This window comes from Fringilla coelebs (genome assembly GCF_963513975.1).
Source record: "Fringilla coelebs genome assembly, chromosome: 5".
In the NCBI taxonomy this organism is placed as follows: domain Eukaryota; kingdom Metazoa; phylum Chordata; class Aves; order Passeriformes; family Fringillidae; genus Fringilla; species Fringilla coelebs.
In genome coordinates, this window is record NC_140033.1 from 51,320,059 (window position 1) to 51,390,547 (window position 70,489).

The following is a 70,489-nucleotide window of genomic DNA, read 5'->3' on the forward strand; positions in this document are numbered from 1 at the left end:
TTTCTGGAGAATTCTCCAGTTGTCCGGAGCACTGGGAGCGGGAGCAGGAGCTGCAATCTCAGCGCAGCGGAGGCGCCGCCCCGCACGGCCGGCCCGAGGTGCGGTGCCGTGACTCAGCAGAGCCCCTCGCACCGCTGGCTCGGCCGTCCCCGCCTGACCCTGACTCAGCAGCACGCGCCCGCCGGGAAAGGGTGACTCAGCACCAGCGGGAGCCCGCCGCGGCTTTTTGGGGCTCATGCCCTGGCGAAACGTGCGGCATCGCTTGCAGCCACAAAGAGTTCCCCTTTCAGCTGCCCTTCCCAGAGCCGCGCCGGGCGAGGCAGGAAGGGTTGGAAACCTGGTGTTCCAAGCCGGGAAAGCTGCACCCCGCTCTGACCCGGGGACGGGGAGGATTGCCGTGTCCATCTGCTGTGGGACCGGGACAGTCTCCGCTCCATACGGGGGAATCAAGGCACAGGAACGCTGGGGTGCCAGATGGGCACCCGGCTTTCACCTGTGCTGGTGCGAAACAGCAAACCCGGGAACAATGTATGGGAATGAATCCGTTTTAGAGACTGGCATTCAGGATGTGCCAAATTTAAGCGACTTACTCAAGACACACACAGGGTGTCTATGGCACAGACTGTGCTCCCTCCTTCACTCATTACCAAAGATCGCTCCAGGGCAGGCAGGCAGGACCTTATTTACTCCAGAGACAGAGCTGTTCTCTGTCTTGAGAGGGAGACAGATACGTGCTGACGAAGAGAAATAAGCCAAAGAAGGGTACGAAAGGGCAGATATTACTTCAACGACCTCAGTTTAGGGCAGAGTGGGCTCAGCATTGGAGAACCCTGTGCACTATGGATCTTATGGATTCCAGCAAAAGAGCTAGAATACCCCCCTTTTTTGGGGAGATGCATTCTCTAGCATGCCAGGCACCGAGGAATCAGCGCTTTGGGCTCAGCCCTTCCCCTGAGCAGTGCTGGGCACAGCAGGACCTCGGGACGGTGGCGGCAGCTCTTTAGCTAAATAATCATTAACAAGGCGACGTGGGATTTGAATTGTTCTATTGCCGGGTGTGGTTTGGCAGAGGCCAAGAGGGACCAAAGGTACTCGGCAAGTGGCGAGACAGAAGGTGCCTGGTGTGGGGTGAGCCACCCCGATTGCCCGGCTGGAGCTGGTGGTTCATGGTGTGGATGCAGCACAAAACATGTCCCTGCCCAGGGGCAGCGGGGCACTGCTGCCAGATCACCCACACCTTGCCTTTTTAAATTTTCTTTTTGTTTTTTTTTTTTTTCTTTTCTTCTTTTTGGACTAAGACTGCTAAAGAGCTCAGAGAAATTGCCGCCTCCTTCTCACTGAGACTGATCTGGCATTTAAGTTTTTGTTGGTTTTTTTTTTTTTTTTTGGTCAAGCAGCTAAAAATACCAGTGAAGTGCCTCACATCAACCTTTCTAAATACAGATTTTCCTACCACTCTGTGCTGGTGAAAGAGACTCCCCTAAAGCCACAGGAAAGCCGTGTCCTTGCCTCACCCTGCTGTCAAATTTGCTTTGTGCCTGATCCACGCTTTTCTGCTGAGATTGGCCAGGAAAACAAGAGCCTGGATACAGGCACATGTAGCTTTTCTGTGCGGTGAGGGAATTCCTGATCCCCCCAAGAAAATCCCTGCTGCAGAGCCCCCAGGAGTCTCCCTGGCAGGGCTGAGCCCCCAGCCTCTCTGTTGTGCAGTGTAGCAACCCCTGCACCCCCCGTCCAAGACTGCCTGGCAAGGGCCAATGTCCAGCCTTGCAGGAAGACTCTGGAGACAGCACTGCAGCAAACCTGTCCTCATGGGGAGTGATTCTGTCAATGGCCGTCTCTCTTCCCTTGCTCCTGAGCACTGGAGAACCTGCTTTTCCTCTCATTTATTTGTATCATCATCCACCCTTAGCAGCACCAACAGTAATCTAAAGGAAAGGGGAAGTGGCTTTATTCTCATTTTGTGAAGGGAGGGAGAATTTTGTTATTCAAAATAAGCTTTGAGGAAGTTTTGACACGGCAAAGCAACATGAAAGTCCTGTGGAATGGAGAACAACTTTCCCAGTGTACTGGCTTGGGACACTTCTGTGCTGACTTAGTGAGACAATGCTGTGGGAAATCAGGACGTATTTTTGTTACCACCCTTTAAAAAAATTCATGTACTATTTGGAGGTTAGTGGTTGCTAAAAGAAAAACATGTAAGTTTTTGCCTGTATGAATGTGATGCTGGCATGCCCAGTATCACGCTACCCAAACATCATGGAAATTCTCATTAACTTTTAGTGTATGTTTAGTTTTTGGAGATGTCAAGCAACTCTGACCCAGTACAAGGAAGTTATGTCTTTCTTCATCTGGCATAGCAACAGCTGTTCTGGGTCATGCAAAATATCTGTCCAGGTCAGGATCCTGTTCCCAGTGTGGTTATTAAAGGATGCCTAGGCAGAGCACAAGCCCCCCTGCCCGTCCTCTGTGCAGTCACAACCTGTGGGTGCATGCATGTTCTAGAGGGGTCGCTGTGCGGGGCTGCACCGGGCTGATGGCTGCAGCATAATACTAGACTACGGAAAAACTTTGTTTTGTTTCTGTCCCCAGAGGCGGCAGAGCCTTAAGCAGGTCACTGCCAAGGGAGGGGCTGTCCTCTGCAATTGGGAAGCCCGAGCTGGGTGTGCGAGGGACCACAGCCATCTGGTGGTCAGAGCGAGCAGCGCTGTTCTTTCTAAAACAACATCAGAAAACCTAAAAAGGGAAAGGCATTTAAAAGAATTCCTTACAGTGCTGTCATTTTTTTTTCTCTTTTTTGCAATCATGAAGCAGTTTTTGCCAATGCAAAGTGCCAGGACTCTAATTTAAATGATCTCTTGCAGAACTAGCAGGTTTTTTTCCCACAAGTTCCTTCTCAAAAGAAACCTTGCAAAATTATTCAAGCTATTACTGGTATCATCTATAGCAAATATGACAGTACTAATTTGGAATCTTTCCATGCCTTCATCATTGAAAAAGAGCTACCTTGTCCCTGTTGGATAAATCTCAGTGAAAAGCATTGAGCACCATGGCTGGCTGCACGGTCGAGAGGGGACAGGCTCACCCAGGGAGCCACAAGCAGCACTCTGAATTTTCACCTGTTGGCCATCGATTCAACCTGACTCACTTGGCAGACACCAAAAATGCTTTCCGTCTGTTTGTCCCTTGACAGAAATAGCGGCAATCCATTTCTGCTGCACTCAAGTCTTCCTTGGGGACAGCTCCCTCTTGCCTTTGCCAGGTCCTGTGCTGGCTGCTTGGGGAATTAAAGGTGAGGGTGAAGATGGGCTCTTTGTCCTGAGGTGGGCTCAGGGCACCCCAGAGGCAGAAAGGAGGAGTTTGAATTCCCCATACTCAGGATATTCATTCACTCAGGATACCTTTGTTTCTCCTTTCAGGGAATTTGCAGGCAGTGCTCCGAGGAAGCTGGAGGCACTGAGAACTTTAAGTGCTAGCTGAGGCATGAACCAGTGTTAAAGCATCACCAGTGTGAACAGGCTGGTACCGTCCACAAATGCTGACAGGGCACCAGGAGCCTTTCCTTCCCAGCTGAGGCAGGCAGCCCAAGGCCAGGAACTGGCCAGAGGGCTTGGCCTTGCTTGTTCTGGAGGCCCTTCTGGCCCCACAGTTACAGAACCAGCCTGTGTTCCATCATGACCCTGCTCTTGCTTCCCCTCCTGCACGTGCTCCAGCAGGGGAAGCTCAGCCCTTTTGCCTTTCTTCAGATGACATTTTCAAATCCACCCAGCTTCCTTTTAAGGATCCCTCCCACAGCTCCCACTCAGCTGGACATTGAAGAGATGGTATAGGGACAAGTGAGGATGTCCTGTGGATACCAGAGGATCCTTTAGTAACAAATGTATTTCTTGCATGTCTTTATAAGTGACTTGTGGGCTGCAAGGTGGGTATTCAGATCTGGTCACAAGACAGAGAGGGAAAGGAGAGGAGGTAGCTGCCCCTCTTGCTATTTTGAGATGGCCTGTAATCACCTCCCCTCAAGACTGTAGTAAAAAGCAGGGAGCATCCTCAGCCCCCATGCTGTTGTCTTCTCAGCACCAGTGCCCTTGCCTTTTCATGGAGAGCAAATGTGGCTGCATGGTTTTATCCTTTTTCTCCCCACAGCATCCTCCCCTCCCCACGCCAGCACTGACAGTACACACCATATCTTCAAAGGAGGCTCAAGTCTTTGCTCCTTTAATGTGCAGTAAAAAAAGACAACTCTCCCACGCTCAACAAGAAATCCCACGAGCAGGAGCCCTGAGCTTGGCACCCTCCTCCCTGGCTTTCATTTACAAGTGGGCAGCATGTGCAGTTTGCTCTGAAGGGTTTTTCTCCCCATGTGTAGATGAACTTCTGGCTGTTGCAGGGCTGTTCTACTGGCATGAGATGACTGATGTCTCACTTCCCCTCTGTGCTCACCAGCTGAACAAGCTTCTGCAGCAAGAGCACGTTCCCACTGGTGTAACAGTGCTGATGGAAGAGCCTCCTGCTTTAGGGGAAGAGCCTTCTGCAGCTCTGTGACCCCGGCACACACAGCCATCCCGATGGAGTCTGTAGCATTGGCCTAGCTCAGAGAGACTCCCCACACCACGGCACAATATGATGTAAGGCATCAGTGGAAAGGAGAGAGAAGGTAGGATCACACTGGGAGAAAAGTGGGATAATGGAGAATTAAATTAACTGCAAATAGTTTGCTGAAGGCACATCCTCCCCCGTGGGAGAGAGCCCATTCAGCCTGGGGTACCGCCTGCAGTCCTGTGTGCTGCCAAGGGCTTGGATGACTGGCTGTGGTACAATAGAAACATCTGGGCTGTGGGTAGGATTCTGGATAAACTGATGGGGAAAGGGAGGAGAGGAAGAGGAAGAGAAAGGGTTGTGAGTGGGAAGCTGTTGCATACCACAAGCACTTGTGCAAGAGAGGTTAGAGCAACAGGGTCCCTCTACCATTAGTGTTCCTCCTCGGCCACCAGTAATGCTTCACATCCCTGTGCTTTCCAGTCTAACACTGGCAGACAGAGGGCTGGAGATACATTCTAGGGGAGGGGTGAGGAAAGAGGCAGGCAGGAATGATTTCAGCAGCAGACTGCAGCCTCTCCTATTTCTGGGCAAGAGCTCTAACTACCTCACTGGAGAGTAGGATGGGGGAGCTTCTTCCGGAGCTTCTTCTGCTTTGCCCACACTGTACCATAAAAAGAAAAGCCCACTGAACTCCCACATTCTCTAGCAGCTTTGAGACCCCCTTTACAAGTCTATTGTATGATATCCCTAAACACAACAAAGATTATCTGAAGTCTGAAAGCAGCTTAAAAATAAAAACAACTCAAAGGTAAAACAGGAAGAGAATGGAGGAAGGGGACAGAGTCCTTCCTCTGCTGGCCCCTGGTTGGAGGCAAGCAAAACAGCACACACAGCCTCTTGCTCCACAGCACACCAGTCCATAGCATTTACAAGGCAAACATAGCATCATCTTCATTTGCTTGCTTCCGATGATGGCTGGCAGCAGGAGGGGAGAGGGACGTCCCTGCTGAGGAGCTGGACAGAGTGGGGAGGCGGTCTGCAACTTTCGCTCGCTCTTCCAGAAATTTGTCAAACTCTGAGGGCAAGAGAAGAGCAGAGCATTAGCAAAGAGAGAGGTTTGTGGAAGAGCCAAACAGTTAAAGACAAGGGCTGGCTGGCACATCTCACCTTCACTGGTGACACCTTTTGGATCCTCTGATTCTCCCTAGCAGAGAAAGAGAAGGGCATAGTTAGAAGGAAGATAGGTAAAGGCATCTCACAGATGTGATTCTTTGCACACGGAGAGACAGGACAGTGTTTCCCCCACTTCTGCAGTACAGACATGTTGGAGGGGCCCTTAGTTCATTAGCTCTGGCTCCCAGAAGGCTGATGATACTGTTGTGGTATCCCAAAGCCTGTGTCCCTTTTCCTTCCCTGGTCCCTCCCAGCAGTCTGTGCCACACATTCAGACTGTTATACACTGCCTGATGTCCAGCCCCACAGGCAACTCCAGCAGGACTGCTGGCTCCAAGAAGACAGCCCCTCACTCACCACATCAGTGGAGAGCCACTTTTCTATGTCTTCCATGAAATTGGCTTGAGGAACTGGTACCTGGGACAGAAAAAAAAAAAGGGGCAATGAGGCCAAGAAAATTGAGGATGTTCCAGTAAATCCACTAGCAAAAAGAAAGCCCAACTCAGAAGCTCAGCCTCTTGCTCCACTGTTCAGTCAGCTCAGGCCCATCCAATTCCAGCTGGTGCCACTGCAAAGCTCTCCCAGCTATCAGTGCCATTGCTTACCTGCTTCGTCGGTCCCATCCATGCCCAGACACACAGTTGCCAGGATACATGCCATTAAAAGCATCTGTGGTTTGGTGGTTGGCTTTGGGATATTAGGACTGGACCAGACTTTGCGTTTTGGTGAAGCCCCACTAGGTGGAAGTTGTCTGCTTGTGTAGGCAGCCAGAGAACAAGAGACGTGCATTTCTCTACACCTTCTCCCTCTACAAACCAGTGACAGTCTGATATCCAAGTCTGCAGCACTGAAGATATTGTAGGTGCCAGGTCTGAGAGCACAGAAAGGGGGAAAGATACTGCCAAGAACTGATTCCCTGGTATGATCATGGAGCACAGCAGGATTTGATATCACACCAAACAGACCCATCAAAGAGGAAGTCATCTACAATTAAATTTTACTTCCAGTAGGGATGAGGCTAGCTCAGAATAATTCATGGCCCCGTTCAATTTAAACAGCAAAGAGACATATTCCTAGTGGGCAGAAGTAACCTTGAAAGAAACAAAGTCTGATTCAAAACCCCAGATCCTCTTCTCCAGTCATGAGCTCCTGAACAAAGCTGAGCAAGAAGCAGTCCTTGCTAGAGGCTCCCCAAGCAGAAGAATGAGAGGGTATTTGTGGGAACTTATTTATTAGTTTTCTCATCTATATAGCTCCCTTGCCCTCAGGAAACACCAAGACCAAGAAAAAGAGCAACACCTTTGTATCAAAGGCAGATTTCCTTAAACCAGGGAGCAAGCACAGATAGTTATCACAGCTGGCAGATGGATGAATGGGAATAGAAGAGGATGTGTGAGATTAGGGAAGTTTCAAGGCAAACTGGCTTGGCCTGCCCAAGAGGATGTCTTTGGGGGTAGAAGTGCATTCAAGCCAACTGTACAGCATGTGGGGAAACTTCCTAGAGCAGACATCAGCCTGGGTGTGCCCATTACATGAAGACAGGCTAACAGGCTTCAGACCCAGAAGCTGTCAAAGCCTCTGTGTGCCTGAGGGAATGTAATTGCAGGAATTCCTGCTGCCAAAAGACCAAATTCGAATGCCTGAAAGCTCAATCATTAGCTACAGGAGGAGGCCTTTGACAGAGTTAAAGTCTAATGTGTTTTCCTTCAAACAAGGCACCTTGTGTTAAGGAGGAGAGACTGCAAGGAGAATGAATGACAGCAGCCGCCCTCATGATGCCACCAGCTGTTGCCTCTGCCTCAGACACCCACCCCAAAACAGGCCATCCTCTAGCTCAGAGTGGCACATGCTCTCTTTGCCTCAGAGCTCCTAGGATTTTTTCCCACACATACGTTTACTTGAGGAAGGACTGGCACACTGCCTGCTTCCTTCCCAAGCCTAGTCTCCACTACTGGCCCAGCCCAGGGTTGCTCCATTTCAGTTAGCAGTATCTGCTGATGTCTGCTGTGCATCCTCATGTGCTGTGCCAGTGATGCTTCTGTTTCAGCAGCCCCAGCCTCCTCCCTCCCTGCTGGCCCTCCACCACCTCAGATCTCACCATTCCTTGACGCATCATCCACTTTGTCAGCTGAGCTCCATCACTAGAGGCACCAGACTCCCCCTGGATGACAGAGAGTCTGCATTGCAGTGTGAGGGAGAGGGGAGGCAGCGGGGTTGAGGTGAGGGAAAGAATATACTAATACTGGTGGCCTACTTCTCTGATTGCAGAGAGAAAGTGACTGGACTTGGAAATTTGCTGAAGAGGAATGAAACATACATTTCCAGGTGGAAGTTTCCCTGGGGAGGGACATCCTTCAACTGCCTGAGGCAGCCCAAAACTTCTCACTGCTCCTCACCTCAGGGCTTTAAAGAATGAGGTATGCAGCCCAGCTAGGAAATGCAGGTTGGTGGAGACTGGGAGTTATCATCACTTGATTTTTTTCCCAACAGACAGCCCCCTTGCTTCCTTGGTGAGCCAGGAGGTTACTCCCATTCCTGGTGATGCAGTAAAAGCTGTGGTCACTTACCGCTCCTGTGTTCTGCTGCCGGGCATCCAGGGCACCAGCAAGGCCTTTGGTGGCTTGGGGGTCTTCATACTTTACCCTGGAAGCAGAAAGGGAGACAACAGGCTGATGAGATGCCTGAGAGTGAAGAGCAGGAACTCCTAAATGCACGTTCAGTTCTTCTGACTGCACAACGTTTCATGCCTTGTCATTCTGCTAGCAAGAGCTTCTAGAAAGGTGTGCAAAGCCCTTGTTATAGGTGTAGCCCACCACAAAACAGACTAATCTACTCCCTGAAACATTGTGGGATACAACAGGACAGCCCTGGCACAGTGACAGAAGGATGACAAGGACTTTTATGAAAACCAAGACACAGACTTACAGAGCTAGGTGCATTAACCACAACACTCACCTTCTTTGGGATGGACTGTAAAGAGAAAAAACTAACACAGACTGACCAGAATATTACAGCTGTTTCAGAAAGGATTTGAGCAACAAGCCCTCACCTACATATTCACCTATCTTCACAGACATAAACAGCTCAAAACCAGCTCTTTAACTCATACCATGTGAGAAGTGGTGCTGGCAGAGGTTCACTAGCTATGCTGCCCATAGGTGAGACTGGATGATCAGAAGAGCCTAGTGTTGCTTCCAAGTCTCCAAATGCACCATTACAGCAACCTCTTTCCACACACAGACACATCTCACCCATAATTTCCCTCATCCCAATCTTGTGTCCCCTCTAGGCTGCTACTGCACATGACAATGCCACACGTCACCGTTTGATCCATGCCGAGCGGGGAAAACTCTCCATGCTAGAAAAATGAAGCCTTTCATAGAAACTCTCCACAAGTTTCCTCTCCAGCTGCTCCCAGGCCCAATCCCACAGATCCAGCAGACCATCAAGTGGAGCTGTTTTTGTTGGGGGCCAGGGGCTTGGGCCACCGCCGCTCAAACTTCTCAAAGAAGTGCTCATCAGTGAAGGGGCCGCTGTGGACAATGGCATCCAGGATGAAGTACAGCGCTGCTATCATGCCACTGATGAGGAAGAATGGCAGGAAAGGCTTGAAGTGCCTTAAGCACTGCCTCACCGAGACACACATGAAGCATGGGGCTCAAGAGCAAACCCCAGAGGCTCTGCAGCATGTCCTGTTCGGGAGCTGTAGAGCAGTGGGTCTGTTCAAGTGGAGGGAGACACTGAGAGCAGAGGCTCTCAGTGAAATGTGAAGCCTGAGCCACTAGAGGTTACCTGGCTGGAGTGCAAGTGCAGGCAGATGAAGGGCAGGGAGGAATAAATAGAAGATGTCTTGTTACTTGTGCAGAGATCATAAGCCTCAGCCTGGTAAGGACTGTGCTGCAGCAGAGAGGATACAATTCCACCTCTGTCCAGAACTCCAGCACTGAGCACATACCAGTGGCTCTGGTTTCAGCCCCAGATTGGGTGCTGTTGATACAACTGTTTTTGAGCTGGACTGCGTCTGTCCTCAGGCAGCACAACCCACAGTAAAAGCAGTGGGGAAACCCAGGGACATAACACATGAAGTCATGTGCAGGCCATGGGTTTCCCCACCACATTTACCAGAAGCAGCCTGAGGCAGAGGAATGGAAGGAGACATCGTTAGGAGACCTTAACTTGACATGTATAAGACACCTTAACTTGCTACTGGCCAGCTGCAGAACAAGGCACTCCAGTGGCTGCAGGAGTGCAGGAGCACAGGCCTTGGAGGGCTGGAGGCAGTGATGGGCCCGTGGGCTCTACTGCTTGGTACTCTATGGAGAGCAGTGAATGGCTCTGCCAGGCAAAGCTGTGTGACATCAGCCACAGTGTCGAAACCCAGGGGATCTGGTCAGCACAGCTCTTGCCAGCTCCTCCAGAACAAGGATTCAGGAATCCACTCCGCAGTGGAGAAGGCCTCTTCAGTTCAGCCAGTACTATGGAGACCCAGCTCTTAGTGCTTTACACTAGGAGGTCTCAAATGCACCATGGAAGAAGAAACATCGGTCCCACTTGTCAACAGGGAAGCTGAGGCACAGAATAGTGCCCTCTTGCAAGCCACAACTGACTGCACTCTTCCTGCACTTCAGCTCAATACTCTGTCTGTTAGGCTGAATCAGTACCCAGCAATTCCCAAATTCAACATCACCCCAGTCAGGACACATGAGTTCAGAGGCAGACAAGAAAACTGAGCCAGTCCTGCTTCACACCTTCATTCTCAGACACTGAATCTCCCAGAACATGTGGGAGACCAATTCCTTCTCCCCTTACCCAGAGGACACCATGAAGGGGAGATGATGGCGGCAGGAAAAAGGACTGGGAGCACAGAGCTCATTCTACAAACACTGTGTGTGTGAAGAGTGCATTTCTGTTTCATCCTGCTGTTTCCCAGGAACTGCTGCTGGTTGGGGTGTAGCCCCATTTTCCCTGAGCCCTCGTCCTTTGTAAGAAGGCAGAAAGGAGAGAGCGAGCCGCTCCACTCACCCTTTGCGCTGCTCAGCCAGCGAGCTGCCACGGGTCAGGGCAAACATGTCAAAGTCTTCTTCCAGCTTGCCAGAAGTGTCCAGGGAGTGCAGCCCTGCACTCACACTGCTTGAGCCCAAGTCTGTGGGAGAGAGAGCAGGGTGAGCAGGCAGCACAACAGAACAGCAAATGGAGGACTGTGGGTTTGGAGGGGGCTGGATGGAAAACTGTCATCCGAACAGGCTAAACTACTCTAGGCCCACTCCTCCATCCTGCTCCTCAGCTGCAGCACAGTCTATGCAGGTATGCAGTTGTGGGTTAGGTAACAGAACCTATTTCTTTGCACACTCAGTAGTTATTTTTGGCTCAGTTTCAGACAGAAGCAGCAGCATCAATTTACTGATGCTGAAGGCTAGACGTTCCTGACCATCTTAGACAATTCTGGAGGGAATTGCTCCATAACCTCTGGAAGAAAATAACCTGTGCTTCTGGGCAAGCACCTCTGAGACAGATGAGTAGATTTTCATGACTCAGGCATCATCTGAGAAACACTTGACTTGAAAAAGATCTCAGCTGGCTTGTCTGTAAAAACAGTCTGGTGCAAATTTTCTGCAACTGCATCCAGGCAGTTCTACGTAGGCTGTTGGTATGTCTTGAAGAACTCCCAGGACCCCTCAGGTTTTTTTAGTAAATAACCTTTCAAATCCTGGGTCCTGGGCCCAAGATGCTCATGGCTGCCTTTGCAGAATAGCTTCAGCTGCTCTGCTTCTCCCAGACCTCAGTGGTGAAACTGACACCACACAGCCTGAGAGGCAAGTAGGCAATGCTGCCAGGCATTGCAGAGGGAGCAACTTTATCCCCAATCTTGCTGAAGGCCAGGTCCTTAGCCACAGACTAATGCTGAGATCCTTCTTAAGTCATGGCCACTTCCTGCACTATGTGAGGTGAGGATGCCAAGACATATGCTTGAGTGCCTTGGGGCATATACAAGTTTCTTCATGAGTTTTTTAGTCGAAAACACATGGCATTTCTCTAGGTTACTCTAGGAATCTGACTAAATAATTTTGGAAGATGATTCAAGGGAAAGGATTTTCAAAGCAGCACATGGGAAAGACTGAGGCAAAAACCACATAGCAACACACTCATTCCAGCCAGCTGAGAGGAAAGGTTGCTGGTGACTTCAGGCTGTTTCAGTGCTGAAGGAGTATTGGGTCCCAGGTCAATCAAGCTGTTCTCTGCCTCATTTGGTGCCTTTGGAAGAAGAAAAAAGAGGATGGTGGAGAATTTCTGAAGCTTGGATACCCTGACTCTACAATCCTAGCTCATTGATACTGGAGAGGAAAGCCCTTCTGCACCCATTGAAAGATATCAGCTGTGAAGAGGGAGAAGAGGGACAGTGATCAGAGAACTGGCTAGGAATAGTGTCCCAGGGCAGCATATGCCTGGGTAGCCAGCCTCCCAGCTCTGCTGGATGTCAGTAAGTAGGGTGAATGCTGGTTCAGAGGGCAGGGTAGTGCTCAGAGCAGGCTCATATGGGAATTGGTATCTCATTATTCAATAACTATGCTGCTGCTCTGCTCTTGCACTTTGTGCAGGGCAGGAGGAGTTTGCAGTGGGAAATGGAGTGTCCCACATACCAGGTGCTCTGGTGCAGCTTGGCTGGGACAGCAAATCCCACCATTTCTAAGTGGGGCAGACTGAACCTCCCTCCAAGTCAGCAGGGCACTGCTGGACCTGCAGGATGCAAGCCAAACTGCAGAGAGGGGCAGTTCCTCTGAGTTACCTTAACAGGCTGTCCTGTCCGAAGTCGCTCAAACCTGCAAGAAAGGTGACAGGATGCATTTCAGAGGTGTGGGCTCATTCACCTACAGCCCAAGAGATTTTTTCTAAGACTTGGCACAGTCTGCCCTTTCCTACCCACTAGGAAAGGGGAACTATGGCTCAGGGCCCAATTTCCCCTCAAGATACCCCAGCAAGACCCAGAGAATTGATGTCTCCTGGTATGAGAAAGCTTCTTAGTGTTACAGTGTGTTTTTAACTGGCAAATTAATTGTTGATTTGTGGTTTGGGAGTTCTTTTGGGTTTTTTCTCCCCCTGCTTTTACAGACCTGCCTTTGTTATTTAATTGAGCCAGGTGTCCTTATCTGTTTAGTACTCAGCAACTTTCCTGCCAAGTTCCAAATGCCTTCCCTCCCCACATGCGGTTGTTAACGCCTTCTGTCCCAAACAGTTTTCCTCCCTTGTATTCCCTGCCTTGTGTTCCACCCACAGTTCTTACATTGTATCCTCCCTTGAGACCTGCCCCCTTTTATAAGCTGTTGTTTGCCCCCAGCTCGTTGCCTGGGACCCTGAGACTTGAGAGTGTAACATCAAATAAAGTAACCCATGCCACCCCAGGACCCACGCCACCCCAGGCCCGTGCTGTTCTTTTGTTCCGTGTTGCGCCTCCACTGGTAGCTGGGATTCTGCGGAGCCCTGGAAAAGGGGGACTGTCGCCCCCCCCCGCCCCCCCCCCCCCCCACCACTGTCACCATCTAGCTGGGACGTGTGACACTTAGGATCTTCCACAGTTACTTATAACAAACAGTTCTCCTTAGAGTCCATCTGGGCTGAACTAGCAAAGATGTGTTTGTTGAAATGGAAGAAAAAAAAAAGCAGTGCTGATCCCATCTGGCCAATTTCTTTCTGTCCTCATCTGTCTCAGAGCTAGAAAACCAGCTCTTTCCACGCAGTTGCCTCCTTCTTTTGGGTTATGCCACAGGAATGTCTTTATACCCCATCAGGAACTTACACAGCAGCTTTGAAGGGGCAGGACTTAGTCAGCAAAAATTGAGAACATTTGTCTTTGTTCTCAAAGATGGATACTACAGATTGACACATCTCTAGTATTATATTCTTGGACACACCAAAAGGATGGGATAGGCAGCCTTCAAGGGCAGCAAAGTCTTGTGGGAGAGCAGGGAAGAGAAGAGAGGAGAGAGGTACCTTTCATGGCGCAGAAACACGTTATTGAGGTTGTCATTGATGAGGAGCAGCTCCTCGGTGAGTTGCTCATGGAGGACACGAGGAATCAGCTCCAGGACTCGCTGCTGCATGGCTCTGCATGTCCGATTCAGCTCCTGTTCAAAGCAGGGCAAGTTACCACCCACAAAGGTCACACTATGGCTGAGCACTCACAAATTCAGAAGTCTGACTGGAACACAGATTCCAGAGGCTAGTGGGATCTATCAGAAACTGTTGATGGGCAACAAATACTGGTGTGAGAGGTAAATTGAGTCTGAGCTTTATATGGAATAATTGTATGCTTTTTGTGTAACACATGACCCAGAAAGAAAGGCTCCTAGGGACTATAAGTTCCCTTGTGAAATAATTCCAGCCTCGGCAATGTGATTTTCATCCACCATTGAAAGTCTACTGTCCTTGTGTCTCCCTTATCCTCCAGCCTCGGCAATGTGATTTTCATCCACCATTGAAACTCTACTGTCCTTGTGTCTCCCTTATCCCTGCACTCCCTGATAAGCCTCACACTAAACTGTCCAGTCGTTCCCCACCCCTGACATGCATCGGGCCTCAGTCCATCAAATCATTGCTAAATTGTGCTGCATGTGCCAGCCCTCCACCCAGCTCGGTGTTCCTTACTTGCAGCAGCTCCAGGTCAGAAGGCTCGGCCTGGGATGGCACCAGCTCTGTCAACATCTCTGACATCACCTTTGTGTTCCCATTCACCACTTCTAGCTCACTGCGCAGCTTCCCGATCTGCAAAAACAAAGTGAAGTGACAGCTCTGCCAGGAGAGGCTGGGGACATAGCCGAGGTAGCTCTGAATGGCAGGGAATGGCACCACGTGTGCATGCCTGTTCACAGAGCTGGAGGGAACAGCCACTGAGGAGTTCATTTGTCACCACTCATTTTAGCTCTCAGGAGCTCCCAGCAGGAAACCCCTCCATGACTTACCATCAAATTCATTTGCTGGTAGCAGATGCCAGGCCCTCACCTGGGATCTCGCCTTCTAGTCTAGCCTTGATTTTTAATAGCCAGCACAGGCTGCTGGTATGATTCAAATCTCACCTCAGCTAACAGCTCCCATGTGGTAGCCATTTAAATGGTTTAATTTCCAAAGTGGTGTAAGAGAAGGGAAAACAATTAATTCCCATTCAACAGGAGAGCCTCAGCTAAGCGCGCAGTCGAAGCTTTAGTCCTCTGGTTTACAAGCTGCTAATGAGCCTCTTTAGAACAGTTTCTACCTTCTGTTCTGCAAGGGAGTCCAAAATACTGACAGCTAGGGGTTTGGTGCTGAACACGGTGTCGTATTAAGTCAGGGTGAGGAAGGAGAAAAGAGCATGGGGAAACAAGTGAGGAAGAGCTAGCCTTTGGAAACCACATAGCCAGACAGCGTTGATTCATATAAAGTAAGCAGTGAGGCAAGATAAACAAAGATAATAAGGAGGCATCACGTCTCAGCACCCCACTTCCCTCTACCTGCAAGCAGCCCTGTCTTAGGGAAACATAACCACTCCATGGTTACAGCATCCCAGTTCATCGCTGTGACCACAATGAAGCTCTGGGGAGCTCTCACAGGACTGTGCTTTAGAGGAACAGCTCCTTGAAGACACAGGCTGGGGCAGGACCCGTACTGCGGTCCCAGAGCAGTGTTTGTGAAATAGCTTCAAACACAGAAGGAGTCAGCAACATCCTGGGACTTGTGTCCAACTCACCTGCTCTGGTGTGGGTGTGATGGGCGCATCACTGGATGTGCCTCTCCCAGGGGGCAGGGTGACAGGGTGGAGGATGGACTCCATCTGCTGAGGGGAGCTGACTGCAGGTGAGGTCTGTCCAGATTGAGAGTTGGAGCTATACACAGTCTACAAACGTGGGGAAAGTGACAGAGAGAAGGAGATGTTAGACACACACACTTGACAGGACAGTGCAACTAGAGGAGAAATACTGATGGCAGCTCCCCATCTGGTCCAAACAGCTCTTGGCTGTCTTGGAGCTTCTCACATACCACCACCCAAAAACCCTCTACATTCAAGACAGAGTTCCTGAAATCCCCTCACTGCTCCAGAATGGCAGCTGTCCAACATTCTTCTCTTCAGCAATGCTCCCATACCCTCTGTGGTGTGTGGATAGGTGACAGCATGTCCAGATCAGTCATGGGGAACTCCAAACCCTTCCGTCTCAGGTCTTCATAGACAGCAACTACACCAGTCAAGTCTGGAGAGCTGCGGAAGGCGTCCGCCCAGGACTGGGGAGAAAGAGACAGTACAGCCCATCATCACATACAACAGCCTTCTGTACAAACACCTAAAGACCCACACTCTCTGCACTGCTGCAGATGCTCACATTCAGCTCACCTGGATGAGGGTCAGCACCTTGTCATGCACTATGGCAGGTGGATTGTTCTTTGGCAGGATTGTTCTCACCAGGACACCTTCTACAAAGTCCTGGCTGGACACAAGGACGTGGAAACGATGGCCGCAGTTCTTGACACAGGTCTCCAGAACCTTCAAAGGGAATAAAGCATTAGTTGTAGCCTTCTCTGCCCTCCTGTGTTAGCCTTGTTGGCTTTAGGTACATGAGTCTGTTTAGCATGTGTGCTAAAACCTGTGTTCAGCACTCAGCTTTATAGCAGGATATCACAGAGCAGAGAAAGAGCCCTGACTGCTCACCGTCAAAGCCAGCATAACTTCATGGAAGTTCTTATTCCCTACAATTCTCTTCTTAATGGCTCGGAATGCATCTTTGGGCCTGAAGGAGAAATGAGACGAAGAAAGATCATCAGAAGGCTGAGGCAAAGCAAAACAGCCACAGGTTCTGGATGCCTTATACTCAGCTGGTGTCCCTCTTCACCATGTTTTCAGGATGGCTTAAAACAGTGATTGGTAAAGCAGCTTTTGCTTGTGGTTCTGCAAAAGGAGTGAGGTTGGCTGATCACAGAATAATTTAGGTTGGAAAAGACCTTTTCGGGTCATTGAGTCCAACCATAAACCTAACACTGCAAAGTCCACCATTAAGCCATGTCCCTGAGTGCTATTACTGAAATTAGAGGCCTTTGGGCTGATGTCTGCAACAGCTCAAGATGTTCAAGACACAACAGAGAACAGAGTAAAAACAATGCTAGAAACAGATTCCTGGGGGGTAGAGCAAAATCTCATGGCAGAGAGACTGAAGAGGAAGAGATCACAGAAAAGCTTGGCATGGGTTACAAACAGGAAGGAGAGACCAATCTGCAGCAATTCCTGTGTTACTCAAAGAGGAGCTGTTTAACATTTCCCCAGAGAGAAGGAGGCTCAAAATCTGCAAGGGAGACACACTGGCAAAATCTTGCTTGTATGGGGCAGGTGGGTAAGAGAGCAACAGCATAGCAGGGCCTCATTAACCATTCTCAGAGGGGAGAAACACCATGGTCTCAGACCACTGTGGTCTTAAGAGGGCACAAATGAACCAGATGCAGAGCACAGGAAGAAAAGCTCAGCTGGAAGAGCAGCAATGCTGGAGGAGAAAAGTGACTGACTCAGTGAGGAGGGCAGAAGAGTATTGGCCTGTGGGGCAGCTTGGTGTCAATGGATGAGCATTAGCAGGGCAATGGGAGAGCCTGTCCAGCTGTGTTATCAGGTGCCCAGATCTGCAAGAAGCGGCCACAGCTCAGGCCTGAGAACTGTGGACAGAGACAGGTGTATTTGCACCATGGGGATAGTGGAAAAGGAGTGGTAACAGATCTGTAAGTAGAGGTGTTTGACTTTGTTTCCATACAACTGTGAAGCTGAAAACTGGGCTTGCTAGTCTTCTGTCAACATCACTGTGGGGTAGGACAGCAGGGGTGAAACCTACATGTTTTATTCCATGTAGCACCTTCTTTTTTACATGCTGCTCTTGACATCTCCACTGTGAGAAGGAGCATTCTCCCTTGAATTCACTGGCAAATCCCCAGCTCCTGAGTTAACAAGTCTGGCAGACTGATGAACATCTCCCTGTAGGGAGAGGGAGACAAGAGCTACCCCACCCACTTTGTGTATTTCTGAGTGACTGTACATGAAAATACCTGAGAAGAAACCCAAGAAAGACTGGCACAGTAAGAGAACTGAATAGTAGCCTGAGATTTCCCCCTCTGCCCTCAGTTACCAGTCTTTAGATTTTTACATTCCCAGAGGAGAGAAAGAGAAGGGTATGAAGGGGGAATAAATCAAAGAGGAAGAAATGCAAATATGGCTTCTGGAGATGGGAGGCAGCCTGGCTTGAACAGAGGGTTGTCTGGGGACCCTGAAGGCCTGTTTGAATGCCTCCTAGTGCTCACCAAGATTATAGAGGAGCATCTAATAAATGCTCTGACAGCTTTGCTATGTCTCTAGGTCCCCTAGCAGAGTCTTGTCTCAGGGATTGCTGGGAAGCCTAGCGTATTACCTCCACCAGTGCATGCTAGCACTGCAGTCTAGGGATGTGGTGTTACAGGGAATACAGGACCTGCCGCTGGAGGTGGGCCCTGGCCAGCTCCCTTACCCTTCTTCAGTCTCATTAATGATGTCACAGATCTCCATGTTGAGAGCCCAGTCCTCGCTCCGCAGGGACCCATCGGTAGCTCTCTCTGGAAAACAGAAACCAAGGTGAAGAGCAGCCCTGGCACTCTTAAGTCAAGCTCTCACAAGATCCCAGCCTGCTTCTCCCTGGCTGCCAGTACAACATGTAAGGAGGCAAATTCATATGCAAACCCTGGGTCACAAGTGCTCCCCACTAGGTGTCACCATGGCAGAGCACACTGCTGGGATGATGGGTGCCCAGCTTCACCCATGCCACCAATGCTACTGACACACAAACACATTCTGTGTGACCTCTGGTGTCCTGCACATGAAAGAAAGGGGCTCAGCATGACTTCAGCTCCACAGCTAAGGAAAAGGGGGCTTATTTGCTTTGTTATTGCAAGGCCAGAAACCGTTGAGTTCGGCCTGCTCACACTGATATGGATCTAATGCCAATAGCTCCAATTCTTGGTTTGTACCACATAAGGAGACAAAAGAATCAGTCCCATTTCTTTTTGTACACCAGCTCTATAAAAACAAACAAGCAAACATAGAAAACCAAAGCAGGGTTTCTCTTGTTTAACACTTACACCTCTCCCCTGAACTTCTGGCCTCTAGGGAGTGTGGGCAGAAGAAAACTGCAGGCTGAAGTCGAAGCATTATTGTTCCAGCTTTGACTGTGTCCCCTTTAATTAGGAATTCCTCAGTCAGCCTTGATGTTATTTATTCAAGGCAGAGATTTGGGAAATTAGCAGCTATTACTGGGAGCACCAGTGTCTCCACCCTGTAATCATCCATGTCTCAGCCCTAGCCATGCCATTGACTGATGCCTTCAGGGACACCACGAGTAGAGAATGGCCAGCAGGGCCAGAAGGATGCAGGCACTCCCGAGACCACAGGGAAACACAGATGCAGCAAATGGCAAGCAGAGGACAAGAACCATCCTTTCCAGCTCTCTCATCCTACAAAACACTTCACTTAGCACTGGGGCAAGAGAATTAAAACTGGCCAGACCTGTTCAGCACTTACCAGGTGCTCTTCAGGAGAGCTCAGTCCCAGCAAAGTACTTACACAAATGCCTGCATTTTCAAAACTGCTGTCCCTGCAAAATCTGTGGTTCTCCCTCGCTGCTGTGGGTCCTCTACCCTTTTAGAGAGGTCCTTCCTCTGCACAGTTGCCTTTTTCTGCTTCTGACCCAGCAGCTAATGATCCCTGTGTAGGAATGAAATTAAATGCCCATTCACACAGCAATGAGATAAGGATGTAACACAGGAAGAAGACTTTTTAACTCCTGCCTGGGTAAGCACATCCATCATGTCCTGTTTAGGGTCAGGCACAGAGCTATTCACAGCACTGTGCAATGCAACCTCTTATACACGTGTCCCTCCCACAGATTGCACACCAGTGTGAAGCTATCTGCATCTTATCACAATCCAGCCACCACCTTTTCTGTTGGCTACAGAATGCATTGATTACACAGTGATTATGCTGATGACATTGTGGCCACAGCCAGATGGAAGAGGGCAGACAGGGAAGGAGAGTGGCAGACTGTTCCTGATGCTCTTCCACCTTTCTAAAGGTCTGGCTATTACTGGAATAACCTTCAGGCTCCTTGATTCAGGTAAACTTTTGTCACTTTGAGTATTAACTTTACATAGGGATCCTGATCTCTGGTAGATCCAAGCTTCCTCAGAGGCACAGGAGGAAGGATTGCACTGAGTGATCTGGTGGAGAATACATCCAGGGCAATAGGCATGTCTGGTGCACCAGGACATGTACCAGCCAATGGGGGAAACTGTGGTAACACATGAGGGAAAATATTTTCCACTGTGGCTCCTTTGGGATCAGGACAGAGCACAGAGCTCCAGGTTTCCTCCTGCCCTGGGACAGCAGCCATGCTGGCAGGCAGGTTGCAGCTCAGGTCAGTCTGATGGGTTTGGCTGATGTGGTCACAAAGCCCCCCTCGCTTGCACTCTCCTCCAGAATCCCCTGCTCATGACACATCATGGTTTGAACAAGCCAGAAGTTTCCCTGCATTGTTTGCTGCCACTGGCAATGAATCACAGAAATCCACTACACAGGGGTTGCTCTGCTGAAAGTGAAGTCTACATCCACTCTTCTCACTGCACATGGAAGGAAAAACCCAACAATTTGGGAACAGGGCTGAGCCTGCTTGGAAGCTCTGAGCTACAGAAGAAACAAAGGACAAAATAAAACCTGCATTTAACCATCAATCCTTGCTGTTCAAATCTCCCCAACCTTCCTTCGCATTGTACACCAACATGAATTGAATCTGCAAACAACCTTTCCTCACTTCCCAGTGTTTGGTGGCACGCTGTAACCTGCTCCCCACCACCCTTTCCCTCCAATGCACCAATCCTGCCAAGGTCAAGCGGCAGGTTTGCTTTTCAGAAAGGAATGTAAATAAACCATGCCTGCTCCTTCACCTGCCTGGCCATTTAGGGGAAAACTGGGCTTCCTCAGAAGTGACACACCCTGCCCCTGCTACCCCACAATATCATGGCCATCCTGCTACCATCACCCCAGCTCATACACTCATCAAGGGAGAGCTGCAGGAAAGCAGCAAACCTGCCATAAACACAACACAGGGTCACAAATGCAAAGCTGGAAGAGCAGTATTAGAGCATATGGAAAACAGGAATGTGACCCTGAGGCAATTCCAAGGACAAAAGGCTTGAATTTACCCAGTACAAATTAGAGCCTGGCCCAGCTGGCATTGGGAAAGCTGGAGCTAATGCCCTTCTAATCCTCCTTGCTCTCTTCCAAGCTGTAAGGGACTGTCCAAGCCTAGCAAGATATGGAGTTTTCTCCAAAATCCTGAACTTTGCCCTTCTGTAAAGCCTGCAGAAGGGAAGGAAACAAAGTTTAATTAGTCACATGAAGGATCAGGGTGGCTGGCCCCATTTCATGAGCTGTAATTAGCACATGAGCTGTCTGCTCCGCAGGAAATCTGAGCCTGGGATGCCTGGGGACAGCGACAAGTCCCTAAAAAGAGCGAGCACAGGAGGCAGGGCACTGCCACATGCCCAGCACTCTGCCTGGTGGTCATCAGGCAGCATCTACTTGTGTGTGTTACCAGCTGAGCCTGACCTGCAGCAGAGAATTCCCCTGGCAGAGGTTATCGTGAGCCTGAGAATGCCATCCCCCATCCAAGCCCCAAACCAAGAGGCTGCTGAATATACAGGAGGCCCTTCATGGGGCTGCTCCAAAGCCACATTGTTTTGGCAGCCAGTCCGGCTTCCCGGGTGTGACAGCATTGGGGTTTGTCTGATTCCAGTCTGCTGCCTCACAAATTGCTCAGATGGACCCAGAACCTCGCAGGACTGTGGTACGAGTTGAACCAGAGCATCGGCTCTTTTCCTGCATGGCACTGGATGTGCTCCTGCCCACTGCAGCTGGGTGATAAAAGTTATTTGGAACCGGCAGATAACAAAGAGCTCTGAACACTTGGCATAACCAGCGCAAAGGAGCGGTATACTGCTTTGTGCTATGAGTACATTTCACAAGTTTGCTTCTTTTCAAGGTTATTGTGCCTGCCCTGGTGGCAGGGGAGAGCGCACTGTGCAGCTGGGGATCCCACTCAGCTGTCCCTGCAGCAGCACACCAGCACTGCAGAAGTGTGGGGAAGTACAGGAGCCAGGGACAGCAGGTACTGTGCAGGCTCCTCTCCCCTTTGCTCCCCACCAGCCAGATGCTGCTCAGAAATCCTTTGCCTGTGATATGCTCTGCCCCTCCTCCAAGTGAAGCCTTCAAACAGTGCTCCCTGCAGCACTTCTTGCTGGCTCTAAGTTCCTCAGCAAAGCACCAAGCACCTTCTCACCCATTCCAACAGGCGTTTGAGGACACCAGCAGTTCATCGCATGAGACAGCTTAGGTTCAGCAGAAAGCAATGCAAGATGTCCCTTTTTCCAACTTCATTTCAGTTCACAAACTCACAGGCCCAAATCAGCATCCTGTATGAGCCTCAGGCTTTTACTTCCCTTGAGGGAACTTCATCACCAGCCCTGTCAGGACTTCACCATTTAGCTGTATCCTTCCCCCAAGCCTGAGAGGACAGCATCCTAGAGAGACCAGAGATACAGCTCCAAACCTAATTCAAGGATGGTGATGGAGACAGACTGCACTGACACAGTGGTGTGGGTATGTGTGTCTCTGAACTCCTGCTCCTTTCCTGTGAACCAGCTCAAATTCTCAGGGATCAAGTGACTCTTCAACAGCTGTGTTTGCCCCTTTTCCTCCAGACAGAGGAGGCACAGAAGACAAGGCAATGCCTTTTTGAAAAGCACAACCTTGCAGCGACCCACAGAGCCCACAGAGGGGTGCAGGAACGCCTGCAAGGTGGATCCAAAAGGTTGTGGGGATCTTTCTGGTGTATTGTTTTGCATCTGCCTCTCTTCCTCACCCAGGAGCCTTACTTACTTGCTCCCTCTTTACAGTCTTGACTTTTCCTGGTCTTCATGCTTAAAATAACCCCCATCCATAAAAAACATCTGTGTCATCTCTGTGCTACACTGTTACTTCTATCCCTTGCCTGCTCTCACTCACTGAAATAACCTGCCTGTGTCCCTTTTGGTATTGTATAATTACTAGTTATTTTAGACTTCCAGGGTGAGGAGAGAGCATTGGTGGTTTCTTCTCCATTCTCTTACTCAGAGACAATTCACCTCCTTGGAATTAGATTTCCCATTTTGAAAATGGAAAAAAGCTTCTCTTAGCTCCTAGATGGAGGCATAGTAGATTTCCCTTTCCAGAGGGGAATCTTAACTGTGATGCTTTATCACTCTTTGGAAATTTTCGCACTGGTGTTTAAAAAAACCCACCACACAACAGAAGCAAATACAAAAACCCCAAACAAGTGAGTCTGTATTCCTCTTACTCCTCTTGGGAAGAGACATCACGGTGCAAAAACAGGAGAGGCAACTTTTGTGACTAAATCTCAGAACTGTGAGTAAGAAACTAGAAAACCTACTCCTCTGCAACTGACTCATTCTGTGACAGATCACTGAGATTATCTGAGCATTGCTTTCCTAGTCAGCAAAATAAATGGGTCTTACTAGATTAACATTAATGAAGGAATTTGAGAACGTTGTTGCAGTGGCCACAGAGGACTTTTTTTTCCCTTAGCCTTCATCTAAAGCTATTTTAGACTTCATAAGCTATATCAAGCATCCGTGACTTTGCCCAAATAATTTACAAGGACGCAGCATTATCTTTCTGCAGACAGCCCAGGGCAGCAGCACTGTGCAGGTTTGGTGATCAGGCTCACGGGTTGGACACGCAGCTGCCACAGACCTACCAAACGAGTTTGGGGAACTCGTGTTTGCGTCCCAAATTAGGCAGGGAAGACAGCATTTATCCACCTCCCCAGGATGCTGATAGGCAATGTTCAAAAGGAGAAAATATTCATATTTTCAATCACCACCCCTTTCAAGTCCTCCAGAGCTCCTTTCTCATATGCTGTAATTCCTCCACTTCTTTGGACTCCCATAACCCCCATCAACCCCCAGTCAGTAAGAACTCCCTAGCATCACACCTCTGCTTCTCAACTCCTCTCGGACAACATTTTTGAAATATCTTTTCTTTTTTCCTCTTCTTTGCTCTTGGTTTGTTGCTTGGGAATCCCTTATTTAATTGAAACAAAGCCTAGAGGTATAACCCACTTACGATCTGGTTACTAAACTGACCAGAAGATCTGTGAGGCAACTTTCAGATTGCCTCTACCCAAACACAAGGACATATCTGATACACTCACTGAGGGAACAAAGAGCATTCATTCAGGAAAGGGCAGGAGATGGCTTCTGGAACATGTGATGAAACACATGATGTTCTTTTGGGGGTACGCTGAAGATCATCTGGAGGATTTTGATAACACAAAGTCTTCCCTGATGATCCTTCTACCACCTGGCTGTAATGGATCTCACCTATCTGTCCCAACACCAGAGTGGCACATCACAATGCCCCTGACACACTCTGGGACAGTATTAGGGTAGCTTCTAAAATCATTATAATAAAAGCATTAATTAAAGTAGCTGCTTGCCCTCTTCCCACCCCAGGGACAGCCTCCTATTCACCCATGCAAGAACACCAAAAGGAATGAATGTGGGACCGTATGTTCACAGCAAACAGCAAAGGTCTGACAAGCTGTGAACAGCAAGAATGAGCAAGTGCATAAACTTACAAGTGGAGAGTTTAAATAGGCATTAACCTTCAAGCACAACTTCAAGGCCCTTAGGCAATACAACACAGGAATAGAGAGTCTTCATTCTAAGCATTTTAAGAATTGCATCCCTGTTCTGACACCAGTGTGGCTGTTGACGGTCTTCTTCTCTCTAACTGCGGCATCTCTGCTCCACTTTCTCAGGCCACATCCTTCCCCCATGTTCCCCAAGCTGGCCTGAGCACAGGGACTGCAGGACACCATGTGCCCGTGGGCCTGCCAGGGCACAGGGTGGGTGCTGTGTTCATTGCTGGATCTGGTGCTCCATGCTGTGAGCCACAGCCAGATGGAAGAGCTCGTGCTGCAGGAGCCAGGGCATGCCCTGCCAGGCACCGCCTGTCCCACAGCTCAGTGCAGGGAGGCTCAGGGCGGGCAGCCCCCAGCTGCCCAGCGCTGCAGTCCTTTGTGTAGGGCACAGTGGTCCCACTGGGTGAGCCGTGTGCCTCAGGGCCAGCCCAGCCTGAGGCTGCTGTCCTCACAGCCCCGCTGTCCTCGCAGCCCTGGCTGACCCTGTCCCACAGCCCCGCTATCCCCACAGCCCTGGCTGACCCGGTCCCACAGCCCCACAGCCCTGGCTGACCCTGTCCCACAGCCCCGCTGTCCCCACAGCCCTGGCTGACCCGGTCCCACAGCCCCACAGCCCTGGCTGACCCTGTCCCACAGCCCCGCTGTCCCCACAGCCCTGGCTGACCCGGTCCCACAGCCCCACAGCCCTGGCTGACCCGGTCCCACAGCCCCGCTGTCCCCACAGCCCCGCTGTCCCCACAGCCCTGGCTGACCCGGTCCCACAGCCCCGGGGTCTCGCGGCCGCCCCTCGTGCCCCCGCGGGTCACGCGCCCCGTTCCCGCCCGGCCGCGATAGGCTGCCCTGGCTGGAGCCCAGCCAATCGGCAGCTCCCCGAAGCCCCCGAAGAGGCGCGGGCGGGAATGGCCCCAAGCCAATCACGGGGCTCGGCGGTGCCGGGGGGTGTGGCGCGGACCACCGGCCTGCGGCCCCTTTAAGCGAGCAAACTTCACCTCGCCACCCCGAGACCCCCTCGCGCTCGGATTGGCTGGCGGGGTCCCCGACGGAGCCGCCTCGGGCTACGCGCTCGCTATTGGTCGGAAGCACCTGTCAGTCAGAGCAGAACCATCTCCTGATTGGCCGGCGCGCTGCTGGTCCCGCCGCGGAGGCGGGGCCGGCGTTTCCCCGAGGAAGGGTCCGGCGGACGCCCCCGGGGGCGCGGAGCCGGACAGCCGAGCGGGGGCGCGGGGAGGGTCGGGGGGGGCGGGTGCGGCTCTCACCGATGCGCTGCCCCACGGGGGAGCTGAAGGGGTTCCCCAGCAGAAAGTCCATCGCCGCCGCCGCCGCGCCGCGATCAGCTGACGCTGCCGCCGCCGCTCACGTGACCTGCGCGCCGGCCGGGGCGGGCCCCGCCGGGCCCCGCTGTGACGCCACCGGCCGCCGCCCGGACCGGCCCCGCCGTGCTACGGGCTGAGGGAGGCGCGGAGCGGCCGCGGCTGCCGGGGTAGGGCCGTGTGCAAGCCGACGAGTCCCTGGTCCTGCTCGCCCTTAGCCCCGGCCGCAGGAACCGAGGGGCTCCCGCCGGCGAGAGCCGCCGCCGCTTTCTGCAACCACGCCGAGCTCGTGCAGAACACCCGCGAGCCTGAGCGATGCCCAAACCCCGGAAACACTGTGGCGATGGGTTTTTAGTTCTCCATAGCCCGGTGTTAGTAGGAAGGACTCCCGATACTCCCGGTAGGAGTTAGGAAGAACTTCTTTACTGTGAGGGTGGTGAGGCACTGGGACAGGTTGCTGAGAGTTATGGATGTCCATCCCTGGAAGTCTTCCAGGTCAGGTTGGATGGGGCTTTGAGCAAAATTTTGTGGAAAGTGTCTCTGTGGCAGGGGTGTTGGAAATTATCTAAGGTCCCTTCCAACCAAAACTATCCTGTGACTCTGCACACAGTGGTTGGCATGTTCTGGGATGTGCTCCTGGCCTAAGCTACTGCCCTGCCCAAGCTGAGGCTGCAATCAACCAACACCCACACCTGGAAAATGGGGACGTGTTAATAACCAGCACAAATCCTGCTCTAACGCTGCCACGCCTGTCTTCCTGCATCACACACCTGAGTCCCCTGTATTGGTGCCACCTGAATGCCAGGAAGCTGAACTGAGGTGAGGCAGCAGGGAAGACAAATGCCCTGGTGTTACCTGCAGTGCTCCATGCTACATCTCCCTTCTGGGGGGTCCCAAGCAGTCAGGAACCTGAGCGATAATTTGGGTGACCGGTGCTGCTGGAAACAGTACAGCTTGCCTGCCAAGTTAAGTGAATTTAGGAGGGTTAGGATTGGATGTGTTTTGCTGAGAAACAGTAAATACAAGTCCTGCAGAAAACAGCACATGCCAGAAATGAACGACAATACTCCAGAAGTTTAAAAAAAAATTATATTGTAAGTACAGTACAAAAAAGTCTGTGTATAATTGTAATGTAATCTGGACCAAACAGCAAAGAAATAACAAAAATATAAAAACTGCTAAGTCTTGACAAAGTTTCCCTATAGTACCAAATACCACAAGATACAGATTATACAAAGTGTACAAATTTTAATAAAAATACAATACACCAGGGTGTGTGTTTTTCACTCTTCAAGAGTTTTCAGTTGTACAGAGGACAAAGCTAAGGTTGATCCCCTTCTGTTTCTTCAAAAGCAGATCTACCCCTTCACCACAATGCTCTCAACTGTGAAGGGCTGGAAAGAGCCGGATATTTTGTGCTGCTCACAACAGCAGATGCTTTAGTATGGGCCAGGATCTGAAGCAGAATCGGACTGCCTCCCTCCTGGCCTCTTCCTATTTCCAGGCTCATTGGGATTTGTCCTAAGCTGTTAAAACATGTGTTCTGGCCTGGTGGTCTGAGAACCTTCTGCGCCTCCTCTGCTGAGAAAACCCCTCAATGCACTGAGAAAAGATCTGTAAGAGACAGACTACCTTGTACAGGCACATCTGAGGAATACGTGGCAAAGAGGCATGGGGAGAAAAACCCTCCACACCCCAGGATTTAATTTACTTCTGATTTGGGACTCAGCCACAATGAAGAACAGCTCACTTTCAACTGTCCTAAAAAACAGAAGCTAGATTGGAAGTAAAAAATGCCTCTTCTCTAATTTTAAAACTTTCCTGTTACAGAGCTGGTAAGGCCTGAGTCAAATGATATTTCAGTTGTTCTGCCCACCTTCACAAGATAGCCTGTTTCTACAAACTCTTAGAATCTTCCTGGTGTTTCTTTACACAATGCCCATGCTTACTACTATACATAGAGTTGATTCCTGCAGGAAGTGAGCTAAGACAAACTTGATTCACATTTTTCACACACTGTTGGCTGAGGGAGGAATTTTTGCTTTTAAATTATGTATATATATATAAATATATACACACACACAGAGAAATATACAGGATAAATTAAAATCTGTTACAGATATTGGTAAAAGTTAAATACATGTGATATGAACACCACATACACATACATACACACAAAAGCCTAAACAGGAATCAAGTGTTCTCCTGCTGCTCCTCTTCCAGAGGAGCAGAAAACCAAACTCCAAGTATGTGGCTGGAAGGAAGGGAAACCGGTCCAATCAACCCACACGTGCCTTACTTGGCCATAACTGCCTCAAACTGGCCACTGGTCACTGCCTTGCAGCAGCACCACAGCTCCTGCAATAGTGCTGGTGAGAGAGATGGTGGGTGAGCCATTTCACAAAACAGGTGCAAGACGGGCAGAAGCAATCCAGGTTTTTCCCATCTGCTCTACTACTTTCCATCAAAGCAGGCTGACCATGCCATGGAAAAATCAGCAGGAGGTTCATTCTCTCAAGCCAATGCAATGGGTTGGTTGATACATTGTGCTAATAATGATTTGAGCCCACAAGGAAAAAACGAACTTCTTGTCATCTACTTCACTTCAAATACCAGCTAGCAGAGCAGCTAGCTGACAGTGACAACTTTCAGTTATTACTGACTGAGGCGTGGGGGCTGGAGAAAGTGACCAAGAGGAAAAAAGCTATCCAGCTTTCCCCTCAAGAAGTGTGTTTTAAACAGAAAGAGTTACAAATAGGGCTGGTGAAGAATTCAGTTCTATTCCCTGGTCCAAAATGCAACATCTCTACCTGCCCACAGAATATCAGAATACTTTAGTTTAGGCAGGGATAGCAGGAGATCATCTGGTCCATCTCCCTGCTTAAAGCAAGTCCTACTAGAGCAGGCTGCTTGTTCAGTTTTTGAGTATCATCAAGGAAGGAGGGTCAAGAACCTCTCTGGGCCACCTGTTTGAAAGACCCCTCTCATGGTGACAGCTTTCTTGTTTATACTGAGAAGTCCATTCTCTGTTTGCTTCCCCCACTAAATCTGAATTTAAGGCAAATATCTCAAAAGCTTTCTGAATTCTTCATACAAAATACTTTCAGATTGGAGGACATTTCACCCACCAACACAAAAAGGTTTTCTCAGCTTAACTTCACAACTTTTCATAAAATAGAAGTCAAATAGTTACAGTCCTATGTATATACTATACACATATAAAACTTTAAAAGCCTCCACATGGAGCCCCTCAGGAACGTTGGCATAGTGCACGTACACAAGTCAGTTACACAGAGGTTGAGTACATCCCAGGATCCTTTCCCATCAAAGTCCAGGCATGATGTAGGCAATGTTGTCTAGTGTGTTTGACTGGGAAAAGAAATTCAGTGGTTTTTAGTGTCAGGTAATAACTTGAAATATTAAAAAAAATGGCGCAGTACTAAGAGTACTAAGCACAATCACTTGGGTTACAAGTTATCATAGGATGAGACAACCAAAGCAGCCTATTGATCACCTCTAATAGGGTGTCAGATGGCAAAAAGAAGTGCCCTTCAGTTTTTCTTGGAAAACGTAATAGAATTTTGAGAGTAGGAATCCTTCTCATGCCTATCAGAAAAAACGACCCAGCTGTATATTTTTCAGATGCAGTGTTTCAGTAAGCTCAAGCCTGTGGCGGGATAGCTGAAGGAGGCCTTAGGAGCAGCACCTTTAACTGAGAGATGGAGGAGTTGGATCTGCACCAGTTGTGATTCTAGAATTTAGCAATGCCACCTACTGTCTCAAATATAAATTGCAACACAACCGCCGGGCTTTATCCGTGTCTCAGAACACCACTGTTACGTACCTGACTGTGAAAATCAGATTTATTATCAGCTCCTGAACAGGGCTTTCCAGAAGTGAAGTGTAACCGCCATAATTCACCTAAAGCTCCATTGCTCCTTGTAACAATAAGTTGATCGAGTTTCTAATAAACGCACCACTGCTCATGTGGCGTCACTGCTTTGAATAAACTTGGCAAGCAGGAAGGAAAAAAAGCATCAGGTTTTCCATGGCTTATGATGGGAACACCCCACTGACTCAGCTTTTGTACATACAGCCAGTTTGTGGGTGTTCACAGAATAAATTGTCAACTTTGTTCCTGTTGTTGACAGTCCATTCTTGTAATGAACAAATGTTTGGGGTGCCCTATTATGCCATGTCAATTCATATCCCATTTTTGTTACCCCTTCTGCCAGGTTTGTTTTTAATGTCTTAAGTTTTGCAGACTGTATTTTTTTATTTTTGCTCCTCTCCTTTGCTGCTTTATTCATGTCTCCTGTAGGAAGTATGACTCCTGATGGCTGCTGCCATCTCAATCTACATCCACACCAGGCTACGCAGATGCCACGAGCTGTTGCTAAATCAGGGCTCAATATTAAAAGTAGCTTAAAGCAGAAAAGAAGCTGTAGTTATGCAGCTCCTTAAGAGAGAGACTATTTTTCCTTTCTCAGAGAAGGTTTCAGCCACTTGTAAAAGGTCCTACACCATCACATTAGGAATCCTGAGATCACAAATTGTTTTTTATGCTACTGAAGGAAAAACAGCTTGTGTGATAAAGAGCAGCTTGAAGGTGGTTTTATTTTTAGAGAAAATTAGAACTTTTGAAAATACTGGTTTACTTTTGATTTAGATTGACTCCATCATTACTAAAACAGGGCCTATCCACACTGCAATCAATGCTACAAATATTAGGTCAGCTGCCAGTGGGAGAAAAAAAGATTGCATGCTGTTGTACAACAGTAATATCTGTAAGAATTTCAATTAATATTCCTCTATAAAAGCCCGTGACCAAGACAAATTTTCTTACTGCATTGGAATTTTAGTTCTATTGCACTGATTAATCAAAAAAAGCTCTATTTGTAGTCTACTGAAATTAACAGTGCTAGAAAGAAAATAAACATAAAGAACTCACCAAAACATGTTTTGGGCAGCCATTCAACTCAGGCAGTTGTGTGGTCAGACATGCCAATGGGCCCAAAGCACAGATGATTGAGTCTAGGAGTACTGACAAACTTCCAGAAACAGCCACCATTCCCTGGTATTGAGGGAAGAAAAAAATTGGGAAGGGATGAGTAGTGGAAATTGCACTTCTTTCTCAACTGTATCACTCTCATGCAGATACTGTATCTTCCCCTCCTCCAGTCCACTTTCACTATTTACACAGTAACAAAATTGTACCTTGCGCTTCACAGGGAGACTGCTGGCTCAAAAAACTTTAGATTTCAATAGGCAACGAATTGGTGCAAGATAAAGGTAGGAATCAACAGAAAACACCACAAAGTTGTCAGTTGCACTGATTCCACAAATTTTTGTAATATATTTTCTGTGCCATTTTGTACCATCTATTTTGTTAACTACACAAATCCTACTGACAATAGTTGTTTTATTTTTGAAGGTAAAGAAATGCTGAGCCTGTAATAAATGCTTTAGTCATTGATATAATTTCAGGAAAGGGAATTTGTCTGTGTGCTTTTCTGGGCTCTGGTTGTTCCTCCCATGATCTCAAATCAGTCATACCAAAACCAAAATGCAAGAACATTAATTTCACTGTTGATAAAATAAGCAAGCATAGTTGGGTGAGATTATCATGCTACTCATAAAACTCAGTGATATTATTTGAGATAAATAGGTTTTGTCCTTAGAGGCTGGGCTGAGTTCTCAGAGCATACACCTGTGAATGTGCATTCACTGTCATTTAACAGCAGGAAACCATTAAAATGTGACATAATGTTACCAGGTAAGTTAAAATAAGTGTAGCCCCTATCCAAAGCACTGGCAATATGATACTGCCAGAAAACTAGAGGACATGCAAGAAATTTCTTGGGAAAAAGTGATAGCTTTGTAAAAAGTAGAACAGTAACATAATCTGACCAGAGACTGACTAAATAGCAAGGAAGTACCAAATCCAAGGAGAACATACAGCAGGAAAAGACTGAGGAGTGTGCTGAACTACAAATTGGTTTCAAGGACCTAGAGCTGCAAAGCACCTGTCTTTCTTTGATGCCTACTGTTTACTGAGGCCTTTTATTCACTGAAAATAAGGAGTGATGCATCAAAGAAACAGGGCATGCCACCTGTAGTTTCTCTTCCTAACAGAAAACCACTGGTTAAACTTTTAATAAAATAAAATAATCATCCCCTTGAATGCATTACATAGATTACAGGACATCACTGTGACATGGTTACAAGCTCACCTCTGTTTCCTGCAGTCTGTGTCCAATGAGGCTCAGAGATTCACCCAGTAACTGTAAATGTGCAGCTACATCAATGGGATCTGTCTCAGGGGCTTTGGCTGGTGAGGAAGGCACCACCACGGTGCTGGTGGGGGATTTTTTGTGAGGAGAAACCACTCCTGTTGGAGAAGCTGGAAAACACACTGATTAAAATTCCATATTCCTTGCTTTTACTGTTGAACTCACAAGCCTCTTTAGTTACTAAAGTTCAAATCTCCTAGGCATGAGATGCTTGAATATCGTTCTGTTACCCCAGTCCCATAGTTTTTGGAGTTGAAACTTTTTTTTCAACATGTACAGAACCTATCTACCTCAGCTGAATTCAACTGGGAGATTTGGTATCAGAGATGTTAAACCAAGAACAACCCACCTTCTCTCTAGCAGCAAACCAATCCCACTAGAACCTCCTTTATGCCTCTTCTTTTACATTTTAATCCTTAAACTGCCAAAACCAATACCATTCTACGAATCAGATAAAGGAAATCTTTATGAAAAATGCTGGCATCACTCTAACTTCCACAGAAAAGTTGATTTGACTAGTGATTTAAATGTCTCGCTTTTAACATGATTTAAATGTCATGTGAGAAAGCAGGTAACGAGGTGAAGCAAGTAAGGACCTTTGTTTTTTATTTTACAGGCAACACTACCTTCCCCAAGGCAAAGAATTTGACTTAAAAAATTTGTCTCATCCAAGAAAAGAGACAAGACAAACAAAGTGCAACAATTACCTTTCATTTTTGGTGCACCATCTGAAGATGATGCCTTTCTCTTCACAGTTGTGGCCTCTGCTTTATTCTGCTTGTGTTGGAGATACTGAGCTTTCTGTTTCCAGACCTGCAGTTACCATGGTAAGAAAAGAAAGATTAATAACATTAGGTAATTCTGTTACCTGATGCCAGGACCTGGAGGCAGAATGATGTTACATAGCTAGGAGGTGAAGCAATCCCATGAGAACAAAATGAATGCTTTTATATTTGCAAGGGCAAGATTTCCATACTTTCCACCTTTACATGCTTTAAGGATACAGGCAACATATTTCAAGGCATTGTGGCAATGCTGCCACCACATTCTGATCTAAGCACCTAGTACACAAAAATCATTTTACAAAAACATCTCACACAAACACTCACCAACTTATCTTTCTCAGGTAGCTGCTTCCACACTTCTGCCAGTTTTTTACTTAGCTCTCCAAAATCTGGCAGAAAGAAAGCAAGAAGAAAAATGTTTAAAACAAATTTGATCATAAAATCCTGGAGAGAATATAGGAAATTTATTGGCCCCTCCACAAACATTTAGGAAGCAAGCCATTCTAAAATGGAACTCTTCACACTGTCCTGAAAATGTGCATTCCTGTTACTCTTTAAAATTAAAAAAAAAAAAAAGCAAAAAAAAAAGCAAAAAAAGAAAAGCTGATCGCAGGAAGATGAAGTCACAGTATATTTATGGGAAAGTGACAACAATGAAGGTAACTCTTTAAGTAAAGAAAAAGCTAGCAAGTTCTTTACCTAGATTAACAACTTGGTTAAAATAAAATTATAATTCAACAATGAAGTCCACTCCTAGCCCCTTTGCTATCTCTTATTCTAAATAACATTGGCAGATTCTTTGCATTATGTCAAAATTAAGAAGTTAGTCTGAAACAAAGACAATATATTCTGCTAATTAATCTGACTGGTGTAAAATCAAGAGAAGAGAAGGCTGGATTATTCCCTTACCTATTCCAGGATGCTCAGAAACAATAGTGGTACGATACTCCTTACAGAACACTTGATAAGCAGACATGTTTTTCTTCTTTGGCTGGTCAGAAGAAGAAAGGAAGCAAAGATTTTTAATTATGATGAGACCTTCTCCAATTTAATAAGAATTTGGCATTTATTGAAGACTTAAAGAAAGATATGGTAGTTAGGTCAGGAAACTTAAAAAGCAGTCCTTTACATCTCCTGGCTGAATTTTGTCTTTATGAAAGCAGAGGAATCAGCCAGAAACAGTCTTAGTACAAGGCTTATTTTGCAAAACTCAACAAGCTGCTATTCTAAATTCAAGATCAACATACAACTTTGTTAATGTATTTCAGTTTCAAAACCTCTAATAAAACCCAGTATCTGTTATTCTATTCACAGTACCTATTATAGATCTGTCAAAACAATTTAGTCCTCATGATAATGTTTTGTTCCATTCCTTGCATCCTTACAAAGTACTTCCATTTGGCAGGAGAAGAGACTGTGCAGTACATTGACAGCAAAGGTATTGTAATTGCTGAGTTATGATCGGGAAAAATTCTGAACCAGAATAGGATAATGGCTGAAGAGATTTGGGCTCTGTCTGTCCATTTCCTCATACAAAGCATTATTTCTCTAGCTGAACAAGCACAAGCTGCTTTTCCCCATTTACCTACACAGCTACAGTTATCACATTTGTAAACCCACTCACATGCTAGCTACCACTTCTGCTACTCATATCTTTATGCAGTAACCATGGAAAACTGAATGGATAAGTAGAGGACAAAACTGGGGAAATAGTAGTCTATTAGAATCTAATTTGAATACAGGAGTAAGTGGGTAAATATCTTCAATTTTCAAGTAACAGCTTGATTCCTTTTTACAGGAACTTTGATCATTAGTCCAAAAGTCTGCCTGGGAATAGCTAGAGCCAGAAACATTAGAAAAAGATGCAGATGTGCTTGGTACATGACCCACACCAAGCAAAATTAAGTGACTGTCTGTGCCACAAAGCCAGAAGAACATATATTCCTTTTGCTACAAATAGAAATCACAGTGGCTGACATATTTGTCCAAACATGCTTCAGTTAAACCATTGATAATCAGTATCAGTTATCCTTTGTTTCAATTTAACATGCCTTTTTAATGGGGTGCCTAACTCACCATTACCCACCTCCCAATTTCTATTTTTCCTTCAAATTTTCCTTACTTTGTCTCTTTCTCTTTCCTTTTCTCTCTCCTTTTCTTTTTCTCTTTCTTTTTCCTTTTCTCTTTCCTTCTCCTTCTCTCTTTCCTTTTCTTTTTCTCTTTCCTTCTCTTTCTCTCTCTCCTTTTCTTTTTCTCTTTCCTTCTCCTTCTCTCTTTCCTTTTCTTTTTCTCTTTCCTTCTCCTTCTCTCTTTCCTTTTCTCTTTCCTTGTCCTTTTCCCATTTCTCAGCCTTGTCCTTCTCCTTGTCTTCCTTTTTCCTCCTCTTCTCACCTTGACCATCTGAGTGAAAAACAGCAGGAGGAGGTGGAGGGACACCATAGGGGGTACTGGCAGGTGGTGGTGACACTCTTACTTCTGCTACCGCCACAGGAGAATGCCCAGAACTCTTTTTAGACTTGGAGTGCTTCTTCTCTCTGTGTTTCTCCTTGTCCTTTTTTTTCTTACTTTTTTTGGACTTTTTCTTCTTCTTGATTTCCCGGTAGGAGTCATCTATCACCAGCTCTCCAGCCTCCAACTCTCCACCAGAAGAAGAACCAGATTCTGGTGGTGCCTCCACACCTGAAACCTCGTACTCGCTTCCATGGCCCTCTGAATGAAGGGAGGTGTCAGCACCAAAACTCTCAGAAGGTGGATGTGAGTCTGGAGGTGGTTTGTGCTTTTTCCGGGAAGACTTCAGGAAGCTCTGCAGATCGTGCCCCAGCAGGAATGAGCCTTGCTCATCTCGAGCTGATTTCTTTGAAGATTTCTTTGCAGCTGCTGGTGCTGAAGAGTAGGATAAAGAATCGTCATCTGCTGCACTACTTTTTTCTTTTGGTGAAAGGATGAGCTTCATCTTCAAGCCGTCAGGTTCACGAAGAGTAAGTGTCTCTGTGTTCACGTAAAGAGGTTTCATTTTTTTAGATTTGTGGGAGCTGCTGTCATCCACTGAGTGCTCCCCACTGCTCCCACTCAGCTTCTTCTTGGGGTGCTCCTTTCTGCTTTCAGAATGGCCAGAGGAAGAATGAGATGATTTTTCAGAGGTCCTCTTTGAAGACTTTGAGCTTGTGGCCAAAGGTGAGTTGATAGCTTTAAGTAAATCCATGGTTGTATCAGCTGAGGATGGGCTAGAAGCTGCTTTTTTCTTCTTCTTTGATGGTAGATCCAAAGGTGAGACACCTGAAAAAGATCAAAAGAAATGTACATTGAGATGATTCCCTTAAAGATGGCAAAGAAGGGAAGTGAGAATCCTGTGAGCCTTCCAATTGCAGGCGACAGATTTACATCCTGGCTTAAAAAGAACCACAGCCATCTCAGCACAGCCTTACTGATACAATTCAGAGGCTGTGACACCTGAGCTGGTCAAATGATTTAAGGAAGGGAGAGACTGCAGCAAAGTTCTTGAAGTTTTATGAAACTCCATTTGTGATTTATGAAATAAAATGTTTTGATGAAAATACATCTAACTGAAATTACACCTCAAGTGCAAGGTTTTTGTGACATTTTTAGCCAAGGTGAAACCAATGAGTTGAAAATATGAGCTTTTTCATTCTGGAGACAGACTTTGATGAAAGATTAAATTTCAGCTTGGCTTTCTCCTTCTACTGGGCCAATAATAAATCCTAAATGTGTTAAGCTTCTATGAGCTGAATTGTCATTTTCCAGCCAACTTATTAATTGTGAGAGTAACTGAACCATAAAGCATTTCTTTTTCAACCTCAGATATTCTATTTTTTTAAATCCAAAGAAAGTTACACTACCTGTAAGTAAAATTAGTTTTCAATGCAATCAGTAAACAAGAAAAACAAATGTCAAATGTGAAGGCATGAGTTAGAAAACGACAACTTGTCAGTGAAAAGGTGATGGAAGATCTCTACCCCCTCCCATGGCAATTTGTTAAGCCATACTCTGAAAATATAATTCCCTAATCTTCTGCTGTTTGGTGCTGATCAGTGTCAGGTTTCTGATTAGCTGTTCTAAGGCAGGTTGATGTATTCTCCTTCTATAAAATGCTAACCACAAAGCTTTATGACACTGGTTTAAGAGTTTCCCTTCCTTAAAGTCATGATCTGTTAGCCCCTTCTCCTGCTTGATTACTACCTTACCTCTGTAGCAGAACTCATCGGAGGAATGCTTTCTCTTCTTTTTGTGAGCTTCTGTCCCTGGAAAAAACTCACTGTCCTGGAATAAGAAGAAAAAAGTTGCTGTCAAAAAGGAGGGAAATAATATCAGAGTCACATCCATTATTAACAGATAAAAATTTATAGGAGGTATCAAGGGTTACTTGTACTGTTGTAACATCAAGGATCTGTAGGTATGAATCAGGATCATTTTTCTAGGTGCTAAAAGAAAACCCACTCTGTCCCCCAGAGCACACAGTGTAGGTTTAAAGCAAGATGAAACACATGTTACAGATAGGTGGGAGAATACAAAAATATCATTAATCAGGATTGGTTTCAGCACAATGGTCACCTAATTGACACAGAGCTTTCTGTAGGCACACCAGCACAAAAGGGCTCCAAGGAAACTGAAAGAAAGATCTCTGCAGAGAGACCCCCAAGTGAGAGGAGCAACACAAAAGAAAAAGCACATTTGCAAAGCGTTGGGCAATGCAAGCCATCACTTGAAGATCAGCTGATAAACTGACAGAAGACAGACATCTACTCTTTAATAAAGATAAGAAATAACTTCAGATACATACACTGTCACCCCTTGAAAACAAAGGAGAGCAATTCATGCTTACTATGCTGAAAAAGAAGTAACAGGAGGTACAAAGAGGTGACAACTAGAATGATGAGACAAAAATATGTCCTTAATATGCCATGTCACCAAATTATTATCTATTGCTTGATCATTTATGAAACAGAAATTGAAGCTCCTCTAAAGAATTCCAACCGCATGGTAGAAGATTTTAATTTTAAACAAGAACTTGCTTTTGAGATAAAAAAAAAACCCAAATCACTAGATAGCCACCTCTGAGCTAACAGCAGAAATTGTAGCTCAAAGAGTAAAGCTTTGAAGAAACTTAAGTTGCCACTATGTGATTTCAAGTTTTAAGGCCCCAAAGAAGTGAACAGGGCAGGTTCATTCTTCTCAAGAGCTATGGTTTCAGGCTGTCAGCAGAATCAGGAAGACAACAATGCATCAGTTAATATTCTATCCATCCTTTGCTGGCTATTTCTGCAACCATAAGTGCTATTTTTAAAAAATGTGTGCAAGAAGTTATTCATAGCATTTTCTTACTTGCAAGGTATGTTCCATCAACACAGGGACAACACTCCTACTACCTAATTTTCTGAGGCCAGAAAAATTGGAATCAGGGATTGATACCCTCCTTTCTCCAGGAAAGTTACTGAACAATATAGGACATGATTAGCTGCTCTTGCTGTATTCTACATGCATTTCTAAAAAAAAAAAAAAAAAAAAAAAAAAAGACAAGAAACCCATCCCATCCTTTATGCATATCCTTACACCTTGAACCTTTTCTCTGAGGGTTTCTACCTGAGTTGCTATCTCGTCTTCCTCTTGCAGAAGATCCTTGTACGAGCGCTTTTTCTCTCGCTGTATCCTGCCAGGTGCCAGCCCGTCATCAACACCTCGGTGACTCTCTAGGGACTCTGTGAATCATGTGACATGGGAAAGAAGGAAGAAATTAAACACTACACTAAGGAACGACAGACAAGTGGACCACTCATAAAATAAGCTAACAGAGGATGCTGGCACAGAGTGATGCACCAAACCCAACAAGGACAGAGGCCTGAAAGGTAACAAACAGTCTGTACTGTCTGACCACAGGGATGGGGCTTGGTGCTCTAACACAATCATTCCAGAGTTAATCTCTAATGCCTGTATGTTCCTTCCTAAAGACAAGTGGATCTGGAAATGTTACCATGAGTGAATGTATCATTATCCCTCATCCCCTGCCCCATTGACTTGTCAGGGAGAAGAAAGGCTGCAGTGGCAGAGTTCCCAATCAGGGTGTCTGCAGTAGGAAATACCACCCATTTCTCTCAAATTCTATTCCCAGTACTTTACACCTGAAAGTCAAGGGCTTGGGATCCTCCAGTAACTTGGCTAGGTTAAATTTAAGGGCTCCACAGCACCCTAACTTCTTTCCCACTCTGACTGCATGGCCTGGCAAGGGCTGCAAAGGGCACCCTTTTAAAAATGTATTTGTTTATTCTTTTTGCAAATCCCTCTGAAATTATGAAGCAGTCATACCTTCTTTCTTCTTGGTGCCATCATAAGCCATGGTGGTCCTGCAGGAGCCTGTGAATGAGCTGCCACGTCTGGGCTCCTTCCCCCGTTCCCATCTATTGGAAAAGGTCTGAGAAACAGAGAATGAAAATCACCCTCCCATAAAGAAGAATCACCTATGTAAATGGGAAAACTTTCTCTGAACCAAATAAGGATTCTTTGGAAGACAGTGGGAAAGGAAATGAGTGGTCACTCTTCAGGCTCGATAGATTTGGGTGTTTTAATTAAAATGGATATTGTATTATTTTAAATATAGAAAATACCACCCTTTCTTATAAAATACATGAATCACTGAACTAATTTATTTACAAAAATAGAAAGAGGGTGAGAAGACAACTGAGTTTGGTTTTTATGACACACAAAACTGCACCCTAACTGGTAAAAGCCACTTTTCATCAGGAGCCCCTGTAGCAAAGAGTGGGAAGTTTAAAGAGATTTCAAACCCTTGAGTCTCAGATGAAGTGAAGGAAAAGAAGGGACCAGGCAGAAGGAATCAAATTACTAAAGAATTATTATTATTATTTTTTTACTAGAGGATGACACATTTTGTATTAGAGGTGTGTATCCTTCTGATGTGTTTCCCAATGCTACCACTGCAGCCATTCTGAATGCCAGCCCGGGAGAGGGGATGGAAGAGAGCACTCCTTTTAGCTAGGCCTGCAGCAACCCAACCTCTGCCCCCCAGGTTTCAGGCCTCCTCTAAGTGAGCCACTGTGCCAACTAGGGGCATACAGCAGGACAGTGGAATGGCCACACTCTGGTTCTCTCAGAGCAAGCAGCTTTTGTTCCTCAGCCAGGACCAGCTCAGCAAGATCAACGTTCTGCTCCTACCGGATTAATCCGATTGCTGCCAGCTGCCTTTGTGTGTTTGTGTGTACGTGCACATGTGTAAACACCCAGGCACAAACACCAGGCAGCCTGCTCATCCCAGCTGCCATGGTAACCTCGCCACACTGAAGCTACATGGGAATACTCTGGGAGCAGGGAACTGGTGCTTGTACATCCCCCACGCAACTCGATTTTATAAACAACTGGCTGAGGCTGACAATGTACAACTCCTTCATCCTATAGTAGTTACTTAACTGATAAAACAGAGTCTCAATTAAATCAGGCTTGTGGGTACACAGGAGATGTTTCTGTTTAAATTCATAGGAATACATGCTATTTCTTCAGGTTTTGGGAAAACATCCACAATGTTCCGACCATTATATGTTGCTGGATTCCACCTATACACAAGAGCACTGCATATGTACATGCAGAGAACACTGCCACTTGTGGGCTAGTGATCTTAAACCAGACGTTTTCAACGTTTTATGCTGTTTGTTCGTCAGACAGACTTCAGTGAGAGGATGCACAACACCAGAGTATTGTGCTCAGGACAGAAAGGGCCTAATAGAGATATTGCTCTGCAAAATAGAGCTGAAGACATCCATTCATGAACGGATGACTTGGAAAGCCTAAGATTTCTTTCTACCTACATGCATACCTTTTAGTCTCTTTTAAAAATCTTATCTGCTTGGCAAGGACAAAACTTGGTAGATACTGCCCAAAGGTGCTCAAAGCCCAGACCTCCAAACCGGCAAACACAAAACATACCCTTAACTACTCTCATCTTGTAAACCTCAATGAGGCTCCCCTGCTTCAAACTCGCGGGTTTCAGCAGCGATGGCACAGGCTCAGTGGGGAAGCTCTCCCTGCCCGTCTCCCGCTCCTTAGCGCACATGCCGGCCGGTTGAAGGCCCAGCCTTGCTCTTCTGCAGCCCCGGGGCTCCGCACGCAGCCCCGCTCCTCGGTCCCGCTGCCGGCTGGCTGCGGAGGTGGCTCCCTCACCCCCCGTGCCGCCAGCGCTCCCAGCCGGGGCCGTGAGGACAGACGGCACCGCCGGGAGTCCCGCGCGCAGCCGAGGGCGCGAACCCCGGCACCGGCCCCTCCGCGGGCACGGGCCGGTGGCCGGCCCGTCCTGCGCATGCGCCCCGACACCCCCCGGAGCCCGGGCCCCGTCGCCGCCTCCGTTCAAAGCGGGCTCGTCCGCCCCGCTGCCGCCCGCGCGTCCCCTCACCCGAGCGGGCTCCAGCCTCACGCCAGCCCGCGGCTCCGCCCCTGCAGCAGGCCCAGGCGTGCCCCGACTGCGGGGCCGCCCCGCGGCGACAGGGCCCGTCGGCGCCAAGCCGCGGCCGCAGGGTGGGGACGAGCCGCGGCCGCCTCACTCGGCCCCGCCGCTTCCCGCCGCGCCGCCGCCCGCGGCCGCCATCTTGGACAGGGAGACAAGGGACCCGCGCCAGCGCCGTCCAGCCGAGCGCCGAGCGCCTCCAACGCGGCACCCGCGGGGCGGGGCGCCGGCTTGCCGAGCGCATCGATGAGCGGCTCGGCGCGTCCCCGCCGCGTGTGTGGGGTACCGGGGTCGTGCGACCCACGGGGGACATCTGTGCCCGGCCCCGGCTCCCACCCCACCACCAGCAGTGGAGGGGTGCCCACGTTCGCCCTAGCTTGGCACAGCCTCTCTTGGTGTGTGCGGGTGCTGCGCCGTCCCGGCACGGCTTGTCCGTGTCCGTAGGAGGCTGAGCTGGCTGGGCTCGCAGCCCGGGCTGGTTGTTGGCCGCGTGTTGCTGCCGCGGTGGGTCAGTGGGAAAGGGTGAAATCCTGTTATTAAACAGTTAAAAAGCCAGCAGTTCAGTGAGATTAGTCACACACGCACATGAATGGGGTCATCTTCAAGATTGATTCCCCGGGGAGCTGCGTGGCTGCACTGCACCGCTGGGGCAGCGATAAGCGCGACTGAACGGCCCACTCGGGACTACTGCCCGCGAAGGCATCGCGCAACCCTCGCACCCATTCCTGCCGATTGCCCAAAGGTGGCAGCCAAGAGAAAGGCAAATTGCCCCCAGCATCTTCTAAAGGGCTCATTCATTATTGCAAAGGCTTCAAGACAGAGGTTAAAAAAAGCTCAGGAAACAGCCAGGTCAGGAAAGAATCCTTTTTCCCGCTCGGTTAGCCCTTCTTCACTCCGACCTGTTGGGTGGTTTAACAAACCTCATTTCACCGTCACCTTAAATCTCATCATCTCCACTGATGCAAGAGGTGCCTTTTTATTTAGGTGCTGGCAGACACCGCCGTGACTCTGGCAGAGGCTGCTCCCAGTCACATGCTGTCTGCGGGCTGCTGCTCCAGTGCCCGGGGTTAGCCCTGACCCATCGCCTTTCTGCCCCTACAGATCCGCCTTCTGCTCCTGCTGATGCTTTGTGAGTACAGAATGATGATGGCAATTATTTGCATTCCAGTGGGGCCTAGAGGAATTTGCAGAGAATAGCGGCCTATGCCTGTTATGCTGTGTGAAAGTGTAGTTTGAGCCAAATGAGGGGTACAGCCTGTACACACAGCTCAGTGTCTGCAAGTGCAGCAGCTGAAATGCGGCAGGGCCAGCCCCCAGGCTGAGCACAAAGCCCGTGCTGATGTTCTCATGCATGTACACGTGTGCTACTGGCGAAAACAAAATCACTCCTTGCCCTCCAGACTGTAACTGAGGGAGGAATCACCAAGGTGGACAAGTGCTTTTGCAAATTTATGACCAGGATCTTGCCAGAGCTGAACCTGACATGACCTACTCCTTTACTTCTGCTTATTGGTGATGTTTCTAGGGGTCCCAGTGGTGGATTCATATCCCATTTGACAGTGCAGAGCAAAACAAAACCACAGTTCCTGTGTTTTCATAGTCTGCAGCTTTCTTGCTTGTACTAGGCACTGTACAAAAACATTTTGTGCTGTTTGTACAAAAACATTTTGTGCTGTATCTATGGCCATAACAGAAACATCATTCTGGGAGCTCCTGGCCCAGCATGGGTCAGGTGGAGGCAGCATGGGAGCAAGTCAGAAGAAGCTGTGAGCATGGCTGTGAGAGGCTACATGCAGCCCAAAGAAACAGGGATTCAGATTGCTTTGAAAATTGAGAGCTTAAATTATCCTGGTATTTGATGATAGCAAGCATTTGGTAATGATAGCTAGTAAATGGGTGGGGATGGTATGTTTAATATTCTGCACCCTAGAAAGAGAAAGCATTTGAGCTCCCCTGCAGTTTAATGTTTTTAGTGCTGGATGGTTCATATGTATTAGATTGTCTCAGGACTGTGTGTATATGAGAGAGAATGAATTTGCAGGTGAATTTGCAAAAATGAACATCTAGCAAGATACTTGCACATAAAGCCACCGAAGTACCAATCATTCAGACTTCCCTTGCTGAGATCCATCCAAGTTTCTTTCCTCCCACAGAACAAACATAATAGTAATAATAATAGGAGTTGTAATAGTAACAACAATAACATATAGTTCTTCTACTGCACTTTTCATCAGCGAAGAAATGCTCAGAAAAAATAATTTCAATCATTCCCATTCTTCAGAACTCATAAAGGGAACCAGCCAGCACAAAACATTGGCATTTATTGGGTGCTTTCAGACAGCTTAGCCTTTTGCTTTTCCAGAAAATCTAGGAATCTCTTTAGAGTATACACCTAGATTAAACAGGTCAGGTGGGGAAAATGTCAGAATGCTGATAGCAAATTTAAGAGAGTCACAACCCCTTCAAATTCTTAACACTTGACAGAATTGTTTCTTTGTACTCTGAAATAGAAGAGGTCATAGCAAGGGAATCAGAAAATCAAACAGCCCTAATAGCTTTTAAGACCTGAAGTGCAACTTCAGTCAGTCTCAGACTGTTGTGAGAATATTGCCTATTCCTTTTGCTGAGAGCATCTTGCATTCTTTTGCCCACATCCCTGGGAAAGAAACAGCAAAAGGGTACTTGGTATGTTCCTTCAGGTGTCCGCTTTGCTGTGAGTTACCTATTGCATAAAATGCTCTTGGCAATGCACAACATTTTAGGATGTGTGTATAGTTCCCTATGCTTAATGCAAGATTAGCTTTGTACTGAGGACTTACTGCCCATGAAGGCACCCAATCTGGCCTTGCTTTCCCCACTTTATTTCCACCATGCATCCTTGTCTGCTTATTTTGTCCTGACTGAACAACAGTCCAAGCTGCTACATTTAGTAGCTCTCTTTTGTTTCATTGGGTTTTAGTACTTAGTTTTGTGGTGTGTCAAGTGCAATGAGTGTAAGAGGAATGAGTAATGAGCACGAGCTTACAACCAAGTTATGTAGTGAATTAAATTCAGCACTCAGCTGTGTGAACAATTATCAATTTTACCTGTCATAGTTTTGCAACTCATAAATCTCTTTTCACTCCCTTCAGTTTCTCATATTTTTTCCCTAGATTCTGAGATGATTTGGCATTAACTGGAATGGGACCTGGTTTAAAACCTCTGCTCTCCACCTATGCAAGAAAAGCAGCACACAGGCAGTGCTAGTCTTGTAGCACTTGTTAGTCTTGTTGCTTGTTTTGCAGGGCTCAGTGTTGCTCTGTGCACATTACAGCACTTGTGTGTTGCAGCTGTTACCAGCTACCAAGCTGCCCTTAAACAGGAAAAGTGCAGGAAGTGACCACGAGGTCACAGTGACTTTTGGTGTAATGAACCTTGCTTGCTTGCTTGCCAATTGCCTCACCCATATAATTTCCTTAGTCTTATGTATAAGCAATGCTGGTGACTCCTCTTTGGATACAAGGACTTGCTTTCTTAGAGAATCAAAATTTCAAAAGATTTTTTATGTGCATTGTTTCAGTGTTGGGACTTTATTTAAATTACTTCCCATTTGTCTTTGCTTTTTTGCAGGATGCATTCATTTTCATGCCTCTTCATCTTTCAGTACAGTCATTAATGAAACCACAAAGGTGTGTGCATTCATTTGTAATGTCAATACAGCAGCCTGAATGTTCCCTGGAGCCACAGCATCTGTCACACCTTCTCCCCCTGCTCCTCGTGCTGCACCCTCTGTATTCAAGCTGAGAGGGCTAAGATGAGATGGGAGGTCAGTGTCCATCTGGAAGGGAAATAGTATGGTAAACTACAGTAGGATTTGTGGGGTCTGGAGGGGAAGAGCCTGTTCCTGGAAGTGGTTAAGCAAAGGGGAAAGGACTACACTGGGCTGATACACAAAAAGGAAAGGCTAAATGCAGGCATTGTCAGCATTGAATTTGCCTTTTTTCACTGACTTTGCGTCTCCCTTCTCACCAGCTGCCAGGGAGGTAGAATTGGTTTAATCTGAGTTTCACGGAGCCATGCAAGGCCTATTGCATTGCTTTCAGCACTGAGATTGTCCTCCATGCCTGTTCCCTGGAGACCTTTCTGGTGTCTGCTCACAGCCCTGGTCCCATAAAACAGCAGGCATTCAGCTCTATCTGTATTCTTGGTTTGCATTTTCCTTTTTTCCCCCTTGAATCTGTTAATGTATTTAAATTCCTCCTCTCACACCTTAATTCATTATAGCTGTCTTCCATACAGGTCAGACTGACCTTCTCTTCTCTTTTTAGACATTGTAGCATGATCCTTCACCTTTAGGAAAAAAAGCCTGTAATTCTGGGGTGCCTCATTCCTGCAGCTCTCTGTTTATGATAGATTCAGAGCGTTGACATCTGTCCTGTATTGGGTAGCAGAAATTGCCATATTACTAATATTTCTCTCCGATAATGTAGTTGGCTCATGGCTATTTCTGTGGACCAAGCCTGCATAATGCCTCTGCTTCTGGCTACAGATACATTGCTGGAGATCAGAACTTTTGGGAAAGAGATTTCACTGTTACCTGAACAGCTCAGAGGTGGCAGTGGAGTTTGCAGAGGCTGGCAACAGGACAGGGCTGCCTGCAAAATTCTTGAGATGCCAGCTGAGGTAATGCCAAGCTTGTGACTGTAGTGTGCCATGGTCTATGGAGCTGCTGCAAAAATATGGGCAAGAGGCAACACGTGGAAAGGGCTCCAGACTCACCGAGGCTGGAGTCACAGTAAAGGCAAGGAAATGTACTGATGTGATGAGAGCTGAGGAATAACAAAAAGTTATGAATTGCAGAGTGGTACATGTTGGGAGAAGTTGGGGGTGTTGCAGGACATTTTATGTGTTTTACATAACAGGTAATTTTCAATGCTTTCAGGGTCACTGGATAAGACAACATGATCTGGGTCATCAAGTGCTGTTCTCTGCTATTGTAGGCCCACTGTCATTCAATCCTTTATTGTAAGCTGATCAATCTTTATCCTTAAAGTAATCAAGTCTCATTCCCCCGCTATGCTCATTGGGAGACAGAGTCTCTTTTGTCTGATGGTTAGGAACTATCTCCTAATTACCAGCTTAAATGTATACATGGTTAATTTGCATTCATTTGTTCTTGTGCCGACATCTTATTTTAGCTAATATAATTATTGTCTTTTGTTGCTGTTTTTGCTCAGAAGTATTTATAGGGAGCTGTTGTACCTGCACTCATTCTCATTTTGCAAATAGAATATATCTCTCAAAGGAAGGAAAAACTGTACTGTATGGAAACATCAACCCCCCTTTCCCCAAATATGTAAAAACAGTTAGCCCTTGGTATGGAGTTAAAGATAGCTGGTAAGGGATATAGTGACTGTTTTTTGTGATTACACTATTGTTTGTTTGCAAACTTGCTTAAAGAAGCCTCACCTCTCACTGTGCCACAATCTGAAATAAAATTAAGTCAAGCTTACTTTTCTAGGTTACAGGAGAACCTAAAAATAATGACCTGTGGCATTGCAGCCTGTTACAAGAGAACTATCTAATGGCCAATTCTGCAGTCTAGGCTGTGCCTGAGCTTATGCTGGGAATGATGGAGGAATGAAAGGCCTCTATAAAATAAATTTTAGCTGTGCTTTGCACCAACCAGACGGAAGAGTCATAAAGCTGAGCTTAAAATTTTTGTGTGAAGACAGTATTGGTCTGAAGTGTAAGTACAAACGTGGGATAAACTTGAAATGAGAACATTTTCTTTGTAATGCACATCAGAAACCTTCAGAAGAAGTTAAGGTGCTTCAAGATGAATCAGAGTGGAAGCTCCTTCAGCTCGTCACTCACTGCACTGCGCAACAACATTTTGAAATTTCTTCTTTTCTTTCATCAATTGCTCTCCAGATGGAAGTCGAGGATCTTCAATATTGTCTGGGGATGCTGAAGCTGTGACAGTCTGAGAAGCAGTTTTAACCAGCCTCCCAGTGATTCTCAAATCCTTATCATGTGCCTGGGCTGTGTACTGATCACTTGTACACAAGGGGGATAAATTGTTCTCCCAAGAAGTACTGGTCCTAAATAAGGCACATGGGTCTGTGTGCCCCTCACTCATTTTGGTGAGAAACCTAGGGAAGAGTTTGGTGGGTTCCAGTCATGATTTCAGAATGGGGGAATGTAAAAAAACCCAAAAAACCAACACCAAAACCTGTTTGTTCCTATGCAGGACGTAACAGTGTACTTACATAGAGAGAAGTAGAGAGATTATATCTGTGTATACCCCAGTCATAACTCATTTCTTTTCTTAACAGTACCAGCCAGGGAAGGCTATTGAGTATTGGTGCTGCACTTGGAGCACAGAAAGAATGGGATGTTTTACAGTCCTGGATTCAATTCACGGTTAAATGTCTCGGGTAATGGAAGCATTTACCACATCACTCGAGAGCATTCTATTGTCTGCTAGATTTCATAAGCAAGGAGTTTTCTCTTTTATTTAGTTGAGCTGCTTGCTTTTTCTGAAGAAATAAATGACCAAATAAAAACCAAATCTGAAAACCTTCCCCACTGAGTCTATTTCAGTTGTTGCTGTTTTCTTCACATTTTCCTCCTTAAAATGCATTACTTTTCAGTTGAAGGAATCTGAAGAAAAGATGATTATTACCAAGAAATTTGCAAATTAGCACAGCTCAAAACACCCCCACAGCAATGTTCTAGTAAAATAAGTGAGGCTGGGCCAAAACCTCTATATATTTATTTGGATAATTCTATATTTGGATTTAGCAATCCTATTACTGAGCTAAAATTTAGGGCTCTTCAGACACATTTGTCCTGGAAACAGCACTGGTAAATTACAAGCTCTGGTAGGTGGGAGGATGGGGACAGTGTCTAAGATCTAACAAGGAGAAAAGTAACAGACATTCTTCCATTTCTATTAAGTGCATTTGCATATTTTCAGCACATTCAACAAATGAATAGTTCTGTGCTTGGACAAAATTAGTGGCTGAAGAAAAGCAAAATGCACCAAATCTGGTGTGTGGGATATTGCAGTGCTATTATGCAAATTGGTGCTATGTCTTCAGCAGGAGTTTTCAGTTCAATTTAGATCTACTCCAAAGGAGGAGAAGAGTGTGTTTTAGTCAGACCACTGGGATGAGACTGTGCATGGAAAAACTCCCATATAAACAAAGATTGAAACATCAATAAAAAGATGGAGAAGGGATGAAAAATGTACACCATGTAAGGTAGAGTGCAGATGTGACCACTAATCACTGAGGATTTTTTGTGAAACAAGGAGAAAGGAGAGCTTAGTGGAGAGGGAAATGACTGGTAAAATGAAGCTTTGTGCTATGACAAAAGGAGGCAGTGGAAATCCCTGCTCTCAGGTTTCTTGGAGTACAGAAGCACAATTTTAAATAAGGCTGGAAATTTCTGTGTTAATTCTAGTGTAATTACTGTAGTTGAAAATACACTTTTTATTTAAATGCTTCCATTCTGGAAAGCAGAGCCCTGCCACATTCCAGAACAGAAGGCAAATTTGAATTCTGAGAACCTGTCAAGAAATGCTTATGGGAGACAAATGATCAAATAAATGTCAAATGCATCATTTCTTAAATGTTCCTGCTCTGGTCATTGCTAGCAGTCATGTCTCTCAGCACTCTCTTTTGGGCTGGACGTGGATCTACACAACCTTATGTTCATTATGTGCTGAAGGCATCCAGCACTGTGTTTTTCACCGTGTTCCTCTCTTTCCCGCAGGTATGTTCACAGTTTATGTCTGTATTATTCTGCACTGCTAAGCTAGTGCTGCCTGCCAAGATTTACAGCATCTTCCCTTATGCTCAAATGGTTATAAAAATCACTAGATGGCAGCAGTGCCATTTCTGGGCTCCTGTTGCCCCGAACTCCTGGTCTCAGCTTGTGCTCTGTGGTGCTCCTTGCAGCCAGTTCCCAGCTTTGCAGGGTATGCAAGGGCAGCTATACCTACCGAGAAAATACTTGCCTCTTCTTCAGCAAGAGACTTGTGTTCTCCATTTGGTGCCTTCACAAAGGCTGGGTTTTAATGGGTGATTCCCTATTTTTTATTTAGATTCCTTATTTTTCTCTGAAATGGCCCTAATTTGTAGTTTGCAGACACTGGTATATACGCATGCTAATGGCTGTGTTGTTATGATATGTTATATGCTGTGTTGTTATGTCATGTGCTTCTAAGGTAGTGCAGGGTAACTAACTGAGCTTTGGCTGGGAGCAGAGAATATCCCTGGAACCAACAGAGGTTCATTCCATGGCTCAGGTGTGAAACTGGAGAACAGGAATTTGTTAATGGCACTGTTTGTCGTTGTTGCGCTGTTGCAGTTGGCTTTGCTCAACAAAATGCTAAAAGCAAAGTGCTAAGAGGAGAGAAATACACTGGAGAATTAAAAATCAGAATCATTTTGGTCTTGAACAATCCTCAAGTTTCCCAATTCAGGAATTTCCTGGGAAAAAGAATCATTCCAGTCAGCTCCCCAGCTACAACCATTAGACCCTGAGGCTCTGTAGCAGTGTGATGAATGGGTGCACAGCCTGGCTGGTGGTGTCAGTTGTTTTGATTGCTTTTCAAAGAAATCTCACCAAACTTAAGCAGACTCCAGGATCCCTTCAGATGTCAGTGTCAAAACCAGGAGAAAATTTCCTCTGATGGTCACAATCTGGGTTCAGTAGCTCCTTCCCTGTCTGCTTCAATGACAAGCTGAACTCTGGGGCAGGGGCAAGAAGGAAAGGTTATTGTGATTGTTCTGGCTTGCTTTTTTTTTAACAGATCCTCCCCCCACTCCCCTCCCTCAACCAAAAACCAACCCACACTTTTATTCCTCATAAAAAAGCTCTCTTCAATGGAGTTTTAGGTCTGGAAATGGACCAAGGCAACTGTGTGCAAATGTACTGGGAAGGACATGGCTCTTGGCTCTTGTCACAGATTTTAAGATCACCTTCACCAAATTCTCACAAAATAAAAAAAGTGCTGCTGTGCTCTGCGAAAAGGCAGGTGGGGGTTTCAAAACTGAGGGTCATCAAACATAATTCCAGATAGAGATTCTTTCAAGGTCACCTCCTCTGTAATTTATGAAAGTACTGATTTTTTTTTAATTGATACTAGGGGTTGGTGCATCTGGAAACTCTCACAAGGTTAAGAGCTTAATTCTTATTTCCACAAGTTCTTATTACTATTTGGTGGTGGAAAGAATCCTCCAAACTGGTGCTAATCCATGCATTTCTGAGGCCTTCTTTACACAGCCAGAGTTATGGAAAGGTAAGTAGAAAAGAAAAATAGACCATTTTATGTGTTTGCACACCCAAATGCACATTTTGGGCTACAAATTTTCACTTTCTCATTCTCCCTCCTACTTCACTTGCTCCATGCTGTCCTTCAGCAGGGGTTGGAGTTTTGAAATGGATTTAAAACAAAAATACTTGCTCTGTTTTATTATGAGCATATTTCAAGGGGAAAATGGATTGTATTTTTATTGGATGGAATGCATTCAATTGCAGCAACTTTTATTATTTTCAAGCAAAGTTTTGTTATTCAAACAAAAGCCTAAGTGGCACCTACTATGCCAACTCTAAACATTTTTCTACAGCTCATTTTTAAATTAGCCTTTAGGATTTACTTGACTAAATCAAGCCTCAGGAAAGAGAAGCTTGCAGGGGAGAAATCACTGCATTAGAGGTGATAAAATGAGAAATGAGAGAGACGAACATCAGTGCAAACTCATCAGCATTAGAATAAACTCAGAAATAGACATTCTACATTTCCATAATGCTGTCAGCTCCCACTACAGAGACAGGGATCTATTACTTCTGTTTATACTGCTGCTAACTTAATTTATAGCAATTTATTGTATAAAAGTAGACAGTAACTTGACTGGCTGGGAAAAAAATCCCCTTTGTGCTGAAAATAAAAATGATAATGCACATAATAGATTTCTGAAAGTAATTTGAATGGCCGGTTGAAACACAAGGTGAGTTAGATATATTTTTAGTAAATCTCAGCACGAATTCCCTACTTTCAAATGCACATTTGCAGATGGATCGATAAAGGGCGGACATGGGACATTTACTTTGTAAGATTGGATGGGCCCAGGTTATTCACCACTTGCAGGCTTCTTTATTTTGCTGTGGCTGCATGGGGAGGGTGAAGCAAGAGCAGGAATGGGCACAGTGCCCCCAGGGCTGAAATCAGGTGCCTATTCATGATCAGCTTTGTGAGAAAAGTATCTGACACAGCCTTGTCCCAGAAAAAATGGGCAGTTCATATCATTTCTGTCCAAATGGTGGAGAGGATAAGAAACACCAAGCTTTCCACAGCTTTCAGTCTAAGGAAGTATCTGTAAGATATTTTTCAGGCAGACACATGTATGCTCTGATTTTGCTCCAAACCAGCTGGCACAAGCCCCAAAACTGGAGTCTTTTGTTAATGCCTGTGCCTCATTTCAGTGTCTCAGCTCGGACGTAGCCCTGTGCTCACCACCACTGCTCCATGTTGGGTCTGGAGCTGATGGCATCCGGTCAGATTGGCTCCAGAGCAAGGTGACATTGGTTTGCCATAAGTCCATCACCTAGAGGTGATGGGATTTCAGCCCTCTGTTAAAGCCCGTGGCCTGACCCTGTCAGACCTGTCCTGCTCTCAAGCAGTGGTCCCTGGTCTCTTCATTCCCTGAGCAGGAGTCTGGGCCTCCTCTGTAGCAAACAAGCCTCTTGGAGAGAAGCTGGCTCTTCTTAAATGCCTTTCAGGCCCCCTTAGAATAGTTCATGAGTCTCTAGGGGTGCATAAACCAGAGACAGAAAAGCATGGCTCGGGCAAGTCTAAGGGATATAATCATCAGCCTGCAGGTAAACATGTGCTTAAATGTTTTGCTGATCAGAGACAAACTGCTGAACCGGGGCCTTGAGAGCTGCCTTGCCACCACAGTTACTCCCTTTTGACAAGAAGTTGATCTTCAAACTGAGGTGGAATGCTTTTCTGTTGCAGCATAACCTGGTTTTGCAGGGAAAAGGAAGGAGAGGATAGGATTGGCAATAGTTTATGGCAATCTGTGCTCAGAATTAAAATATATGGGAGCAAAACTAGAAGTACTGTTACTGCTGTGCAGATACTACCAGGTTTGAATAAAACAGGGGATGAGGTAGCTGAGAACTGAGTTGCATGGACCAAGCCACAAAAGGAGAAGTGTAACACAGAAACAGCCAGGTTTGGCACATCTAATAAGAACTTTGGTGGAGAGAGGCATGAGGAGTTTGCACAATGTCAGCTTTCTGTCTCCAGAGAGTGCTGGTCCAGAAAAATCTCACATCTCAGGACACTGTCATGAGCAAAAAAGAAGCCCCTATCACATTTGGCACCACAGTGATCCCGCTGTCTCAGTGGCATTCCCAGTGGCATTCCCAGCGTTTCCAGGATTAACAGTTGTGTTTGCCCTCAAGTGGATGTCATTTCAGAGCTGCAAGGACTCCAATGATGGCCTGTGTTTCTCAGTCCAGCTCTTTCCATGTCTTCCATAATCTGGAGGCTTCCAGTGTGCTTTCCCCTGAGCAGCTGCAGGTTGTCACCACATCCTCACCTCCCACAGCTGTGGAAATTTCTGGGGTTTGTGCTGCTGTGGAGGATCAGCCTGGGAGAGGACTGGCTGAGTCCCCTCCCAAACAGCCTTTGCATGGACTCCCTCCAGCACGGCACCTCACCTGGCATACACAGAGCACCCAGGGGAGCCCCATCTGAAAGGCCAAGCTCTCAGGCTGGGACCTCCTGCTTTGCCTTTGTCAGTGCCTCAGGGTCAAATCAGTGGCTGAACTACTTTGTTGATGCCTGTGCTGTTTCAGTTGTGAGCTTTGTACAAATAGTTGTTGACAAAACAAAGCTGGACTATGGTCAAAAGTCAAAATAGTTCTCTCTGCTTCAGGCCCTGGACCCCTTCATTTGTGGCTAGTGGAGGCTTATCCAGCTTCTAGCCACAAACTTTTCCTGCTGCAGGACTATGCTGTGTTATATCTCCCTGCCCCACTCAAAGGGAAAAGAGGAGCCAAGGGAAGTGCTGAATTTAGAATGGCTTTTGATTTAATGTTTCAAAGCTTTACAAAATACTCAGGCAGGGGTCTGTGTAGACTCCTCATTCTAACTGAAATTTTAGGTTAAGAAAAACAAGCTGTTGATTCATTGACTCAGGTCTTTAGTTCTGCAAACCAGCAGGGAATTGATTTATAAAAGGTGAGAGTCTAGGACAGTCTGGAAGCCCACATCATGAGTAAGCATACAAAAAGATTTATAAGAGTGCAAAAGGATAATGCTTCTGGTCCTTATTGTTTTTTTGCTGCTTAAATACCACAGTAGGTGTCAGAGGTTTAATAACTTTGAGGATCTGCCATCTTGCACATCATTGAAAACCTCCTAATGGGGTTAAAAGAGCACAGACAAATTTTCTGAAGTTTGGCGTACGTCAGCACCTGTTACAGTCTCTCCAAATTCATACAGTCAAGCAGACAACACTGGCAAGGGCAAGAGCATTGTGGGAAGGAAGGGAAATGTCGCAAAGTGTGGAAAAAGGTGACGGGTCTAAGACATGGTGCCATATGAAGCAGGATGCCAGGCTGGTTGTTGGAACAGGGAACTAGACAGAGGGTGAGGACTGACACTGAAGTAGTGAGCATTGAAGTGCGAAGCCACACACATGTCAAGCTGAAATCTTCTCACTGTACAGGATGTACCAACACAAAAAAAAAAACATTGTCTATGATTTCAAGCCTGATTGCTGCTCCTTGAGGGTCTCAGCATAACAGTTTATTATTGATGTGAAAGCAAGAGCTTCCTAGTTAATTAAAGATTTGAACTTTAAAAGCTTTGATCATAGGCATGATTTGTGCTCACTTCAGACCAACTTACTTAACGTATAGAATAGCTCATGACAGCATTTTTGATAGTAAACATTTACAAATCATTTTCTGACCACACATCAGAAAGAAGTTAAGAGTCAGTTTGCAGTGCAATGTAATGCATCCAAGTGCAACACACCACACTACTCAGCCACTCTGCAGCTTATAAACATTGCACATTGCATTCGAATAGCTGCACTGTCAGGTCTGCAGAACTCCATGAAGTTTGCCTTCAGTTGCCATCCTGTTCTGAAAAGCAGGCTCTAAAAAGCTCATTTTGTGGTTCTGTGTTTATTCAATTGTTCTAATCCTTGTCAGATCATAGGGGTTAAAAGAAATCGTAGAATCATAGTGGTTTGTGTTAGAAGGGACCTTAAAGCTCATCTCATTCCAACCTCCCTGCCATGGGCAGGGACACCTTCCACTAGACCAGGTTGTTTAAAGCCCTATCCAACCTGGCCTTGAACACCTCCCGGGATGCAGCATTCACTGTTTCTCTGGACAGCCTATTCCACTGCCTCACCACCCTCACAGTAATTTATTCCTAGTATCTAATCTATTTGTTCCCTTTCAATTTAAAGACATTAGCCCTTGTCCTACCTCTACATGACCCTGTAAAAAGTCCCTCTTCGGCTCTCTTGTAGCACCCTCTTACAAGTGTGATAAACTCTTCCAAGAGCCTTTTCTTCTCCAGGCTGAACACCCCCAACTCTCTCAGCCCATCTTCAGAGGAGCAGTGCTCCATCCCTCTGATCACCTTTGGCCTTCTCTGGACTTGCTCCAACAGGTACATGTTCCTTCTCACACTGGGTGCCCCAGAGCTGGATGCAGCACTGCTGGTGGGATCTCACCAGAGCAGAACAGAGGGGCAGAATCCCCTCCCTTGCCCTGCTGCCACACTGTTCTGGATGTGGCCCAAGATAAGGTTGGCTTTCTTGGGCTGCAAGTGCACATTGTAATGAAAGGATGCTTCCTTCTATTCAAGGAAGCTGCCTTTTTCCTTCTGTTTCTCAGCTCAAGATGGGTTCAGAGAAGAAAGATAGATTGTCCTTCCATGTCAACTCAAAGAGGATAACTGATACATGAAAGATTTCATCTCATGTTTTCCACCATGTTTGAGCAGCCCTTGTTTTCTCACCTGATAGCACTGTTGCTGGAGCTTCCACCCTGGTATTTGCTTTTTACAGAAGCCAGCTTTACCTTCCCTGCCTAGCATCATCTAGGCTGAGTTGCATTTCAAGGTAAGGCAGATCCTAGGTCAGGTGTGGTGTGGCCTCCTTCTTTTGGTGTCTGTTCTCAAAGGTCTGTCCAGCCTTAGACTCCTGGGCATGGATAAAAAGCACCATCAGACACCAAAGGGTGCACATCTGCTCGTGTGTGCATGAATCAACATTCCTGGCTAACAGATGAGAGGGAAGCCAAATGAAGTGAGACGTGGGATATTGAACACATCTGTCAGAAACATCTGTCCGAAAAGCTGAGCACAGTTTCACTGCTGTGCAGTGCTCATTCCTTTTCAGTAGTTACTGACTGGGCCTTCTAGGTCTTATTTAGCTCTCCTAGATAGCTGACTCCTACCTGTCCTCCTTTCTTTCCCCTCCTTTTGTGGAGGTTTTCCTCTTGTTTCAGCAGGCAGGCACAGATGAACTTTGGCCCTACTGTCAACAGAGGGCTTTCCAGGAGGCAAGGGACAGAAGGGACCTGGCAGGAGGAAAGGTGCTGTGAGGTCCAGCACAGCCCAATGTCCTTTTTGTACTTTTTGGGGTGATAAGTTCACCTCAAGGTCTTATAGTTGGGGTATGCTCAGGTGTCTCTTCCTTATGGATCCTCTAATCTCTGAGTGTTGAGCTCACTCTTGAATGATTTTTTTTCAGCTGTGCTATTCAGGTATTCACCACACAGACAGCTTTTGTTCACTGACTGGTTGGGACGTAAAAGTCTCAGACCCTCTTTGTCCAGCCTGGCTGGACTCACAATCAGCCTCTTCAGAAGCCACTCATGGGAAGGGAGAAGGACTGGAACCTGATAGTTTTATTAGAATTTTTTTTTTAATTAACTTTGTTTCTGTGGGAAAGCAAGGTAACAAGTACACATCCAGTGAGTTTCCCACCATCTAAGAAGATGACTTATAATACTTATGCATCTGGTTTCTTCTGACATGCCTGTGGGTCTCATGATCTGCTCTGACAGTCTTCTAGGAAATGCTGATAATTAGCAATCTTGGCTTTTCCCAACATGCTTGTTTGTTTTCTTCCTAATCCACTCTACAGCCAAGACAAGATATCATGTGGGGTCCTATCTACACTATCTTAACAGCAACAATTACCCTTCCTGCTTTAATTAACAGTGAGCTTGACTTTCCTTTCTAAAATCAGAGGATGAATTTTCCTTACCTGTAGCTGTGCAGCTTTCTCTGACTTGGAGATCAGACAGGTGCATGACAGGAAGCATCCAGCTTCTTTCAGGTCTCCCACAGGTATCACCACGGGGAGAGTCTCTCCCTTGCTTTTTCTGAGAATAAACTGCTCAAATCCCTCCATAATCTCTAAGGGAGAGGAATTAACTCACACATAAACACTGCCTTCAGATACAAGCTGCTTATCTGAGAGCTGAGCAGGGCTTTGTACGGGAGCCCCTTAGGAGGCATTCCATCACAGGCTTCCCTTCCAAAGCAAGCAGTCAGATGGTGAGCCCCCCAGCAAGAGACAGTGATACAGCTTAAACTACCCTGCTTAGCCCCCTCAGCATCTCCAGGCCGTTGGCATTGCTCTGACACAGGGAGTCCCTGACCTTGCTGTGCTGCTCACACCCACAGGCTTGAAGGCCAGGTGGGGCTGGAGGACCGCTGCCTTCGCCAGCATCCCCAGCTGCATGTGCTTGAGTTTTGGTAGTGGTGCTCCCTGGCCCCCCTGCTGGCTGTGCAGTCCATAAATGGCCCTTGATGACCTACATTGTTGTCCTTGGGCCCTGACAGTGCCCTTATCCCTGGGAGTGGCTGTAGATTAGCAGATTAGTAGCAACATAGGAAGAGGGAAATCACCTGGGAAGTAACAGTCATAAAGCAAAATAGTTATCCTCTCACTCAAGGACTGTTTAGAGGAAGGTGAGAACAAAAGATAGTTTCTTCCTTTTATATCATTGCAAGAGAAACAGGGAAAAGAGAGCCTCTGTTCTGCCTAAGCATCCAGAGGGAGAAACGGATGTTGCAGGAGCAGAAGTGGAAATTGTGTCCTTCCCCATCCCTATTCACTGATAAGAATCAAAAAGAGGGAGGGGATTCAGTGCCTGGAGAGGAGACTGATGGTGGCCCAAAAGGTACTGAAAACCTGCTGGGAGCCTGTAAGAGGCAGAGGAGGAAAGGAGTGAATAGCTGATGACGAGGGGAACTAATGAGACCTGGGTCAAGCCACTCCAACTGAAATTTTTTCTGTGGTTGGGGCATTTAAAAGGTTTCCTATCCATATGGACTGTCTGGAGTCTAATGAGCTGTGAGTTCAGCTAGCAGACTTTCCATAATTTAGGACATGTAGACTATGTCCTCTACACAGACATCCTCTTTTTTTCTAAGAAACCTTTAATTTATGCCTGTTATTCCAGTTAAAATCAGCTGAAATTGCCCAATGAAGTCAGGGGAGTGAGGAAAAGAAAGGCAGACAACTGAACAGACAGACACATGTGCATTAGCTCATCTGCACAAAGCATAATTGTTTGAATCCCATTTCTCTAGAAAAAAATCTGATTTTTCAGCAAGTGGAAGACCATGGGAGCCTTGGGGACATGAAGGACTGTGCAAATGGGATGCTCAGTTTTTATTGTCCAACTCCCATCACTTTTCTAGAGAAGGAGAAATGCCACATATGATGCCTGAAATCTTCAGCCAGAATGTACCTCCAGCTTCTCTCCTGCAATTATTTTCTCTATGGAAGAAAATGGTTCTCATGCTTTCTTCTCCTTTTTTTTTTTTCCCATAAACATCATGAAATCATTATTTGAAAAGAGGGAAAGAGGGAGAGATTAATTAAGGAGCTTGTATTCCAGTTTGAGGCTTTCACTGGTAATCAGAAACTGCTTGAGTTGTGCTTTCAGGGGTTTGTAATATGAACAAAATCTCTGGATAAGGAGACAGGCTGTAATTAATTTCTCTCTTCAGGGCAATTACAGATATAAATAGTAAAACAAAGACAGACAAACATCAGCAGAGCTGCCCACGTTGTATGTACTCCATTGTAATGTGGCTCAATAGCAGATTATTTTCTACTCAAGGTGAATGATTCACAGCAAGAAAAGAATATGGCACAGGATTTCTAGGATTTCTAGCCTTTGCTAGTGCACACCTGATAATCATCACTTCAGCCACTTCTCCAAGTGGAAAAGAAACCAAGCAAAGGAAAGAAACCCAGCATAGAAAATAAACTTCTTCTTCCCATTCCATCCCTGCACTATCCTGTCCTCTCGAGAGCTGGCAGCAGAAACCAGTTAAGCTGGGGTAGTTTGAGCATGAGTGCAATAGTATTGTGGGCAGCAGGAAGCCTTAGCAAGATGAAAGGGAAGGATTGGCAGAAGCCTCTAGCTGCTTTTCAGCCTCTCAGGTTTCATGGAAAAAAATAAGTACCTGGCTGCCAGGGCTCTGCAGCAAATTTGGAAAGAAAGTACTGGCCTTGCAGCATTGAAGAAGTTTGCAGAGAGCTGCAGGAGCAGCTGTGGTGTGTGAATAGCATTGGTTTGTTTTGGTTTGTTTCCTCACAGCCACCGCTGACACTTGCAGGGTCTTCAGCAGGGAATGTTTTGTTGCTGCCCAAAGAAGCCTGGGGAGAAGAAGGAGAAAGCTGGGCTCAAAGAGGGTCATGTGTTCTCTCAGGCAAGCCAGTGGCCTGGGCAATGTTTTGGGCTGTAAGACAGCAGGGGGAGAAAGGCAGCAGGTAGGGCTGGGGGAGAACATGTCCTTGCTTTCATATCCTGTGAGGATGGGGAGATGGAATGTTTTGGAGGAGGGGCCCTTTGTACAGGCCAGTCCAAAACCAAGGGAAATTACTGATGTAGGATAACAGCCAGCTCTTTCCTAGAGCTCTTCATTAGCAGCTATCAATGTTCTTGCAAAGCAGGTCCACAGCATCACGGACTGTTTTATAGAGAGGGACAAAGAGGCATGAGAGCACACGGACCAATGCACTCACAATTTCTGCTAGCAGCAGACACTGTGTTTTCCAAGACCCATCTTGAGCCCTACTCCAAAACAACAGCTTATTTTAAGGGCAAAAAAGCCCCAAAGAGCTAAACTATGAGCGGCTTCCAAAGCCAGTCGATGCCGTAGCAATAAAAACTGCTTCTGTTGTTCTCTCCAGGCTTGTCAACAGCAATATCCAGCTCTGTGTGTATGTTAGGAGTAGAAATGAGGGGATAACTCACTTTGAAAGCTTTCTTCTGAGGTTTGTGTAAAGATTTTATCAACTTGTTCTTTCACTGACAATCTGCCTAAAATGAAGGACTTTGCTTTGAAAACAGGGACTCCAGTACCTGCTTTCAAATAAGCAGAAAGCAAGCAATAGTCAGGGACTGGCTGAATAATGCAACAAGCTCCCTTTCAGAGGACAACAGGAAGGATCAAGCTGATGAGAGGTCAGAAATCACTGTTTGTCAGGTGAAGAAAAATGTAGGAGATATTGAAAGGTGCAGAGAAGGTCAGTGAAGACACAAGTGTCATTGAATTTACAGATGATGAGAGATTGCAGGGACTCTTTAGCCAGAAATGATGACTAGTTGGAGGGAGCCTTGTCTGAGACATTCACAATGATTAAAGATGGAAAGTGAAATTGATTGCTTCTTCCTTTCTCTTCTTTTTTTTTTTTCTTTAAACTCTGTCCTGCAACACGGGAACAAGGGGTCATTCACTGAAATTAAAGGGCAGCAGCTTTAGAGATGATTTTTTTTTTTTTAATGCTGCATGTAGTTTGTCCATTGAATGTATTGCCCCTCTCCCTGAGGTCATGGATGCAAACGCTGTGGCTGGATTTTAAAGAGGCTGGACTAATTTCACAACCCTTTAGAAGATACCTGAGGCAAGGCAAAAAGGGCAGGTATTGGATCACATGCTTTGGGGTGAAACCTGAAAAATCCTGCTCTTAAGGCAAGATGGACATGTCTTTGTCAGAGCATGGCAGGCAGTTGAAATGAGCTTCAACATGCTCACCCTGTGCCACACTCTTTTGTGAGGAGTTTCTGCCTCCCTCTGGAAGCACTTGAAGGGAACATGAGGCTCAACTCAGCTTCTCTCATTCCCAAGATGGGATCTTAACAAAGATTCACCTTCTCAGCTGCTGTAAGCCATGAATTAGAGCACCCCATGCCTCAGTTCCACCACAGGAGGCTGCAGATGCAGGGTAAGAGCAATTCTGCAGCCAAGGAAGAGTCACTGTAGGATGGGAAGTACCTCAAGGCATGGATGGGAGGGAGGTTAATGATGCACATGCTGCTTTGAGAAGCACTTGTGAGAATCAAACATTATTGTCAGACTGACAAGGTAAGCCTTCTGTCAAAGAAATAAATACATGCCAAGCCTAGTGCATGGCTTTTGAGTACTCTCCAGAGTAACTGTGTTCAGAGCTGAAGAACAGATTCAACTCTCAAGCTCATTTGGCCTTGTCTTTTCTTGAAGAAGATACCAACCATCATGTTTAGTACTTTAGAAAGAGATGGTTTCCAAAGAGATGATTATTCATTGGCCATGAAACTCCATCTACTAGGGAACAAAGGACAGATAAAGCTGCAAATCTGCTGTGACATGAGCCCCAGGGTGACTCTGCCAAGGATGAAGGACTCTCCATTTCAAACCTGGGCCCTACAGGTAAAATTAGGGCCTTCTAAAGTGCCAGAGATGGCTCACACAGAGGAAATAAAGGGCTGGGGGTTATCTTTGGGGGCTGGGATACAGTTTTGTTTGCCATTCTGTTTTCAAGGGAAGGTGGTCAGGAACATACATGTTTGTTTGAAAAAGAGGTGCCCTCTGGCAAAACACAGATTAGGATTTATTAGTGGATCCTTCTCTGGAAATATGAGTGCTTACATTCCTGTGTCCTGGAGAGCCAGCAGCCATTTCTAGTGTTAAGGGAAATACAGAGGTCTTCATGCTCTTTCCCAGAATTTTCTGAAGTAGGGATTACATGTCAGTGCCCCTTGGCCTTCTCATGCCATTGATTTTCTTTTTTTTTTTTCCCAACAGGAGCCATGACTAATAGATGAGATTCTTTACCGCTCTGCTGTGCCACCAGACACAGTTTTTCCACTTCACCAGTTAAAACAGGATATTGTCATCCTATTGACAATGTTGTCAGCTCACTAAAATGTTGCATGATGCCTCCCAGTGAGGACTTTAGCCAGGCAAAGCTGTTATCTTCATGCTTTCCTGCAGAGTTTTAGGGTGAAATCCCCCTTCACCTGCACACTCTTCACACTGTGATCTTATCAGGATAACTTCCTGATTAGTTCCATTAAAATAAGTAAACCCTTGTTCTCTTCCCTGTCACTTCACCTGTATCCTGCATGGCCAGCTGGAGAGGATGCTTCAGCTAGTGATGGACTGTCTCTCAAACTGACATAGAAGAGCAGACTTCTTGTGAATTTTTTCCAAATCCCCACACAGTGCCCTCTCCACTGAGATTGCTGTTGATCAGGTGGAGCTCTTTTCCATCTGGGCTACAAATATGCACATATACACAGAGGAAGGACTATTAATAATGCAGCAGTGATTGTGATGAACCATGATAGGTGGTGACAGAAACTGGGAGATGAATGCATTCAAATCAGTGTGCTTGGCAGGTATGTGAAATATTATTGTGTTAGAGAGAAGACCTTTAGCACTATCATGCCAATACCTCAGGCAAGAGATCCAGAACTGAGGCTGTCAGTCAAATTTGATTTTTCCTAGGTTCCTCTTACCCACCACTGAGGTGTAGGAGTTCCTTTTATCAAGCAATATCAGTGGTGTCTGTCACTGGTTCTTTCCTCTTTCCTCCCTTTTTGGCTCCAGGAGAAAGAGAGCAAAATTAAAACAAGCAAATAGAGAGGAGGAGAACTGGTGTATCTGTGGGAACTGTGTTACAAAGAGGAGTGAATGACCCTACAGGCCATTTAATAGATCAATCCAGGCTCCCAGTGCTAGAGCAATCATCAGATGTGAAATCAGTAAGAAAACTATTCCACTGCAAAGAGAATCACCCTCATTGTGATGTACGCAAATGTGATTACTTTTTGAGACCATGAAGAGAAAATGTGAAGTTTTCCAAACAATCCATTGATCAGGCTTATGCTTTTCTTGATACTTTAGACAGGAATGGCTGAAAATAATTCTAAATTTGAACCCGCCTTCATTGTCTGGATTTTATCTCACAGAAGAGCAAAATGTCCTGCTGTTTTTTTTCTCTGATCCTTCTTGCAGGAATGTTTCCCCTTTTTCATCCCTAAGAAAGCAAGGCTGAAAAGAAGAACAGTGTGGTTGACAGTACCACAGTCATATGCAGTGACACACTTGGCAGTATGGGAATGATGAACTCTTGAGTGAAGGTCACATCAAATGATTTGTAGATGATCCGTGTGCAGTTAAACATGTTTGCATACTGCTCATCAAATAATTTTGAATAATGAGGTGCAGGTGCAAAAGTCTTGATGTGTTTGCAGGAGTTTCATGATCAGAAATAAGAGCTTTCTTTAATAATTTGCCATCTTAAGTTGCTCCTGACAGAATAATCAGCGCGCTCTGATGTGCCCTGTGGTTGCACCCTCTGTTCTGCACCTGAATTACACATAGAGGAGACGCTGTTAGCCCTCCCCATCTAAATGTTTTCCCAGTCTGCAAAGCAAGAAATCTCAAAAGCAGACTCACTGAATGGTAGGTTGGGTCTCAGCAGTTCAGAATGAAAACCAAAACTGACTCTGATTCAGAAGAGACTGGAGGTGACCAAGGTTTTATGAAATGAGGCCATTGGCATTGGTAGCCAATCCTGTCAGCCCTTGGGTCCTTGTTTCCTCATTTTACACACAGTATTCATGCTCCACCCAGCTCTGTTCTGGCCCAGGCTGGCTCGCTGTGAACCAGTGAGCTGTGCTGGTTCATATCCCCAAAGGCCACATCCAGATGTGTGTGAAGGAGAGGAAGCAGTGACCTGTGTGTTTGGGGTCGGTGCTTTATTGACTCTTCAGTCGTGGGAAGAAACACTCGCATCTCGTGAGGGAGCAGATTGGACACAATGGCCAAGAGCTAGGCAGGACTGCTGCCTGGGCAATCCCTTGCCTCCAAGGGACTTTAGACTTTAGGAATACTTCAGACCACTTAATACTACCTATGGTATAGATGTGTCCAGCTTTCCTGGCCCTACAAAATCATGTCAACATCTTTTGACAGCCAAGGGTCAGCAGACATCATGTGCTTCCTAGAGCCAAGGCTGGGAGAATTTTGGGGAGAGATTTACAGGCAGGGATTAACAAAGCCTGACCAGAAATCCTGTTTCTTCATGGGGAGAAGGGACTGTGACTGCAAGAAAAGTTAGTCTGGTCTTTGAATTTGTTCTTCCCCTCACACATACCTTTCTCTGATGGCAATGTGTCCTAAGATAAGACCACCAGGTGGGTATTGCAGGAGGAACTCTCTGGTTGCTTGCATAATTAATGCATTCCAGTGGTGGGGGAGTTGAGATGTTTTCATTTGACTTTGGTGCCCAATGGCTTACAGAAGGCATAAAATCTGCTGGAGACTGGGACAACTTGGCAAATTGGCCTCCCAGACTTGCAGCCTGCAGGGTCCATCCAGTCTGAAAGCAGGGAACACTGACTTTTGGGCAGATGATTAAAAAGACTAATATCTGGTCAAATACAGAGATAAAATCCTAAATAGCTACATAGGTGCTTTGTTGTTTTGTAATTGGGAATTCAGCAGGGCCAAAGACTGTAAACATGTACATTTCTGGTCAGATCTGCTTATAACCCTTTAAACTGTTGACCAAATTGGAAACTAAGTGAGTCTAGCTGCACCAAGACTTCTCTGAGAAGTTTAGTCAGCAGGGGGGTCTCGCTGAAACTCATGACTCAACAGGAGGGACCGTGACCTGATAATGCTGTAATTAATCCCCTGTAATAGATGATAAAGCTATTGTTTAGATACCACATTGGCAATATTTATATATTGTATTAGTAATAAATCTCATCATAATCTTCCATATAATCACTGTGTCCTACTTCTCACACCCAGCTGAGAGCTTTCTCTCCACTACTTTGCCACAGGGGCTGGTTGGACTCAGACATGAGGATGGGACTATGAGGTGTAATCTATTTCCCATCACAGCTGGGGAACTGGATTACCTGCAGCTCCTGCACTGCCATGCCTCTGGGACAGATCCTCCATTTGAGCTGCACTTGAATTGTTTCTGAGTCTTGACTCAGAACCACAGGCTGGTGGCTCCTGATTAAAGGTGAGAGGTACAGACATGGGGATAGATGTCTTTGTTTGGGTTACTCTAGTGCCTGTACCACTGCTGGTCAGTAACTATACAATGATCTAGAGTAGCTGCGTCTCTGATGAGGCTCTCTGAGAGGGCAGCAGCTCTTCCCTGGATTGAATCTGTTTTGTTTATAAAGAGAGGACAGCAATCTTTAGGGCTGTTGGCTTGGCTATTACAGGGGTCCTAAATGTTATTGTAATTTTAGATATGAAAATCCCCTGAGAAAAATCCAAATAATTCTTAAATTGGCACAGAGACTATACTGTTAGAGGTGGTCAGCCTGCTGGCTGTTGCATTTTAATTACCTTTATGTTCATTTGGTGCCACTGAAGTGAAGCCATTTTCACTGATTAGTGCCAAGAACTGACAGATATGGTAGTCCTTTTTGTTTTCTCTTTTTCAAAGTTGTTTTTAGTGCTGGTGAGCAGTGCCAAAATTACAGCTCTGCAGGCTGTGGTGTTTTATTCAGCCAGGGAACTAATTCTAGCACAGTATGAGGAAAAGATGCTTTGCCCAGGAATGGAGGCACTGAGAAAGCAGGAATCAGTCAGCTGCACCTCCTCTTTTAGCTGTGTGGTGCATACTCCCAATGCTGGGGATGGAGTGGCAGCTTTGTGAATTTTCACAGCCCTAAATCAGCTACATGAGGCCCATTTTGACTTTCCTGAGAAAAGACATCATTTTTGGACTCGAGGGAGTAGGTGTAAGGGGATCCTACACTTGTGCAGTGCTCAGACACTTGTTTAGTGCCTGACTGTGGTAATGGGCTGTGCACACAGGGAGCAGCAGAGTGAAGAGAGTCTATCTTCTTCTCTCAGAGGCAGCATTTAGTTGAGCTGCCTATATCCATGTAGTACATTTCCTTGGGGGTAAGGTTGTGGAAATGCTGCAGCCCACTTAGTAAGGGTCTGTGCCTGCCTGCATAAGGGCTGCTCCTTGTGCCTCGGGCACATTTAGGTTGGAAAAGATCCTTAAGATCATTGAGTCCAATTATTAACCTAACGCTACCAAGCCTGCCACTAAACCATGCCCTTACTGCTTGGATGGAAATTGTTGGTGCTGATGTCTCCTTGATGTACCCCCATGGAGTACGTGGATGAGCCCTCTTGTACCTCTCTAAAGGGATTGGCAAAAATCAAGTTGCACAAAGCATGACACAAAAGGTGGGATAACAGTGGTCTCCAGCCACCTGCCATGCACCTGGGCACATTGCCACACACAAGTAGGCTATGGTCCTTTTTGTGCCCTTGTAGGCAGGGGAAAACAGTCACATCAAGCCTGGGCTGGGCTTCTTGGTTTGCTTAAAGCACAACCAAGCAATGCAGGGTCTTCAGGACAGGCCAAATGTTCCCATGAGGAAAAAGAAATTAACTCCCAATGCTTTTCTACAACATCACTTCCCATTTCCATGAAGCTGCTCAACACATACTAATGAATGGCAAGGGCCTCAGTCACCAGGAATGCCACAAACAGCCTTGCTGCTTGCATCTCACTCCCTTCTCCCCACCCTGCCACCTGTCTTCCTGGAGCCCAAAGAAAAAAGAGGAGAAAGGTGGATATTTATGAGTATGTCAGGGATAAACAAATGGCAGGTGTGCTTGAAGCCATAGTTTCCCTCTGACATTTTGTTATCATAATTATTACTTCAGTTGTCTTTGGAGGATAATCAACAGTTGTCTCCCCATGAATGTGCTTAGTAAAAATGTCTCAAATGCACACGAGAATCCATTTATTGCTTCTGACTTGCAGGAAGCTGAAATTACTGCTTAAATAACCTCTCAGTTCAAGTGAAGGTAAATCAATGCCAACCATGGAGAACAAAGAGTGCAGATTTTACTCTTGCGACCCAAAGCTGTACATGATCACAATTCATCTGATCTTCTCATCTTGCCAAATGAAATTGGAGGTGAATTACCTATCTTTTTCCAGCTGGTATCCCAATGATGTGGACAGGAGCTTCATTATTACAATAGTTTAAGGGATTTTTTCTCTTCCGTAGTCTGCTTGTACATTAAAAAGGGAATAGAAAAAACCATGATGCTGTCCTGTTTAATGTGCTTGTGTACATTGTCTCTTGCTTAAGATTTTCTCTAATGAGTAATTTAAAATCTTATTAAGCATCTGCTTTCTTTGTTAAATATTTCACATGATTATGGACTGAATATTGCTTTCAGCCTTGCATGAGCCATCTTCCTAAGTCTAAGAGGGTATGCAGTGAGAAATGAGGTCAAGTCCTTGTCTTCTCAGCTGTCCAAATATACGATTGCTTGTATTGCATCTTTATGGCCAACAAAGTGCTAGTGCCTATCAAATCAGTTTTGGCGGAACGTGGCAGAAATTGATCTGGGATGTTGCGTTTTCTGGATGCCATTTTTCTACAGTCATGTTCACCTGAGATTTACCTTCTTATGCTTTTTGAGGTCCCTGGATTTTTGAACCATTTGTCCAGCTGTGCAACTCGGCAGACATTTAGCCATGAGTTTCACTGTTAAAGCTGGAACTGTAAAGACAGACTTTTCTCCATTTCTGAAAATTTAGTGACCAGCAGGACTTCCATTGTGGTTATTCTGCCAGTTTGATTCCTACATCAGGTCCAGAACAACAGTGAAGAGCAAGTGTAGACAAGACGTCTGCATGTTCTGGGATATTGTAGCACCCTGGGACTGTCTGTGAATAAATCTCACTTCCAGCTGTTTGCTTTAGCTTCCCAAGGCTTTCAGACCTTTATAAGATCCTTCAAAATGCTAAAGAGTCCTTGAATTTGCTAATGGGATGAGGAGTCAAGGAATCTTATCATCTTCCAGACAAGGACCTTTTCCAGAATAGGCATTTTAATTCTACTGCATATTGGCGCAAGAAGTGGAGGGTGAAATTTATGATCTGTCATGTGCATGAGTGAGATTAGTGGACTATAATGATCTCTTCTCTGACTTTAAATTCAATTTCCCTTTTATTTTTAATTAAAGTTGTGTTTCAATGATTTTAATACTCACTTAAGCAAGGGGTTTAAAATGTGGAATATGGTCATGTGGAGAGGGTCCTGGGAAAAACCCTGGAAAAGCTGTTAAATGAGCAAAAATTTCTTGGTGTGATGCAGGAATAAGAACTCACTTGTTTGTGACCAAAGAAGGGGTCACAGAAGGGTTCCTGCTGCATGTCTTTGGAATATTCTGTCTCTGGTCACCACTGCTCTAACAGCAGAGCTTTGGGCAAAGGAAAATTTACAGGACAGAGAGAGCTTTCCAATTTTCACCTCCAGTTCAACAGAAAGCGAAAAATCAGTTTCCGTGGATACCATCTATATACTTAGACCCTCCCATGCATTTTGAATGAGTAAACCCTATCTCCAGACTGTTGGATGATCTTAATTAAACTAAATTAATTATTTATTCAAATTTAATAAGACATGCCAAGACTCTCCAGGGAGGCTGTAAGGACAATAATGCCTCTTATTAGAAAAACATGTCAGTACCTCACACAACCTGGGTCCATTTTATTTGCATCCTGTTGTCTGAAATTATTCAGGACTCAATAAACTTCCATTTGCATAAGGTAGGACCCCTCCACCCCTTTCTTGCCATTACCCTCTTCCTACTGTGAGTTGTGGAGCTGCAAATACAGACGGCCATCTCTTTTCCTAAGAAGCTTCTGGCAGACTTCACACAAACTTTTAGGATCGTTTATACAGAGAAGAGCCTAGCACTGCCAAGAAGATATTTCTTTTCCATGACACATTGTGAGTGATTCTTGCATAAAATTGCCAAAGCACTTGACAAAGTCATAATCACAAACTAATGATCCATAAGGCGATTGCTGTAATTAGTAGCATTATTGATATTACCTTACTAGAGTAATTGGACTCACTTAACCTTTGTTTGTAGCAAGAGAAATTGGGATATTGATGCTGACAAGGACTGGCATCAAGTGGACAATAAACAGTCTGTACAGCAGTTATTTGCTAACATGCCTGCAGCCTGGTCTCTGCTGCTTACCACGGCTGCGTGGTTGGCTTGGAGTTGCAAGAATTTGGAGCAGTGCAGAGCCCTTTTTTCACCTGAGCCTGCTCTGACCTGTCAAGGTTAGGAGCGCTATAAGTCCCATGATCAGTGGATTAAACCTAATGTGTCCATATTCTTCATGGAAAGAGTCAGTCAGAGGTATCTATTGGTGTGCTTGGCCCCATGCACGGAGGTGAGTGGGAAGATGCATCTCTGCAGTGCTCTGGATCTAGAGGTACATCTGTAGGGGATGAGGGGGTGCTCTACATGCCGTGCTCTGTTCTGCCAAAAGCTGGGGGGCCCAGTGGTGAGATGTGCTTGTTTTGCCCCAGCATGGAACCAAGCTGAGACAAACCACCCATCAGATGGTGAGAGCTCTGGCTGCTGAGAGGCTGGGCTGGATTCAACGTGTTGTCATGGAGCAAAAGGCTGGCTCAGACTTCAGTGGGAAAGCAGCAGCCAGAAAGACAAGTTTGCTCAGACAGCTTGGCTCCAGTGAGGGGGTGAAATGACAGATGACAGATGATGGTCATATGGCACAAGGTGCCAGCTACTTTGAGCTCAAAGCCTGTAGTAAAGCCTTTGGGGAAATCAACTCTTTCTCTTCTTAATGACTGCGATATATTATATTGTCCTTCCCCTGTCTGTTTTAACAGGAAACACCCACCAAACCTGTCCATCTGTGCACAGGCCTCCTCTCTGAAGGCTGGTGATGGGGATGAACACCACCTCTGTTCCCACTGCCCGTCTCAGGCGGGCTGGGTAATGATGATGTTCCTCTTGGCTTTGTACCTGTACAATTTATGGCAATAATAATAATGATGATGATGATGATGATGATGATATCTGATGATGATGATGATATCTGGTGAAAGAAACCATGTCTGTATGGTACTCTTACTTTCCAGCCTGAGCCCCATTTTGAAGGACGCAGTGGGGACAAAGGCAGAAGTGTAGAGAGGGGTTCTTGGTGGAGAGCTGCCTTTCATCTTAGCAAAGCCATCCCTCCTACCAGCTCACATCAGGGCATGGGCAGGAGCCTCTCTGGCTGCATGGCTGCATCCAGTCTCCCAGAGCCTCACAGGGTTGAGTGAGGGCCAGCCTGATGGCTCTGTTTTCCATGTTGGGCCAGCTACTTTGGTACCATTCCAAAGTTAGGTCCTAATTAACCTTGACACAAGCCTTAGCTTTTCAAAAGTCTGCTGGACCTCTGAAAAATTCAATCCTGATAAATTCAGAAGAGTTACAGCATATCAGGGCCAACAAACAATCTCAGTCCCTTAAGTGTACAGGTGAATGCTTAACCATACTTGTCCTCTTCATCATAAGGAAAACCTGCTACGTGCCCAAAACTTAATTTGCTGATCTTTATAAAATCTATTTCTGAAAAAAAAAAAACCCAAACCAGCAAAACAAACTATAGAAGGGAAATTAGATTGAAAACTGACTCCAGACACCACTTAGTAAGAATTATTTCATGTCAGTATGTGTTAAATTCAATATCTATTCCACTCATGCAGTGTAGTTTATTAAAATGAACAGCATCTCAAATATGCATTTCTGCATTCAGTTACCTCAGCCTAGTCATGATGGATCTATTATTGCTGAAGGATACAAATTTCTGTCAACTGTGAGAGAGTTCATGGCCATTTGATGGTGAAAAAAGGGGGGAAAGTTGAAGGCAAAAAGTGCCTCAACCTAAAAATAGCAGTAAGAACTCACCAGCAGGAGTCCCACTTCAGAGCAATATATAGG

At 46.1% G+C, this 70,489-nt stretch overlaps 2 protein-coding genes across 5 annotated transcripts; both read right to left on the bottom strand.

Annotated features, from left to right (window-relative positions):
* Positions 1 to 4,199: 4,199 nt before the first annotated feature.
* TOM1 (target of myb1 membrane trafficking protein) lies at positions 4,200 to 25,882 on the bottom strand. Of its 3 annotated transcripts, XM_084205684.1 has the most exons (17): positions 25,748 to 25,776; positions 25,481 to 25,574; positions 18,210 to 18,294; positions 16,382 to 16,460; positions 16,067 to 16,216; positions 15,823 to 15,957; positions 15,428 to 15,574; positions 14,353 to 14,469; positions 13,699 to 13,832; positions 12,497 to 12,530; positions 11,856 to 11,964; positions 10,735 to 10,855; positions 8,280 to 8,355; positions 7,811 to 7,873; positions 6,070 to 6,129; positions 5,707 to 5,743; positions 4,200 to 5,614 (listed from the first exon to the last, which is right to left on the bottom strand). In XM_084205684.1, the coding sequence occupies exons 3-17, from the start codon at positions 18,245 to 18,247 to the stop codon at positions 5,466 to 5,468; spliced, it is 1,449 nt and encodes a 482-aa protein (XP_084061810.1). In that variant the 5' UTR covers positions 18,248 to 18,294; positions 25,481 to 25,574; positions 25,748 to 25,776; the 3' UTR covers positions 4,200 to 5,465. The 3 variants fall into 3 exon arrangements, with proteins under 3 accessions (XP_084061810.1, XP_084061808.1, XP_084061809.1); XM_084205682.1 differs by lacking the exon at positions 25,481 to 25,574 and having other exon boundaries at positions 25,748 to 25,882; XM_084205683.1 differs by lacking the exons at positions 7,811 to 7,873; positions 25,481 to 25,574 and having other exon boundaries at positions 25,748 to 25,882.
* Positions 25,883 to 26,870: 988 nt separating this feature from the next.
* Positions 26,871 to 41,489, bottom strand: HMGXB4 (HMG-box containing 4). Of its 2 annotated transcripts, none has more exons than XM_084206353.1 (11): positions 41,293 to 41,489; positions 39,198 to 39,303; positions 38,478 to 38,593; positions 37,082 to 37,157; positions 35,002 to 36,155; positions 33,789 to 33,870; positions 33,204 to 33,268; positions 32,802 to 32,907; positions 32,035 to 32,204; positions 30,753 to 30,875; positions 26,871 to 29,170 (listed from the first exon to the last, which is right to left on the bottom strand). In XM_084206353.1, the coding sequence occupies exons 2-11, from the start codon at positions 39,226 to 39,228 to the stop codon at positions 29,126 to 29,128; spliced, it is 1,968 nt and encodes a 655-aa protein (XP_084062479.1). In that variant the 5' UTR covers positions 39,229 to 39,303; positions 41,293 to 41,489; the 3' UTR covers positions 26,871 to 29,125. The 2 variants fall into 2 exon arrangements, with proteins under 2 accessions (XP_084062479.1, XP_084062480.1); XM_084206354.1 differs by lacking the exon at positions 41,293 to 41,489 and adding an exon at positions 40,830 to 41,044.
* Positions 41,490 to 70,489: the final 29,000 nt, after the last annotated feature.

Coding starts and splice junctions, on each gene's coding strand:
- TOM1 (XM_084205682.1), bottom strand. CDS start 25,799: ATGGACTTTCTGCTGGGGAACCCCTTCAGCTCCCCCGTGGGGCAGCGC. Junction 12,531..13,698: donor GTGTTTCTGCGCCATGAAAG/GTACCTCTCTCC, acceptor CCTTTCTTGCAG/GTTTGAGCGACTTCGGACAG. Junction 5,744..6,069: donor AGTGGCTCTCCACTGATGTG/GTGAGTGAGGGG, acceptor TTTCTCTGCTAG/GGAGAATCAGAGGATCCAAA.
- HMGXB4 (XM_084206353.1), bottom strand. CDS start 39,228: ATGGCTTATGATGGCACCAAGAAGAAAGAAG. Junction 37,158..38,477: donor AAGACGAGATAGCAACTCAG/GTAGAAACCCTC, acceptor TTCTTATTCCAG/GACAGTGAGTTTTTTCCAGG. Junction 32,205..32,801: donor TGGTGCACCAAAAATGAAAG/GTAATTGTTGCA, acceptor TGTGTTTTCCAG/CTTCTCCAACAGGAGTGGTT.